Consider the following 70179-nt stretch of genomic DNA (forward strand, 5'->3'; position numbering starts at 1 on the left):
TTAAGCGCACATGACGCAAAGCAAAAGGACCAGCTTAAAGATCCTGGTTCAAGCCCCCGGCTCCCCACCTGCCGGGGAGTCGCTTCCCAGGCGGTGAAGCAGGTCTGCAGGTGTCTGTCTTTCTCTCCCCCTCTCTGTCTTCCCCTCCTCTCTCCATTTCTCTCTGTCCTAGCCGACAACAATGACAGCAGTGACAGCAATAACAATCACAACAATGATAGACAACAAGGTCAAGAAGAGGGGAAAAATGGCCTCCAGGAGCAGTGGATTCGTGGTGCAGGCACCGAGCCCCAGCAGTAACCCTGGAGGCAATATAAATAAAAAGTAAAAAAATGCTAAACAAATAAAAACAAAACAAAAACAATTATTAGTGTGTGTGTATGAGAGAGAGAGAGAGAGAGAGAGAGAGAGAATGAGAATATCAGAGCCTCTCTCTGGCACCTGGGATGCCAGGGATGGATGGAACTCAGGACCTCATGCCTGCGAGTCCTGGGCTCTAACCACTGCACCTCCTCCTGAGCCCTAACAAGCTTCTGCCCCTCTTAGCAGAGCTCTTCCTGTTTTGATGGGCAGCTCCAGGAAGTAGGGGTGGGGTGCGGGTGGCTGACTCACTTCCTGGCCCCCTCTGTGCTAAGTCTCCCCAAACCCCCCCAGCACCCAAGGCAGCACTGTGCCCACGGGACTGTTGGACCAAGCAGTTGTTTATTGTCTGGGCTCTGGCGTGGTTTCTCAATTTCAGAAGAGAGAACCCGACACCCGGCTCCCCCCAAGGGTGTGCTGAGAAATGAGGAAGCAGGAGGTGTGGTCAAGCTGAGTAATCTCTCTCTCTCTCTCTGGTGCAGTGGGGTCCAGTTCCTGGTCAAGAGGGAAATGCCAGACACCCCCCCCCCCCGTTAATCACTCTGGGTTCAGGGGTGCAAAGTTCAAGCGGTTCTCCATCTCAGTAATGTTGGTCGTAGTTTATCCGGCATGCCTTGTGCTCTGGGTAGAGGCAGAAGCTCTAATTTCATCTTTTAAAAAATATTTTATTTCTCTCTTATTTATTTATATTTTTATATCTATTTATTTCCCCTTTTGTTGCCTTTGTTGTTTTATTGTTGTAGTCATTGTGGTTGTTGATGTCGTTGTTGTGGGACAGGACAGAGAGAAATGGAGAGAGGAGGGGAAGACAGAGAGGGGGAGAGAAGTTCAGACACCTGCAGACCTGCTTCACCGCCTGGGAAGGGGAGTCAGGGGCTCTAACTGAGAATGCTTGTGCCGGTCCTTGCGCTTTGCACCATGTTCTATCTTATTATTATTTTTAATATTTATTTACTTATTCCTTTTTGTTGCCCTTTGCTGTTTTATTGTTGTAGTTATTATTGTTGTAGTTATAGTGGTCGTCGTCATTGGATAGGACAGAGAGAAATGGAGAGAGGAGCGGAAGACAGGGAGAGAAAGACAGACACCTGCAGACCTGCTTCACCGCCTCTGAAGCAACTCCCCTGCAGGTGGGGAGCTGGGGGCTCGAACCCAGATCCTTGTGTTTAGTACTGTGTGTGCTTAGCCGTGGGCACCACGCCCACCCCCTGTCTCTCTGTCTCTGTCTCTGTACAAGTCAGCCCAGAGCAGGGAAGCCCTGGTGATGACAACATGATAACAACAACAACAGCAGCAGTAACAGTAATACTGATCCTGGGCTGTAACCAGGGGGCTCAGCAGGGAGGCTGCAGTGTGGGTCACAGGCCGTTCCTGTTCCTGGGGTGTCTGGGAACAAGCACTTAGACGTCTGTGGTTGAGCAGCGAGGGGGCGGGCGGAAGTGGGGACAGCCGGCCGGAAAGGGCTTTTCAGATGCTTTGTGGTGTCAAGAGAAAAGGCGGATAGATGTGGTGGCAGGAGGCAGGCCCCCACGCATGCTTCCTCCAGACCCTGCCCCCCTCAGCTGTGCGCTGTAACCCGTGCCCTCCACTGGGTACATTATATCCTGGCCCCTTTAAATTCCCTTCACTTTAATTTCTTTCTTGTAATACACACACACACACACACACACACACACACACACACACACACACACACACACACACACGACAGAGGGAAATTGAGAGAGCAGGGGGAGATAGAGAGGGAGAGAGACAGAGAGGCTCCCGCAGCCCTGCTTCACCATTCGTGAAGCTTCCCCCCTGCAGGTGGGGACCAGAGGCTTGAACCCAAATCCTTGCACACTGTAATGTGTGCACTTCACCAGGTGCACCCCCGCCTGGCCCCACTAATCCTCTTGAGTTTATTTGATTTTTTAAATTTTTGATTTATTTCCCCTTTTGTTGCCCTTGTTGTTGTAGTTATTGTTGTTATTGATGTTGTTGTTGTTGGCTAGGACAGAGAGAAATGGAGAGAGGAGGGGAAGACAGAGAGGGGGAGAGAAAGACAGACACCTGCAGACCTGCTTCACCGCCTGGGAAGCGACTCCCCTGCAGGTGGGGAGCCGGGGGCTCGAACCGGGATCCTTATGGTGGTCCTTGTGCTTTGCGCCACCTGCGCTTAACCCGCGGTGCTACCGCCTGTCTCCCATGAAGTCACCTTCTTCCCCTCCTCTTGGATAGAGCTTGAAGGCATCCTGGGAAGTGAGATCGGCCAGAAAGAGGAGGATGAAGAAGGGCTGATGTCACTCATGGACAGAAGAGGAGAAATCAGAACAGAAGGGGAGACACCAAGCAGAACTTGGACTGGGCTTGGTGTCTTGCACCAAAGTCAAGGACTCTGGGTGTGGGGGCCCCTCAGGTCCTGGTGCTGATGGTGGTTGAGGACCTGGGCTGGGGGGAGAGGGTTTTGCAGAAACTGAGAAGTGTCACACATGAACCAACAACTGTATTGTCTGCAAACCACTAAGAAAGACCTCCTTACTTAGCAAAAATAACATCAACAACGGTCCAGAGGGTGTTTGCTAGGGGTAGGGTTTGGACATCCAGAATCAGACATCTTGTGAGGCGTTTTTCTCTTTTTCTTTTTCTTTTGGCCCTTGTTTCATTCTTCACGATGTTGACTGGATCCAGGGGGATCCCTGGCCCCGTGTGGCTGGAGGTTCCAATTTTACTATTTTCTCTTCATGTATCTAGGAAAAACACACCGCCGCCCCAAAGATATTCGTTATTAAAAGGCAGATATGAGGGAGGTCGGGCTGTAGCGCAGCGGGTTAAGCGCACGTGGTGCAAAGCTTAAGGATTCCGGTTTGAGCCCCCGGCTGCCCACCTGCAGGGGGGTCGCTTCACAGGCGGTGAAGCAGGTCTGCAGGTGTCTGTCTTTCTCTCCCTGCCTCTGTCTTCCCCTCCTCTCTCCATTTCTCTCTGTCCTATCTGGCAACAACAACATCAATAACAACAATAATAATAATAACCACAACTGATAAAATCAATAAGGGCGACAAAAAGGGAAAATAAATAAAATATATTTTTTAAAAAAGGCAGATATGATTATTAAAAAACAAACAAACAACCAACCAACTAACCAAACAGACAAGCAGCAACACCACAGAAACATCCAGGAGTGGATGAAAACCAGAAATACGCCCAAGTGGTGGTTCACCCAGTAGAGGGCACATACTTCCATGTACAAGGACCCGGGTTCAAATCCCCACTTCCCACTTGCAGGGGGGAAGCTTCGTGAGTGTTGGAGCAGAGTTGCGGGTGTCCCTCCTCCTCTCTGTTTCTCCTCTCTGTTTCTTCTTCTCTCTGACTCTCTTTGTCTCTCACTCTAGAAAAATGACCAGCAGGGATGGTGGGGGCCACACAGGCACTGACTGAGCCCCAGTAGCAACCCTGCTGGCTAAGCAACAGAAGACAAAACAGAAAACTCCATTCAGAAGGCTTTCAAATTTCAGCTTTCTGGATGTTGGTTGTCTGACGACCTCACCCATGTGTCCTGGAGCCTCCCCTGTGTCGTTGTTGGACAGGACAGAGAGAAATGGAGAGAGGAGGGGAAGACAGAGAGGGGCAGAGAAAGACAAGACACCTGCAGACCTGCTTCACCGCCTGGGAAGCGACTCCCCTGCAGGTGGGGAGCCGGGGGCTCAAACCGGGATCCTTACGCCGGTCCCTGCGTATTGCGCCACCTGTGCTTAACCTGCTGCGCTACCGCCCGACTCCCTATTTTAATAATTTTTAAAAGACTTATTATATTGATTTCATCAATGAGTGAGAGAGAGAGAAGCAGAGGGATATCCCAGCACGTGTGTTGTAAGGCTTGAACCCAGGTCCTCCTGCTTGAGAGTCCAGTGTTTTCCCCACTGGGCTACCTCAATACCTCTCAGGCTGAGCAGGGAAGATTCACTGAGGAAGGAGACTGAAGGAACAGGAGGAATTGTCTAAGTGGGTCATCAGAGGAAGCGCTCTCCCTCCAAGCCTGAAAAAGGAGCTTACACAAAGACACAGGGAACTGGGGTGTCCGGGAGTGGAGGGAGGGTGCACCACCAGGCGGAGCCGGGGCCTCTTACCTCGCTGGGCTTGGACTCGGGGCCAAACCTGCTGGAAAGTGTAAGGCTCTCGGACATGGACTTTGTTCGGATGAGTTCTCGGAACCACTTTCGGACCTGGAAGAGAAATAGAGACACCAAGATGGCCTTGGTCAGTGCTGGTGACTTTAGACGCTGAGTGGAACCAGCCAGTTACAAAGGGACACATCACACCTTGAGAGGATCTCTCTCTCAAATAAGTAAACATTGAAAATTAATATGTTTATCTTTAAACTATAAAGAGAGGAGAGACCCCACAGCCCTGCCCACCCTCCATGGGCTCCCTGGGTGCTGTGCAGGGTGCTGAGAGAGGAGAGACCCCACAGCCCTGCCCACCCTCCATGGGCTCCCTGGGTGCTGTTCAGGGTGCTGAGAGGAGAGACCCCACAGCCCTGCCCACCCTCCATGGGCTCCCTGGGTGCTGTCCATGGTGCTGAGAGAGGAGAGACCCCACAGCCCTGCCCACCCTCCATGGGCTCCCTGGGTGCTGTGCAGGGTGCTGAGAGAGGAGACACCCCACTGCCCTGCCCACCCTCCATGGGCTCCCTGGGTGCTGTGCATGGTGCTGAGAGAGGAGAGACCCCACAGGCCTGCCCACCCTCCATGGGCTCCCTCGGTGCTGTGCCTGGTGCTGAGAGAGGAGAGACCCCACAGCCCTGCCCACCCTCCATGGGCTCCCTGGGTGCTGACCATGGTGCTGAGAGAGGAGAGACCCCACAGCCCTGCCCACCCTCCATGGGCTCCCTGGGTGCTGTGCCTGGTGCTGAGAGAGGAGAGACCCCACAGCCCTGCCCACCCTCCATGGGCTCCCTGGGTGCTGTGCCTGGTGCTGAGAGAGGAGACACCCCACAGCCCTGCCCACCCTCCATGGGGCTCCCTGGGTGCTGTGCCTGGTGCTGAGAGAGGAGAGACCCCACAGCCCTGCCCACCCTCCATAGGTTCCCTGGGTGCTGTGTGTTTTTCTTTCTTTTAAAAATATTTATTTATTTATTTATTAATGAGAAAGATAGGAGGAGAGAGAAAGAACCAGACATCACTCTGGTACATGTGCTGCCAGGGCTCGAACTCAGGACCTCATGCCTGAGAGTTCAATGTTTTATCCACTGCACCACCTCCTGGATCACAAGGGTGTTTTTCTTCACTTAATATTTCTGTCTTTCTTTTCACAGTTTATTTTTATATTTATTTAGTTACTTTAATCGAGACAGAATCAGGGAGAGAGAGGGAGAGAGACAGAGACAGAGAGAAACCTGCAGCCCCACGTCCACCACTCCCGAACCTTCTTTCCTGCATGGTGGGGACTGAGGGCTCGAACCCGGGTCCTTGTGCACTCCATCAGGGGCACCACCCCCATCCCCCATTTTCATCCTTTCCAGACATACCTGCTGGCTGAGGAGGCAGTAGACCAGGAAGATGAAGACGCCCTGCAGGGTGTTGACGATGGTGAAGAGATAGGCCAGGAGCTTGGCGGCGGGACCCACCTGCAGGACCCCCAGACACCAGGTGCAGCCCAGGATGACGAGCTGGGCCGTGGCCTTGAACGTCAGCATCCTGGGTGGGGGGGAGGAGGGAGAGAGAGCCGGGAAACGAACGGATCAGGGCACCTGGCTGGCAGAACTCTGGAGCCACACTCCCTGGTGGTTCCTCCTACTTTGTTTTCTTTTTAATATTCTTATTTATTTATTATTGGATAGAGACAGAGAGGAATTGAGAGAGGAAGGGGAGGCAGAGAGGGAGAGAGACAGAGAGACACCCGCAGCCCTGCTTCACCACTCGTGACGCTTCCCCCCTGCAGGTGGGGAGCCGGGGGCTCAAACTGGTATCCTTATGCTGGTCCTTACGCTTCATGCCACGTGCACTTGACCTGCTGCGCTACTGCCCGACCCTTGACCCACCACTTAAAAAATTATTATTATTATTATTATTATTATTATTTAACTCAGCTCTGGTTGATAGTGGTGTGGGGGATTGAACTTGGGACTTTGGAGCCTCAGGCAGGAGGGTCTTTGCAGAACCAGCCTGCTGACTTCTCCCTTTTCTTTCTCTCTCTTTCTTTTTCATCTTATTTCTTTTGAACAAAGTTAAGTTCTTTTTAATATCTTCTTAATTTGTTTATTTGATATTGAAAGAGAGAAGTTGAGGAGGAAGGGGACGATAGAGAGGGAGAGAAACAGAGAGACACGTGCAACCCTGCTTCACCACTCGCGATCCTTTCCCCCCCTGCAAGTGGGGAGCAGGGGGTTTGAACCTGGGTCCTTGTACAGGCAAACGTGTCTGTTCAACCAGGCGTATCACTGCCTGGCCCCTTTTCCTTATTCTTTTTAAAATAAAGGTGTACTTATTTATTAATGAGAGAGAGAGAGAGGGAGAGAGCCTCCCTCGCTGGGACTGAACTCAGGACCCCAGGCTTGAAAGTTTAGTGCTTTATCCACTATACCACCTTCTGGGCCACTGGATCTCAATCCAAGTCAATACTAACTGGCAGATGACCTTCTCTCTCTATAACTCAGCTTCTCCATATTCATTTATTTATTTAATAATTTATTATTATTATTATTATTATTATTATTATTTTACCAGAGCACTACTCAGCTCTGACTGATGGTGGTGCAGGGGATTGAACCTGGGACTTTGGAGCCTCAGGCAGTAGAGTTTCTTTGCAGAACAACTATGCTGTTCCCCCCCACTCTTTCAATATTCTATTTATTATTATTATTACTTTTACCAGAGCACTGTTCAGCCCTGGCTGATGGGGGTGCTGGGGATTGAACCTGGGACTTTGGAACCTCAGGTAGTAGAGTCTCTTTACAGAACCATCATGCTGTCTCTCCTTGCCTGCGTCTCCATCTTTACAAGAGTCCTATCTCTGGGCTGGGTGGTGGAACACCGAGTATAGCACCCATGCTACCAGACACGGATACCCAAGCTCCAGCCCCTTGGTCCCCACCTGCAGGGCAAAGATTCCTGAGTGGTGGAGCAGGGCTGCAGGTTTTTTTTTTTCTTTTTTGCGTCCCTCTCTGTCCATCAAATAAATAAAAAAAGGACCGAGGGAGACATGGCCCCTGGGAGCAGTGAAGTCGTTGTACAGGCCCTGAGCCTCGGTGATAACCCCGGTGTCAAGACAAAACAAACATGGGGCCGGGTGGTGGCACATCTGGTTGAGCGCACATGTTGCAGTGCACAAGGACCTGGGTTCGAGCCCCCGGCAGGGGGGAATCTTTGTAAGTGGTGAAAAGCAGGGCTGCAGGTGTCTCTCTCTCTCTCTCTCTCTCTCCCTCTCTCTCTCTCTCTCTCCCTCTTTTCCTCTCAATCTCTGGCTGTCTCTATCCAATAATAAATAAAGATAAAACAAACAATTAAAAAAAAAGCCAAGTAACAGCAACAACAAAACAGAAGAGCTACCCCCCAAAACACCACAAACAACAAGAGTTTTTTTGGCTTGTCAGAAAAGTCAGGATGCATTTTGACATAGAAAAAAAGAAAAAATAAAGATGCCATGATTCCCAGCTACCCGATATCTTGAGGGATTGTAGCAGATGTTAAATGACATGTCTGTCAACACAAGCCCTCCTGGGGCCTCTCCAGGCCCTGCCCTCACTGCAGAGCAGAATGGCAGGGACTCCCCACTCTCTTGCAGGGAGGCCGGTCAGCCTGCTCTGCCCCTCGGGGAAGACGGGTCCTGACGTGAGAGCAGCCTGGAAGGTTCCAGCTGTGCCCATGGACTGTGAGCTCAGACTGACAGGGACTCAGAGGCCACACGGGCTCCTGTGCTGAGTGTGAACAGACACGGGCCCTGGGGCAGGTGAGTGGGGTAAACAGAGAATGGTGTTTATACACTTTCCTCATGTCTGGGAGCTGCTCTCTGCCCTGACCCCGCTGTCTAGGCCTGTTCCCAACTCTGACACCATCTCCGCAGACAACACCTTTAGCCCACCTGCATGTTAGCTGTGGGGCTCAGGCAACAGTGACTAAAGTCACGGGTCCCTTGGAATAGACCTAAAATAGATGTCCTGGCTTCTTCCCACACAAAGACCCCTAGTTCCATCTGCTCTATTCTTATCTTTATTATTAAATAACAAAGGTTCTTCGTTACTAAGCGATTTTTTTCTCCTGATTTGTATCTTACCTCCTTTCACTCACCAAGTTGCATGATGCCAACCCGACTTCCCTGGGCAGACGCCCTCACCTATGTGTCCTGGAGCCTCCCCTCCCCAGAGCCCTGCCCCACCAGGGACAGACAGACACAGGCTGGGGGTGTGGATCCAACACCCATGTCCAGCAGAGAAGCAATGACAGAAGCCACAACTCCCACCTTCTGCTCCCCATAGAGAATTTGGGTCCAGGCTCCCAGAGGGATAAAGAACAGGGAAGCTTCCAGTGGAGGGGACGGAACAGGGAGCTCTGGTGGTGGGAGCTGTGTGGGAATGGACCCCCTGTGAACTTAAAGTCTTGTCAATCATTATTAAATCACTAATAATAATAAATAATAATAAAACAAGACATCAACACACATACAGTATTCTGGAGTGATTTGAGAGAGTGATAAAAATGGCTTCCGCCTCACCTCACCTTGTATTTTGGATGGTTGATACCTCACTGTTCAAGGAGGAAAGTTTCCTTCTCAAAATGCACAGGACGGAGAGGAAAAATACAAAATTCACCTGGAAGGGTGACACCGAGCAACAGACAATGAGAACTGTGTGCTTCCTGGCCCCAGGAAGGGGAGCCCAGTGGGAAAGCATTGGGCTCCCCAGAATGACGTCCTGGGTTTGACCTCCCCTGCTCCTGGCATCCCGTGTGCCAGAGGGAGGCTCTGCTTCTTTCTCATTAATGAAAAAAATAAATCTTAGAAGAAGAAGAAGAAGAAGAAGAAGAAAAAGGTTCCCTTCCTTCTTACACCCCCTTGCTCCTCCTCTTCCTCTGCCTTCCTTTTCTTCTTCTAATTAAAAAACAACTATCTTTATTTATTTATTGGATAGAGACGGCCAGAAGCCGAGACAGGAGAGGGAGAGAGGTAGAGAGACACCTGCAGCCCTGTTTCACCACTCCTGAAGCTTCCCCCCCTTGCAAGTGGGGAGCTGGGGGCTCAAACCCAGATCCTTGCATACGTCCTTGTGCTTAGTACTATGTGCACTTAACTGGGTGTACCACTACCCGGTGCTCTCTTGTTCTCTCTCCCTCTCTCTCCCTCAATCTTTCTCTATCTCTTCTCTCTCAGTCTCTTTCTCTTGCCTCTTTCTGAAACAGTTGGCCCAGGGCAGCGAGGTTCTGGTGACATGGGTGGGGTAGGATGAAACAAGTCAATCTCCAAACAGAGCGTGTGGGCCTCCCGTGCCCCTCACACCCAGGGCTCCTAGTTCTTCTTCTTCAGACAAGGCCTCTGGGACCAGATACTCACACAGGCCATGGCACAGATGGGCCCGAGGAAACTCCACACAAATGCATTTTGTAGCTGGAGCCAGCAGCTGGGAAAGAGGTGGGGGGCACAGAGAAAAAATCAGGGACTGAGCAGGGCGTGAGGAGGACGTGACACCTTCCCCCAATGCAGAACCCGCCCCCCCCCATATGGATCCAACTGCCAACACCCATGTCCAGCGGAGAAGCAATGACAGAAGCCAGAACTCCCACCTTCTGCTCCCCATAAAGAATTTGGGTTCAGACGCCAAGAAGAATAAAGAACAGGGAAGCTTTTCAGCTTCCGCCTGTGAGTGAGATCATCCCATATTCATCCTTCTGTTTCTGACTTATTTCACTTAACGTGATTTTTTCAAGCTCCATCCAAGATGGGCTGAAAACGGTGAAGTCACCATTTTGAATAGCTGAGTAGTATTCCATGGTGTATCTAGACCACAACTTGCTCAGCCACTCATCTGTTGTTGGACACCTGGGTTGCTTCCAGGTTTTGGCTATTACACATTGTGCTGCTGTGAACACAGGTGCACACAGATCTTTCTGGTTGGGTGTGTTGGGTTCCTTAGGATATATCTCCAGGAGTGGAATTGCAGGATCAGAGGATAGGTTCACTTCTAGCCTTCTGAGAGTTCTCCAGACTGTTCTCCACAGAGGTTGGACCAATTGACATTCCCTCCAACAAGATCAGAAGAGAAAACACAAGTAGAATCTGAACTGGAGTTGGTGTATTGCACCAAAGTAAAAGACAAAATACAGGTCCCGGGAAAGGATGGCAGAGGACCTAGTGGGGGTTGCATTGCTATGTGGGAAACTGAGAAATGTTATGCATGTACAAACTATTGTACTTACTGTGGACTTGAAAACATTAATCCCCCAATAACAAAATAAAAAAAAAAGAATAGGGAATCTTCCAATGGAGGGGATGGGACACGGAACTCTGGTGGTAGAACTGTGTGGAATTGTACCCTTCTTTTTAAAAAATATTTATTTATGTATTTATTCCATTTTGTTGTCCTTGTTGTTTTATTGTTGTTGTTGTTGGATAGGACAGAGAGACATGGAGAGAGGAGGGGAAGACAGAGAGGGGGAGAGAAAGACAGACACCTGCAGACCTGCTTCACCGCCTGGGAAGCGACTCCCCTGCAGGTGGGGAGCCGGGGGCCCGAACCGGGATCCTTAAGCCGGTCCCTGTGCTTGGCGCCACATGCACTTAACCCGCTGCACTATGGCTGGACTCCCAAATTGGACCCTTCTTATCCCACAATCTTGCCGATCATTATTAAAACACTAATTAAAAAAAAAAGTAGCAGGTCTGAGAGGGGGAAACAGAATTGCCACCAGGAACACGGCTTCCCAAGCCACCCTGGGGGCTCAAGATAAGAGTCTGTCTCACCGTCTGGGGGTCCCATACAGGTGAGGCCTGGAGGCTGCGGACACCCCCACGATCACAGCAGGGACCCCGTAGCCCACGGGGAACATGAGCCATTTGATGACCTTGTTCATGCCCGAGTAGTTGACCACCATCAGGTTCCGGGCCGTGAGGAAGAGATTCAGGCCTTCCAGAAGCATCCAGGTGAAGGCGGCCAGGTAGAGGTAGTGTAAGGCCCCCGCGATGATGGCACACAGCACCTGGGGGAGGAGAGAGGGGTCACCGGGAGGGATGTCAGGGTGAAATGTATCTCTTGTATCTGGACATTGAGGACATCTCTGATGGACAGGAAGGAGTTGTCAAGAGAGCCTTGGTCTTCTAGTTGTGTTGGTCAATGTGAAGTTGACCATTCAACTCTGGCTCCCCTGGACCCAGGGTGTTGCTTAAAGGGATCCGGTGGAGTATGGCCCCGTGAGTTAGTTCAGCCGCCCTGGGGGAGGCCGTGGGTCCCCGAGACATCATGGTAGTTACCCGGATCTCGGTTCTGTCGATGGCCGTGAGGAAGAGCAAGTGGGCCAGGAAGAGGCAGAGCGAGAGCTGCAGGTGGATGGAGGTGCTGGTGTTCTGGATGGCTTTGCACAGCAGGAAGGTGAGGGCGGCCAGGAGGAGGCAGAGCAGAGAGAGACCCAGCCCCACGTAGGTGATGACGTCCAGGACGAAGTCTTCCTCCTGGGACCCAACAGAGAAGAACTCTGATCACACCTCCCTGCTCTAAGATGGCGGTCTCCACACGAAGCAGGACTTCCTTGCCGTAGGAAGTGAGTATCGATGAAGAACAATTTTAGAAACTCAAGGCCACATTGGTCTTAAAATCTTCTACATGTTCAAATTACAGAGCCTCACATTAAGAAATATATATAAGGACCGGCATGAGAATCCCAGTTCGAGCCCCCGGCTCCCCACCTGCAGGGGAGTCACTTCACAGGTGGTGAAGCAGGTCTGCAGGTGTCTGTCTTTCTCTCTCCCTCTCTGTCTTCCCCTCCTCTCTCCATGTCTCTCTGTCCTATCCAACAACGCACGACATCAACAACAACAACAATAACCACAACAAGGCTACAACAACAAGGGCAATAAAAGGGGAGAATTTTTTTTTTAATATTATCTTTATTTATTTACTGGATAGAGACAGGTAGAAATTGAGAGGGAAGGGGGTGATAGAGAAGAAGGGAGACAGACAGACACCCGCAGCCCTGCTTCACCACTCACAAAGCTTTCCCCCTGCAGGTGAGGACCGGGGACTTGAACTTGGGTCCCTGTGCCTGGTAACAGGTGCGCCACCACCTGGCCCCTCACAACATCATCTTTTTAATGGCAAAGTAGTATTCCATGGAATAGATATACCATCCCTTCTTTGTCCAGTCATCTGTGGATGGGCATCGGGGCGGCCTCCACTCTCTGGCTGTTGGGAATAACGCAGCTGTGGGCACAGGGCAGCGTGTGTCCCTTCTAATTAGCACTGAGCGTCCACTGGATGCACGCCCAAGGGTGGGACCGCGGGCTCATAAGGCGACTCCGTGTTGATTTGTTTAAGGACCGTGCACACAGTCTCCAGAGGGGCTGCCCCCGTCCGCATTCCCACCAGCAGCGCAGCAGAATTCCCTTTCCCCCCACAACCATCCTCACCTGTCCTTTCCCGGTCGGCTGATGGAAGAAGCCCTTCTCTCAGGTGCCCCTTCATCTCTGGATACACCAAGCCACACCCACCACGAGAGGTCTAGCTTCCATGGGACACCATCTGATGGACAGCCCTCTGCCCACTCAGCTCTCCAGCCCCACCCCACCCCACCCCAACCTTTACTGAGAGACAGAGAGACAGCCCTGCTTCACTGCTCATAAAGTCCGTCCTGCAGGTGGGGAGCGGGGGCTTTGAACCTGGGTCCTTGCACATGGTAACAGGTGCACTCAACTGGGTATAACACCATCCAGTCCAGCCTCTCTGTCTCTCACCTTTTTTTTAAAAAAATATTTTATAGATAGAAGGTCTGGGAGTCGGGCAGTAGCGCAGCAGGTTAAGTGCAGGTGGCACAAAGCACAAGGACTGGAGAAAGGATCCAGTTTGAGCCCCCGGCTCCCCACCTGCAGGGGAGTCGCTTCCCAGGCAGTGAAGCAGGTCTGCAGCTGTCTGTCTTTCTCTCCCCCTCTGTCTTTCCTCTCTGTCTTCCCCTCCTCTCTCCATTTCTCTCTGTCCTAGCCAACAACAACGACATCAATAACAATGATAATAACTACAACAATAAAACAACAAGGGCAACAAAAGGGAATAAATAAATAAATATTAAAAAAATAATTAAAAAAAAGAATTGACAAAAAAAAAAAAAAAGAGAGAAATAGAAGGATCAAGCCGCAGCTCCCCACCTGCAGGGGGAGAAACTTCACGAGTGGTGAAGCAGGTCTGCAAGTGTCTGTCTCTCTGACTCTCTCCCACCCCTCTCAATTTCTCTGTCTACCCAATAGTAAAATAAATAAAATAAAAGACATTCAAAAAAAGAAAAGGAAAAAGAAAATCTCCAAAGGCTAACAGAGACACAGGGAGGAAGGAGCGACTAGTCGGACAGCAAACTGCTATTCAGTCAAACGACTGTGGGAGAAATGAGACCCAACTGTCTCCCCCGCCGACCCCTGGAGTGTCTGTTTTGTCACTGTGAGTTCCACAGAGATTTGAGGAAGCCTTGACTAGACCTCACACACTTTATTTAGGAAAATGGACACACGTGTACAGACACACGTGCGCCATCAAGAGAGAACTGTGGTGGTCTGGGAGGTGGCACAGTGCATAAAGCATCAGAATCTCAAGCATGAGTCCCCAAGTTCAATCCCCGGCAGCACAAGGACCAGAGTGATGTCTGGTTCGTTCTCTCCTCCAGTCTTTCTTATAAATTAATAAGTAAATAAAAAAGAGAACGGTGCATGCTGACTCAAGTTTGGATTTTTAATTTTTATTATTTTTATTTATTTATTTATTTCCTTTTGTTGCCCTTGTTTTATTGTTGTCATTATTATTGTTGTTGTTGGTGTCATTTGTTGTTGAATAGAACAGAGAGAAATGGAGAGAGGAGAGGAGACAGAGAGGGGGAGAGACAGAGACAGGCTGGGGGTGTGGATCCACCTGCCAACACCCATGTCCAGCTGGAGGCTGTGTGGGATTGTGTCCCTGTTATCTGACAGTCTTGTCGATCATTGAATCAATAATAAAAAACATCTCAACGGGGGGCTTGCACAGGGGGCCCCGGCGTGTGGCAGGGCAGGACCTGGCCAGGCAGGGACGAGGCTGCGGCCAGTTTCTCAAGAAGAAGTTAGATTCTGCAAGAACCCACTTCCCCCACTCTTCCCTCCAGCTTTATGAAATCACTTCTTGAGTTCTGGGCCCCAACCCAACCTGAGTCAACCCTGTTGGCAAAAACCCACCTCCCCAAGTTTCTCCATTGGCTGGGAACTTTGGGGGTTCACAACGGAATTGAGACATCCAGCCATAGAAAGAAAGAATGATTTAAGAACACCCTTCCTCCTTCTGTAGTTATCTAGCTATTGACAGAGATGCTGTCCTTCTGAGTTAAAGATGGGAGGAGGTAGGAGAGGAGGAGGAAGAGGAAGAAGAAAAAGAGGAAGAGGAAGAGGAGACCAATTTGTGTCTTGTACAATGAAGCTCTTGGTACAGTCTGTGTATATATATTCCCCCTCAGTCCTGTTTTCTTCAATGGTCCTGGTTTCACTTTAAAAAAAAAATTTATTTATTTTCCATTTTTGTTGTCCTTTTTTGTTTTTGTATTTATTGTTGTTGTAGTTATTGAAGTCGTCGTTGTTGGATAGGACAGAGAGACATGGAGAGAGGAGGGGAAGACAGAGAGGGGGAGAGAAAGACAGACACCTGCAGACCTGCTTCACCGCCTGGGAAGCGACTCCCCTGCAGGTGGGGAGCCAGGGGCTCGAACCGGGATCCTCACGCCGGTCCTTGTGCTTTGCGCCACCTGTACTTAACCCGCTGCGCCACCGCCCGACTCCCTTCACTTCTTTTCTTTACAATTTTTTAAATTATATTTATTTATTGGAGAGATACAGAGAGAATTTGATAGGGGAGAGGGAGATAGAGAGGGAGAGAGACAGAGAGACACCTGCAGCCCTGCTTCACCACTCGTGAAAATTCCTCCCTGCAGGTGGGGACCCGGGGTCTCGAACCCGGGTCCTTGCACACTGTAACATGTGTGCGCTCAACCAGGTGTGCCACCACCTGGCCACCACCTTTAATTCTTTTCTAGTTCACCCCTACACCTGTTACTGTTTCAGGGTGTTTTTTCTCTCCCCACTTCTCTCTCAGATAAGAGAAACAGTGCCTGGCTTCTTCTGGTGTTTTCCAGACTGATTTCCCTTTCAGTGATGGGATAAAGACAAGATTCTTGGTGGCTCTGGGTCCTGATGGAGTTGGGGCTCAGAGCCCTCTGGGCATCTTCCCCTGACATTTCTCCCCCTCTGGGAGCCTGGACCCAAATTCTTTATGGGGAGCAGAAGGTGGGAGTTGTGGCTTCTGTCATGGCTTCTCCGCTGGACATGGGTGTTGGCAGGTGGATCCACACCCCCAGCCTGTGTCTGTCTGTCCCTAGTGGGGCAGGGCTCTGGGGAGAGGAGGCTCCAGTCCCCTGGACTCTTTTTCAAGTAAAGGGATGACGAGAGAGAGAGAGAGAGAGAGAGAGAGAGAAAGAAAGAGAAAAAGAGAGAGGAGGAAGAGAGAGAGAGGAGAAGGAAAGAGAAAGAGAGAGAGGCAGGGAGAGAGAAGAGGGACAGAAAGAGAGGAAAAGGAAAGAGAATAAGAGAAAGAGGAAAGGAATAGAGAAAAAGAGAGAGGCAGAGAGAAAGAGAAGAGAGGGAAGAGAGGGAGAGAGAGAAAAAGAGAGGAAAGGGAGAGAGAAAAAGGAGGTGGAGAGAGGCAGAAAGAGAGTGAGAGGAGAGGGAGAGAGAGAGAGAGAGAGAGAGAGAGAGGGAAGCAGAATATTGGTCCACCACTGATGAAGCTTCCTCGGTCCATGGTGCTCCCATGTGGTGGCTGGGGGGCTCGAACCCAGGTCCTTGTGCCTGGCAAAACGTGTGTTCTACCCTGCCTCTCCCCAGCCATCAGCCCCCAGCCCCAGGATCCCCACTGCGTCACAGCAGATGCCCAAGGTACCAGCTGGAGAAACCGCAGGTCCTCTCCTACCTGTTGGCTGAGGGCCACCAGCACGGCGAAACTGGACAGGTGGGTGGCATTGCAGAAGACGTGGGTGCTGTTCTCACCCACCAGCAGGCAGCCATCCGTGGACCAGTGGCCGCCCCACTGCTGGCTGGCCCAATAGACGCACAGGACTTGGCCGTCCCTGGACACCCCCTGAAGAACACAGTGGATGTCCTTGGAACAGCCCCCAAATAGACTTCCTATCTGCTTCCCATACGAAGACCCCTAATTCCCTTTCTTTCTTTCTTTCTTTCTTTCTTTCTTTCTTTCTTTCTTTCTTTCTTTCTTTCTTCTTTCTTTCTTTCTTTCTTTTTTCTTTCTTTGTTTTTATTTATTTAAAGAAGGAGACATTAACAAAACCATAGGATAAGAGGGGTATAACTACACACAATTCCCACCACCAGCTTCCTAATTCTCTCTGCTCTGTTCCTACCTTTAGTTTCCTGTTTACTAAACAATTTTATCTACTTTATATCTTACTGCCTTTCAGTTACCAAGTTGCAAATGCTGCCATGACACCATCCTGAATTCCCTGGGCAGACGCCCTCACCCATATGTCCTGGAGCCTCCCCTCCCCAGAGGCCTGCCCCACTAGGGACAGACACAGGCTGGGGGTGTGGATCCACCTGCCAACACCCATGTCCAAGCGGAGAAGCCATGACAGAAGCCACAACTCCCACCTTCTGCTCCCCATAAAGAATTTGGGTCCATGTTCCCAGAGGGATAAAGAACAGGGAAGCTTCCAATGGAGGGGAGGGGACAGGGAATCTGGTGGTGGGAATTGTGTGAAATTGTACCCCTGTGATCTTATAATCTTCTTAGTCATTAATAAATTACTAATTAAAAAAAAAGAAATTTGATCCAGACTCCCAGAGGGATGAAATGTCAGGGGGAAGACGCCCAGAGGGCTCTGAACCCCAACTCCATCAGGACCCGGAGAGAGAAGAGGAAAAAGAAGGGACACTCAGACGGAGTCACAGGTGGAGTGTGACTGAGAAAGGGAGAGAAGGGAGGACCCCAGTTCTAGGAGTAATAGTCAACCCATATCTGTAACCTTGGGAGAACAACTGTAGTTTCCAGTGGGGACACAGAACTCTGGTGGTGGGAACGGGGTGGAGTCATCTTGTTAATCATTATTAAATCACTACTAAAATAATAATAATTAAAAAAGGACATGAAGGGGAGACAGTGTGAGACTTGTACTGGGTTTGGCACCAAAGTAAAGGACTCTGGGGAAAGGGGGAGTTGGGGATGGAGGTGGGGCTTTGGGGTCCAGGCATAGGACCCCCAAAAAAGGACCTGGTTTGGGGGTGAGAGAACAACCAGGTGGTCAGTGCCCCTCCCAAGTCCTGCAGCCCAGCCCCCGGCCTGCACCCACCTGCGTGCGCTGGAAGGTCAGAGACACCGGCTGCCGGACGGACAGGTTCCTGTCGGGGCCGATGGTGGCGCTGACCACCTGGGAGCTCAGGTGGGCCCGGCCTGTCTCCCCCGGCTCCTGGAAGAAGCTTCCGTCCAGGATGCGGCCCAGGGATGAGTAGGAGATGAAGGCCACCGCACTGGGGCCTGGCAGACGGATGGACAGATGGAGTGAGGGGGACCACCCAGGACGCAGCTGGGGAACAGACCCCTCATTCTTGGCTCTCCTCCTCCTCCCCCTCTCCTCCCTCATCCTCTTCCTCCTCTTCTGCTCCTCCTCCTCCAATCCAGCTTTTCCTTGGACCCAGTTCAACACCAACCCACAGCCTTTCCTCCTTCCTTCCTTCCTTCCTTCCTTCCTTCCTTCCTTCCTTCATTCCTTCCTTCCTTCCTCCCTCCCCTCTCTCTCGCTCCTTTCTTCCACTCTTCCTCTCTCCCCCATTTCCCTCCCTCCCGTTCTCTCTCTCTCTTTCTCTCCCTTCTTCTATTCTATCTCCCACCCCCACCTTCTGAGCTCCCTGGTGCCTCTGGACTGGCATGTGCTACCCTGCCCCCTGTTCCTTTACTTTGAAGGAACAGACTCCACTGACCCAGCCCCAGGGCGTCAAGTACCTGAGGGAGGAGGCCCCGGGGGGGACTTGCTACCTCGGCTCCCAAGTGCTACTCTGCCCTGTGTCTTAGGGGGTCCCATGAGCCCTGGCTGGCACCTTGTGGGTTCTGCAGGACGTCTGTGCAGTGAATTTCCATGGCGTTGCTCTGGGCCACCAGACCGAACAGCTCTCTCCACCCGGAGCAGCTTCTAACAACTCGCGTCTCGACAGCTGGTAAGTAGATGGTGCTCAGGTCCGCCATGGACATTGTGTGTTGAGACCAGGTGTCCAAGACACCTCACTGCTATGCCCTGGGACCTCCTCTCTCCAAAGCCCTGTGCTGTCCCCCCCCCAGCTCACAATATATTAATTTTTCTTTTATTATTTCTTAATTTTTTATTATCTTTATTTATTGGATCAAGACAGCCAGAAATTGAGAGGGAAGGGGGTGATAGAGAGGGAGAGAGACAGAGACACCTGCAGACCTGCTTCACCACTCACAAAGCTTTCCCCCTGCAGGTGGGGACCAGGGGCTCGAACCCCAGTCCTTGTGCACTGTAACATGTGCGCCCAACCAGGTGCGCCGCCACCCAGCCTCAATATATTGATTTTTGTATCTATTCCCCCAGACCCCAGCATCTCATCTCTGACCTCATTGTCTGTCCGCTTACCCACAGAACTGTTTTGGACTCTCTGAGTTGTCTTCTCTGGTGACCTCAGGGCTGTTTCCAGAACATTTTTCTCCATCTGCTTCAGGATCTTGGTGACTTTCGTGGCCACATCAGTCTTATTTCCACTCCTCCATAGTGTTGTATTGTCCAGGTGTGACTTCACTTCTTCCACAACCTTTTGCAGCTTTGAAGAGAGGAAGCAGGTCCAGTCAGGAATCTCAGGGGTCTCACATCTCAAAGGACAGCAGTAATCAGGGGCCAGGGAAGCTGGTTGGAACCCTGACTCTCACTGCCATAGGAAGTGGTCTGAAGGGTAGAGCATCACACTTATAAGCTTTGGGGTTCTAAGTTTGGTCAACTGCACTGTCGATTCCTCAGTGATGCTCTAATTCTCTCTCTCCCATCCATCCATCCATCCATCCACTAATACATCCACCCATTAATCCATCCATCCATCCATCCACTCATCCATCCATCCATCCATCCATCCATCCATCCATCCATCCATCCATCCATCCACTAATCCATCCATCCATCCACTAATCCATCCATCCATCCATCCAACCATTCATCCATCCAATAATCCATCCATCCATCCACTAATCCATCCATCCATCCATCCATCCATCCATCCATCCATCCATCCATCTATCCATCCATCCATCCACTCATCCACCCATGCATCCATCCATCCATCCATCCATCCATCCATCCATCCATCCATCCACTCATCTATCTATCCATCCATCCATCCATCCATCCATCCATCCACTCATCCACCCATGCATCCATCCATCCATCCACTCATCCATCCATCCATCCATCCATCCATCCATCCATCCATCCATCCATCCATCCATCCAATCCCAATTCTTTTTTTCTGGCTGTGTCACTTTGGTAAAGCCACTCAATTGCTTAGTGCCTCCGTTTCCCCATCTTGGGAGAAGACAATAACAGGATTCCCAAATCATTTGGGGAAAGATGAAGAGATAGTGAGTTCACACTATGTAGTATTTTTAGAATTCTATCAACGTCTAGCTGAGATGAGATGTTATAAGCATTTTTTTTCCCCAATAAGGAAGTGGTGAGGCTGTGGGAAGCAGGCCAGTGATTCTCCACCAGGGGTGACTTTCACTCTCGGGGGACACTTGCTAATATCTGCAGACATTTGTGACTGTCACTGCAGAAGGCTTGCCACCACATCTGCTGGGGAGAGAGAGCAGAGATGGTGCCTGACAACTCAGTCTCTCTTGGAAACAGAGCTCAGAGAAACCTTGAAATGCTCTGTTCTGGGTCAGATCAGAGGGGTTTAGAGTTAGTGGTATTTATATATTTCTCCTACATTTGGGAGATACTCTCTGCCCTGATCCAGCTTTCTAGTCCTATTCTCAACTCTGTCACCATCTTCCCAGACAATGCTTTTAGTCCACCTACATGTTAGCTATCAGGCTCAGGCAAAAATTACTAAAGTCACGGCCCCCTTGGGATAGACCTAAAATAGACTTCCTAGCTTTCTACATGAAAACCCCAAATCTTATCTGCTCTATTCTTACCTTTAGGTTCCTGTTTATTAAACAATTTGTTCTGCTTTATATCTTTTTTTTTTGGGTGGGTGTGTTTTATTCTTTATTTTATTTTATTTATGAAAAGGAAACAATGACAAAACCACAGGATAAGAGGGGTATAAGTCCATGCAGTTCCCACCACCAGAACTCCATATCTCCTCCGCTCCCCTGGTAGCTTTCCCATTCTCTATCCCTCTGGGAGTATGGACCCAGGGTCATCGTGGGATGCAGAAGGTGGAAGGTCTGGCTTCTGTAATTGCTTCCCTGCTGAACATGGGTGTTGTCAGGTGGATCCATACTCCCAGCCTGCCTCTCTCTTTCCCTAGTGGGGCAGGGCTCTGGGAAGGCTGAGCTCCAGGACATATTGGTGGGGTCGTCTGTCCAGGGAAGTCAGGTTAGTGTCCTGCTAGCATCTGGAACCTGGTGGCTGAAAAAAGAGTTAGCATATAAAACCAAATAAATTGTTGACCAATCATGAACCTAAAGGCTGGAATAGTGCAGATGAAGAGCTGGGGGGGGGGTCCCTCCATTTTGTAGATAGCTAGTAGGCATATTTTAGTTATATTCCAAAGGGCCTGTGGCTATACTAGTCTCTGATTATTAAATAACTGTTCTACTTTATATCTTAATGCTTTTCAGCCACCAAGTTGCAGATGCTACCATGACACCAATCTGACTTCCCTGGGCAGACAACCTCACCAATGTGTCCTGGAGCCCCACCTCCCCAGAGCCCTGCCACACTAGAGAAAGGTAGAAACAGGCTGGGGGTGTGGATCCACCTGCCAACATCCATGTCCAGCAGAGAAGTAATGGCAGAAGCCAGAACTCCCACTTTCTGCTCCCCATGGAGAATTTGGGCCCAGATTCCCAGAGGGATAAAGAACAGGGAAGCTTCCAATGGAGGGGACGGGACACAGGATTCTGGTGGTGGGAGCTGTGTGGAACTGTCCCCGTTATCCTACAATCATATTCATCATTATTAAATCATTAATAATAATCCAAAAAGAAACAGAACCTGTAGAAAAAAAAAGAAATGCTGTTCTTTGCCTCAAAAGAGAACTGAAAATTTTGGGTTGGACATGACCTGATAAACAAAATACATTTCCTCTAAGTCACAGTTGAAGTCTTGGTATAAGTCTATTTGGACTGCATAAAGGTCAATGTTTTGTTAAAGATTTATTTTATATATTACACACGAGAGAGAATTTCATATGAGACATGGAAAGGGAGAGAGAGGCAGAGCACCATGCTGCTACATGCGGCCCAGGGACTGAGCTATGAACCTCAGGTATGCAAGTCCAGGGCTCTACCAGGTGAGATACTTTGCCATACACCCATCCATCATCCATCCATCATCCATCCATCCATCCATCATCCATCCATCCATCCATCATCCATCCATCCATCCAACCAGGTGAAATATTTTGCCATCCATCCATCCATCCATCCATCCATCCATCCATCCATCCATCTATCCATCCATCCAACCAGGTGAGATATTTTGTCATACACCCATCCATCATCCATCCATCTAGCCATCTGTCCACCCATCTGTTCATCCACCCATCCATCCACCCATCCATCCACCCATCCACCCATCTATCCACCCATCCATCCATCCATCATCCATCCATTCATCCATCATCCATCCATCCATCCATCATCCATCCATCCATCTATCCATCCATCCATCCATCATACATCCATCCACCCATCCATCCATCCATCCATCCATCTATCCATCCACCCATCCATCCACCCATTCATCCACCCACCCATGCATCATCCATCCATTCATCATCTATCCACTCATCCTATAAATAGCGATGTTCATGCATATATCTTTGCTATAAGATAACATTAAAGAGTATATTATATTGTGACAATGTGTCATCATAAGAAATATCACACAACAGTTTATTGTCCTTATGTGCTATAATAGTGTCTAGAGATAATGTCTATATTTACATTATGTTCTGGGGCACACAGTCTCCAACCCACCCCTTTTCCTAATTCAGGTCTTTGCGAATGCTTGTTACCTGGCCTGGTTCCAGGGCCTCTTTCCCACTCACCTGCTTGGATGTCCTCGAGGAGGAAGTGGTGACATCTGCAAGAAACATGGAGAGAGAGAGTCACAGTGGGTTGCAGAATGAAAGGGTAGGGGCCTGGGTGGTGGCACAGATGGTATGATGTGTAAGGATCTGCTCAAGGGTCCTGGCTCGAGCCCCAGGCTCCCCAACTAGGGGGGTGGGGGTTGCTTCTCAAGCAGTGAAGTAGGTCTGCAGGTGTCTTTTTCTCTCTCTCTCTCTACCTTCCCCGCCTCTCTCAATTTCTCACTGTCTTATCCAATAAAGAAATGGAAAAAAAAAAAAGGCCTCCAGGAGCAGTGGATTTGTAGTGCAGGCACTGAGCCCCAGTGATAACCCTGGAGGCTAAAATCAGTTTGTTTGGCTTTGTATGTTGACTCTCTTTTCAGCCACCAGGTTCCAGATGCCAGCAGGATGCCAGCCAGACTTCCCTGGGCAGACAACCCCACCAATGTGTCCTGGAGCTCCGCTTCCCTAGAACTCTGCTCCACTAGGGAAAGAGAGAGGCAGGCTGGGAGTATGGATCCACCTGTCAATGCCCATGTTCAGCGGGGAAGCAATTACAGAAGCCAGACCTTCCACCTTCTGCATCCCACAATGACCCTGGGTCCATACTCCCAGAGGGATAAAGAATGGGAAAGCTATCAGGGGAGGGCATGGGATACGGAGTTCTGGCAGTGGGAATTGTGTGGAGTTGTACCCCTCTTGTCCTTTGGTTTAGTTAGTTTCCTTTTTATAAATAAAAAATAAAAAAACACCCCAATTTATTTGGCTTTATATGTTAACTCTCTTTTCAGCCACCAGGTCCCAGATGCCAGCATGATGCCAGCCTGACTTCCCTGGACAGACAACCCCACCAATGTGTCCTGGAGCTCCACTTCCCCAGAGCCCTACCCCACTAGGGAAAGAGAGAGACAGGCTGGGAGTATGGATCCACCTGTCAACACCCATTTTCAGTGGGGAAGCAATTACAGAAGCCAGACCTTCCACCTTCTGCATCCCACAATGACCCTGGGTCCATACTCCCAGAGGGATAGAGAATGGGAAAGCTATCAGGGGAGGGCATGGGATACGGAGTTCTGGTGGTGGGAATTGTGTGGAGCCATACCCCTCTTATCCTATGGTTTTGTCAGTGTTTCCTTTTTATAAAAAAAAAAACCCAAAAAACAAAAAACCAAAACAACCCAAAACAGAAAAACAGATTGAAAGGGTGGAGGAGTGGGTGGCTGAAGTTATTCACTTCACCTCCAGGAGGTCTCAACTCACAGTCTGTGTTCACTTCTGTCTAGAGCCATATACAAATCAGATGCAAGCCCCATCAAGACCCTGCCATTTGTTTTTAAAAACAGCATAGGGGAGTCAGGCTGTAGCGCAGCGGGTTAAGCGCAGGTGGCGCAAAGCGCAAGGACCGGCATAAGGATCCCGGTTCGAGTCCCGGCTCCCCACCTGCAGGGGAGTCACTTCCCAGGCGGTGAAGCAGGTCTGCAGGTGTCTATCTTTCTCTCCTCCTCTCTGTCTTCCCCTCCTCTCTCCATTTCTCTCTGTCCTAGCCAACAGCGACAATAACAATAATAACTACAACAATAAAACAACAAGGGCAACAAAAGGGAATAAATAAATAAAATAAATATTAAAAAAAAAACAGCATAGAACGAAAGCTACAAACATTTATCTGGTGCTTAGAGTCACCGAAGCAATCTTGAGAAAAAACAACAGAATTGGAGCATCACGGTCCCAGATCTCAAACTATATCACAGGGCCATTGTAATCAAAATTGCTTAGTACTGGAACAAAAATAGTCACACCGACCAGTGGAACAGAACTGAGAATCCAGAAATAAGCCCCCACATTGATGGACATCTATTTATTTTATTTTTATAATCAAAAAAATTTTTTTTGCCTCCAGGGTTATTGTTGGGTCTCAGTGCTGGTACTGTGAATCTGCTGCTCCTGAGGCCATTGCTTTCCCCATTGTTTTTGGGTAGGACAGAGAGAAATTGAGCGAGGAGGTGGGAGCTGGAGAGGGAGAGAGACAGAGAGACACCTGCAGCCCTGCTCCACCACTCATGAAACTTCCCCTCTGTGGGTGGGGACCAGGGGCTTGAACCTGTGTTCTTGCACACTGTAATGTGAGCGCTCAACCAGGTGCGCCACCTCCTGGCCCTGTCCAGTTGTATTCTTGACCTTGAGTTCCAAGACACCACCTGCTGCTCATAGACTCACTTCCATTTCCTTCCGTCTTCAACTTGGTCTGACTTGGTTTCTCCTCTCTGCCCTTCCAAGAGTCCCATCCCATCATCCCCACCGTGTCTCCTTCACCTCCCTCTATTCTCTCTCTCCTGCAACTTCTTTCTCTCTTATGGTCTCCTTTTGTCATCACCATTCTTCTGTTGAGTCCTAGACTGACACCTGAAGTTGCCTTCCCTGGCATTTGACCATGACCAACGAGGAAGGAAGACAGGGCAGTCAGACTTCTTACTCTGACAGGTGTTCTCACTGGAGTTCTTGAATCTTGTGCCCCCGGAGAGAAGCTCATATCCAGGTAAGCAGTGACACTCGAAAGTTCCTTCGATGTTGCGACATTCGCCATGCACGCCACAGTATACACTAATCGGTGGTCTGCATTCGTCAATATCTGAAATACAGAGGTCATTGATTATTATTATGACTATATATAAAAGGGAAAAATGGCCACAGGAACAGTGGATTCTCAGTGCAAGTACCGAGCCCCAGCGATAACCCTCGGGTCAAAAAAAAAATGTTTACTTTAAAATATTTTCTTTGATTTATTTACATGTTTAAATTTATTTTTTATTTGTGATTACTAGTAGTTCACAAGAATGGAAAATGACAGTGTATAGCTTCACCCCACTCTCCCACCTCCCAAAGATCTCACAAGTCTTAGGAATAGTCTGCTTACTTCTCTCTCTCTCTCTCTCTCCCTTCCCCTCTCTTCCTCTCCCTCTCCTCTCTCATCTTCTCTTTCTCTCCCTCTTTAAAAATCTAGCCACACTCTTGTATTTACTTAAGATTAACCCAATGTAACTTCTCAGGCGTTATCTTATTATTATTATTATTTTTAATTATTATTATTATTTTTTAAATATATATTTTTTATTTTATTTATTTATTCCCTTTTGTTGCCCTTGTTGTTTTATTGTTGTAGTTATTATTGTTGTTGTCATCATTGTTGGATAGGACAGAGAGAAACGGAGAGAGGAGGGGAAGACAGAGAGGAGGAGAGAAAGACAGACACCTGCAGACCTGCTTCACCGCCTGTGAAGTGACTCCCCTGCAGGTGGGGAGCCGGGGTTCGAACCGGGATCCTTATGCCGGTCCTTGTGCTTAGCGCCACCTGGCGTTATCTTATTTTTATCCTGGTGAATTGTATTATGATATAAATAGTCATCTTAAGCATCATAAGCAAATAGAGATAATTTTGATGTCTAATGTACATACATCATTATATGATGACATATGCAATATAGTGGTGTAATAAACACGTTTGGCTTATGGGAAAAAGAAATGCATTTTATCTATTATTGGCTGTCAAAAAATTTAGCAGGGAGTCGGTAAATGCAGTAGTAGCACAGCAGGTTAAGCGCAGGTGGCACAAAGTGCAAGGCGTAAGGATCCTGGTTCGAGCCCCGGCTCCCCACCTGCAGGGGAGTCGCTTCCCAGGTGGTGAAGCAGGTCTGCAGGTGTCTGTCTTTCTCTCCTCCTCTCTGTCTTCCTCTCCTCTCTCCATTTCTCTCTGTCCTATCTAACAATGACAACAGCAGTAACAACAATAATAATTACAACAACAACAACAACAAAAGGGAAAGTAAATAAATAAATAAATAAATAAACAAAAAGTAGCCACTAGGAATGGTGATTCATGGCAGCACCGAGCCCCAGTGTTGCATAAAGCAAAGAGACTTTTCACAGTGTGCCAATAGAAATCCCAGCGACTCACCTGTCACCTGTCACTCGCACGAAATAGTTTCACCTGCTCTGTTCCTACCTTTAGGTTCCTGATTATTAAACAAGTTTTCCTGATTTATATCTTAATGCTTTTTAGCCACCAAGTTGCAGGTGCTACCATGACACCATCCTGACTTCCCCGGGCAGACGCTCTCACGCATGTGTCCTGGAGCCTCCCCTCCCCAGAGCCCTGCCCCACTAGGGACAGACAGACACAGGCTGGGGGATGGATCCACCTGCCAACACCCATGTCCAGCGGAGAAGCAATGACGGAAGCCAGAACTCCCACCTTCTGCTCTCCATAGAGAATTTGGGTCCATGATCCCAGAGGGATAAAGAACAGGGAAGCTTCCAGTGGAGGGGAAGGGACAGGGAATCTGGTGGTGGGAACTGTGTGGAATTGTGCCCCTGTGATCTTACAGTCTTGTTCATTGTTATTAAATAATTGATACAAATAAAAAAAGAGAAAGCAGCATTTTTCAGCCCCCACACTGTTGAGGGGAAGTGTGAGATGCAGCTCGATTCTGTAAGAACCCACTTCCCCACCCCTGCTCCCCGGCTTTACAAAACCACTTCTGTCTTGGTCTTGAGTTGGGGACATTCTTCCTGGAGTCCCATGTGCTGGGGGGCTGGGAGAGTTGGGGGTGCCAATAACAGCCCTTCCCACTTACCATTGCAAGTCTCCAAGAGGAACTGGAAGAATTTGTAGCCTGACTCGGACCGGAAGCCAGGGTCGCAGGTGCAGTGGGTAGAGTTGACGCAGGTGCTGTGGACGGGGCAGTGAGGGTTACAGGAGTCTGAGGGGAGAAGAGGGGGGCCGGACTTGAACCTGCACTGGCCAGGCTCCAGAACTCACCTGAGCTGGGGACCCCATGGCCCATCCCTGTGGCGCCTCACAATGTGGAGTTAAGTCTGATACTCTCTCTTTGCCTGAGCTCCCAGGATGCTAATTAACAAACCAACCAATCGATCAATCAGTCAGTCAGTGAATCAATGAATTTTGCACCAGTGCAGGTGCCCTCGTGCAGGTATAATTTCAAGGCTCCAGTGCTGACTTTTCTGTTCTTTATTTTTTTCCTCTTTTTTTAAAAAAATTATTTATTCCCTTTTGTTGCCCTTGTTGAATTTCTTCCTCTTTCTCTTATTCTTCTTTACATAGTCTATTTATTATTTTTCAGTTAGATAGGAGAGAGAAACATTGAGATGGGGGAAAATAGAAAGAGAGAAGAGGGAGTCGGGCGGTAACGCAGCGGGTTAAGCGCAGGTGGCACAAAGCACAAGGACCGGCGTCAGGATCCCGGTTCGAGCCCCCGGCTCCCCACCTGCGGGGGAGTCGCTTCCCAGGCGGTGAAGCAGGTCTGCAGGTGTCTGTCTTTCTCTCCTCCTCTCTGTCTTCCCCTCCTCTCTCCGTTTCTCTCTGTCCTATCCAACAACAACGACATCAATAACAATAACAACTACAACAACAATAAAAAACAACAATGGCAACAAAAAGGAAAATAAATATAAAAATTGTTATTAGCAATTTAATAATGATCAACAAGCTTGTAAGATCACAGGGGTACAATTCCATATAGTTCCCACCACCAGAGTTCCATGTCCCATCCCCTCCATTGGAAACTTCCCTATTCTTTATTCCTTTTCTAAAGAAATATGTATTTTATTTCATTTAAAAAAAGTTACTGGGGTGGGGGAGATAGCACCATGGTTATGCAAACAGACTCTCAAGCCTGAGGCTCCAAAGTCCCAGGTTCAATCCCCTGCACCACCATAAGCCAGAGCTGAGCAGTGTTCTAGTGTTTCTCTCTCTCTCTCTCTCTGTATCTCTCTCTCTGTATCTCTCTCAAAAATAAAATAAATAAAATAAAAACAATTGTTACTGGATAGAGACAGAGAGAAATTGAGAGCGGAAGGGGGAGATAAAGAGGGACAGAGACAGAGAGACACCCGCAGCTCTGCTCCACCGCCCGTGAAGCTTCCCCTCTGCAGGTGGGGACCGGGGGCTCAAACCCGGGGCCTTGTGCGCTGTGACAACTCCGCCACCAGGGACAGAGCTGTGGGGGGCGGCCCAAGGCTGAGGCTGGCTCCCGTCACTCACCGCCTCTGCGTGTCGGCGTGATGTGGAGCCCCTCAGCGGTGCTGACAACCACGTCTGCAAAGTGGACCGCTGTGAGCAAGGAGAGAGTCAGTGAGCTGACTGGTTGCCGTGTGGGTCCATGACAGAAGGAGAAGGCCGACTCCCAGGCTGCCTTGGACAGTATCCGGCCAGGGAGAAGCCTTAGCTGTGATTCCAAAGTGGTCTATGTCCCAATGTTCTTTGGAAAGGTCTTTGTGATTATTTGTTTGATTACTGCTACTACCACTTCTTCCTCCTCCTCTTCCTTCTTCTTTCTTCTCCTTCTTCTTTCTTCTAGTTCGTCCTTCTAATTCTCTTCTTCCTTCTTCAGTCGCTACTGTTGGGACTATGTGTAAGCTTGATAGAGCTTAGGGAGAACACCCCATCCTTGGATGGAGGTCTGAGAAGATACCCTCTTGGTGAGTCTCTCTCAACCGAGGTGAGCAAAAGGGGAGAAGCTCAGACTTGGTTCTTCCCTTCTTGACTCTCAGGCCCACAGAAACCCCAATACTTCTCCCCATTAACTGCAGGCCACATGGCCGCCTACTTTAAGATTCACTTACTCAAAGTTCACCTCACCTTCAGATCACAGAGGAGAACACACCTTATCACACATTCCATCACACACCTCAGACCCCAGAAAAGAGAAATTCCAAACTGTATGGCCTTTTGATATCCGTCTTCTCTCTGTCTCACCCTACTGGTAAAACCCCTCCGCTTCTCTCAAAGACCTTTGGATAATTAAGTTGCTTGCGTCATGGAGAATAACTGTCTTGTATCTCATCAATTCCTGTATACCAGCCCCCTACCATAAGGGCAAGCCAATCTTTAAGAAACCTGTAATTTCTGACATATTTCAGTAATTCCCTTTGTTTGGTTTTCTATTTAACTCATGTCTACCTGCTAATAAATGAGATCTGAGCACGCTGCTACTCTCCTTGGTGTCTTTTACTTCGTGTTGAGCGAGAAAGAACCGGTCTGTTACCTTTCCCCTGGAGATCACCCCACCAGAGACCTCGACACACTACTATTATTAAATTAAAAAAATTTATTTTTGGGAGTCGGGCTATAGCGCAGTGGGTTAAGCGCATGTGGCGCAAAGCACAAGGACAGGCGTAAGGATCCCGGTTCGAGCCCCCGGCTCCCCACCTGCAGGGGAGTCGCTTCCCAGGTGGTGAAGCAGGTCTGCAGGTGTCTGTCTTTCTCTCCCCCTCTGTCTTCCCCTCCTCTCTCCATTTCTCTCTGTCCTATCCAACAACGATGACAACAATAATAACTGCAACAATAAAACAACAAGGGCAACAAAAAAGAATACAATAAATAAATAAATAAATAATTTTATTTATTTGTTATTGGATAGAGACAGAGGGAAGGGGGAGATAGAGAGGAAGAGAGACAGATAGACACCTGCAGACCTGCTTCACCGCCTATGAAGCGACTCCCCTGCAGGTGGGGAGCCGGGGGCTCGAACCAGGATCCTAACCGCTCCTTGTGCTTTGCGCCACCACCCGGCTCCCTATTATTAAATTTTTAATGATTTTTATTTATTTGTTGGATACAGACAGAGAGAAATTGAGAGGGGAGGGGGAGATAGGAACAGAGACACCTGCAGCCCTGCTTTGCCACTAGCCAAGAATTCCCCCTGCAGCTGGGTACTAGGGACTCAAACCTGGGTCCTTCCACATTGTGACATGTGCGCTCAATCAGGTACACCACCACCTGGGCCCCTATTATTTTTTAAACAAATACTTTCTGAAGACACTTTATTTTAATGAGAGAGAAAAATACAGAAAGAGACAGAGAGACCAGAACTTTCTGCTGAGCTCTGGCTGATGGTGGTGATGGGGATGGAACCTGGGACCTCAGAGACTCAGGCAGGAGAGTCTGTTTGAACAATAATAATAATAACTCATAATAGTAATAATAACTATTATTACTACTATTAGTTGTAATAATAATAATAATTATTATTACTATTATTTTTCCCAGAGCACTGCTGAGCTCTGGCTGATGGTGGTGCTGGGGACTGAACCTGGAACCTCAGAGCCTCAAGCAGGAAAACCTTTTGCAGAACCATGATGCTGTCTCCTCAGTTCTGTTGTTATTGTTATTATTATTATTTCCCCCAAATCCATGCTGAGCTCTGGCTGATGGTGGTGCTGGGGATTGAACCTGGGACCTCAGAGCCTCAGGCAGGAGAGTCTTTTGCAGAATCACTGTGTTGTCTCCCCAATCTCACTACTACTACCATTATTATTTTACCAAAAACACTGCTTAGCTCTGGTTGACAGTGGTGCTGGGATTGAACCTGGGACTCTGGAGCCTCAGATAGGAGAATCTCCTTGCAGAACCATTATGCTGTCTCCCCAAGCCCTGTATTATTATTATTTTAAATCCCAAGGAATGAGTCCAAGGTCTGTGTGTGCATGAAGGCACTGCTGGGGACTTTCCTGGGGTCACTTCTTGAATTCCTTGTTTCAGAGAGGTAGAGAGAGACCCCACAACCCTGCCCACCCTCCATGGGGCTCCCTGGGTGCTGTGCAGGGTGCTGAGAGAGGAGAGACCCCACAGCCCTGCCCACCCTCCATGGGCTCCCTGGGTGCTGTGCAGGGTGCTGAGAGAGGAGAGACCCCACAGCCCTGCCCACCCTCCATGGGCTCCCTGGGTGCTGTGCCTGGTGCTGAGAGAGGAGAGACCCCACAGCCCTGCCCACCCTCCATGGGCTCCCTGGGTGCTGTGCATGGTGCTGAGAGAGGAGAGACCCCACAGCCCTGCCCACCCTCCATGGGACTCCCTGGGTGCTGTGCCTGGTGCTGAGAGAGGAGAGACCCCACAGCCCTGCCCACCCTCCATGGGCTCCCTGGGTGCTGTACAGGGTTCTGAGGGAGGAGAGACCCACAGCCCTGCCCACCCTCCATGGGGCTCCCTGGGTGCTGTGCAGGGTGCTGAGAGAGGAGAGACCCCACAGCCCTGCCCACCCTCCATGGGCTCCCTGGGTGCTGTGCATGGTGCTGAGAGAGGAGAGACCCCACAGCCCTGCCACCCTCCATGGGCTCCCTGGGTGCTGTGCAGGGTGCTGAGAGAGGAGAGACCCCACAGCCCTGCCCACCCTGCATGGGGCTCCCTGGGTGCTGTGCAGGGTGCTGAGAGAGGAGAGACCCCACAGCCCTGCCCACCCTCCATGGGCTCCCTGGGTGCTGTGCCTGGTGCTGAGAGAGGAGACCCCACAGCCTTGCCCACCCTCCATGGGCTCCCTGGGTGCTGTGCCTGGTGCTGAGAGAGGAGAGACCCCACAGCCCTGCCCACCCTCCATGGGCTCCCTGGGTGCTGTGCCTGGTGCTGAGAGAGGAGAGACCCCACAGCCCTGCCCACCCTCCATGGGCTCCCTGGGTGCTGTACAGGGTTCTGAGAGAGGAGAGACCCACAGCCCTGCCCACCCTCCATGGGGCTCCCTGGGTGCTGTGCAGGGTGCTGAGAGAGGAGAGACCCCACAGCCCTGCCCACCCTCCATGGGCTCCCTGGGTGCTGTGCAGGGTGCTGAGAGAGGAGAGACCCCACAGCCCTGCCACCCTCCATGGGCTCCCTGGGTGCTGTGCAGGGTGCTGAGAGAGGAGAGACCCCACAGCCCTGCCCACCCTGCATGGGGCTCCCTGGGTGCTGTGCAGGGTGCTGAGAGAGGAGAGACCCCACAGCCCTGCCCACCCTGCATGGGGCTCCCTGGGTGCTGTGCCTGGTGCTGAGAGAGGAGACCCCACAGCCTTGCTCACCCTCCATGGGCTCCCTGGGTGCTGTGCAGGGTGCTGAGAGAGGAGAGACCCCACAGCCCTGCCCACCCTCCATGGGCTCCCTGGGTGCTGTGCCTGGTGCTGAGAGAGGAGACACCCCACAGCTCTGCCCACCCTCCATGGGGCTCCCTGGGTGCTGTGCAGGGTGCTGAGAGAGGAGAGACCCCACAGCCCTGCCCACCCTCCATGGGCTCCCTGGGTGCTGTGCCTGGTGCTGAGAGAGGAGAGACCCCACAGCCCTGCCCACCCTCCATGGGTTCCCCGGGTGCTATGCAGGGTGCTGAGAGAGGAGAGACCCCACAGCCCTGCCCACCCTCCATGGGCTCCCTGGGTGCTGTGCCTGGTGCTGAGAGAGGAGAGATCCCACAGCCCTGCCCACCCTCCCTGGGCTCCCTGGGTGCTGTGCCTGCTGCTGAGAGAGGAGAGACCCCACAGCCCTGCCCACCCTCCATGGACTCCCTGGGTGATGTGCATGGTGCTGAGAGAGGAGAGACCCCACAGCCCTGCCCACCCTCCGTGGGCTCCCTGGGTGCTGTGCATGGTGCTGAGAGAGGAGAGACCCCACAGCCCTGCCCACCCTCCATGGGCTCCCTGGGTGCTGTCCATGGTGCTGAGAGAGGAGACACCCCACAGCCCTGCCCACCCTCCATGGGCTCCCTGGGTGCTGTGCAGGGTGCTGAGAGAGGAGACACCCCACAGCCCTGCCCACCCTCCATGGGGCTCCCTGGGTGCTGTGCCTGATGCTGAGAGAGGAGAGACCCCACAGTCCTGCCCACCCTCCATGGGGCTCCCTGGGTGCTGTCCATGGTGCTGAGTGAGGAGAGACCCCACAGCCCTGTCCACCCTCCATGGGGCTCTCTGGGTGATGTGCATGGTGCTCCCATGTGGTGCTGGGTCTCAAACCTGGTGTCTTGTGGCTGGGAATTCAACTATTCTACTATGTCAGTTATCTCTTGCCCTCTAAAAATTTGAATTTATTTTTACCCGTAGAACAGTTTAGTTCTAGTTTATGTTGAACCCAAGGTCCTAGGTTCAATTCCCAGCCTCACCATGGACCACAGCTAAGGAGATACCTGGTTAAAAGAATAAATAAATGGAAAGGGGAGCCTGGTTGAGCTCTGTTCCCCAAAAACATCCCTTCCCTTTAGTGATCGTCCCCACCTCCACCCTGGTAATCCTCTGCCTACACCCTCTGCTAATGGAAGAAGCCGACTTTGAACACGCACCTGAGTTCTTCCAATCTAGGTCCCCAGGCCAGCTCAGCAGGAGACAGAGTCCTAGAAAGGGAAGAAGAAGAGAGAGAGAGATGTGAAATGATGAAGATAAGAAACAGGATACTTGCTGAGAGTGGAGCACTGTTGGCTCAAACCGGAATCCTTATGCTGGTTCTTGTGCTTTGCGCCACGTCAGCTTAACCCGCTGCTGCCCGACTCCCTCCATTTTTTAAAATCATTTGATTGGGGAGGTTTAATGGTTTCCTTTATGGTTGTTGATTTCTGTATCTTTTTTATATTTCTGCAAGTAGTCCCCTTATAGTATAGTTTAGTAAGCATAAGTAGCTGACATAATAGCTGAGAATGTCTCTAGTCTAGACAACATCAAAGACATAAAGGTTCAAGAAGCCCAGAGGGTCCCAAACAGAAGTAACCCAGACTTAAAGACACCAAGACACATCCTGTTTAGAATGGAAAGGAATAAGGATAAAGAAAGGATCCTGAAGGCTGCAAGGGAAAAACAAAGAGTCACCTACAGAGGAAGACCCATAAGATTAGCAGCAGACTTCTCCACACAAACACTACAGGCCCGAAGAGAATGGCAAGATATCCATCGAGTGCTCAGTGAGAAAGGCTTTCAACCTTTCAAAAGCATTGGATCCTCAACCATGAGGTCCTAAGTTCGATCCCCAGCAGCACATGTACCAGAGTGATGTCTGATTCTTTCTGTCCTCCTATCTTTCTCATGAATAAATAAATAAATTCTAAAAAAAAAAAAGGAGATACACAAGACTATGAGCATGGACTCATACAAGGAATCTAATTCAAGCCCCTGCTTCCCACTCCTTCTACTTTTCCTCTCTTCTATCAACTACACACATGCATCACATACACACATCTTTGAAGCCTAGAAAGCCAGAGATGTGGGTGCCTGCCTGCCTGGGTTCTGGTGAGACTTTTCTTTGCTTATAGAGGTCACCTTCTTAGCATCCCTTTAAAAAAGGAAAAATAGCAAAAGCATTAATAAGGAAAAAGAGGAGAAATGATGGGGTATGTAGGGATAGTTTGAAAAAGTGGAATACATAGGGATGGTTTGATCCTTGTGGAGATATGGCGTGGAAAGGGAAGAAAGAGGGCAAGAGTGAGATGGAGAAGGGAAAACATCTGAAAGGTGTGAGTGGGAGCAGGAAGTGGGTCCTTGCAGGTTTTCCTGATTATGGATAGAAGCTAAGATTACTAGAAACCTTCCCTGGCATGGCTAACAGCTGTGGTCGAGAGGTTAAATCACTGGATGTGAAACTGGAGGCCTGTGACTGAATCCCTGATTGAGTCGGATGTCTCTACTTAAAGGTAAACCTGAAAGGTAGGGGGAAGAGAGAGAGAGGAGGAAGGGGGGGAAGAAGGACCCTGGTTCGAGCCCCCCGGCTCTCCACCTGCAGGGGAGTCGCTTCACAGGTGGTGAAGCAGGTCTGCAGGTGTCTGTCTTTCTCTCCCCCTCTCTGTCTTCCCCTTCTCTCTCCATATCTCTCTGTCCTATCCAACAACAATAATAATAACTACAACAATAAAACAACACGGGCAACAAAAGGAAGTAAATAAATATTAAAAAAGAAAAGAAAATACAAAAAAAAGAAAGAATAGCAGAGAAAAAGTGAGGGCAGTTGGTAGAGTCAGATACATGATTAAGCAGGGCTGCAGGTGTCTCTCTCTCTCATCCTTCCCTCTCAATTTCACTATCTCTATACAATAATAAACAAATAAAGATGAAGATGAGGAAGAAAGTCATAACCCAAGAGGAAGAGGGTGCCGAGCAGAGTCAAAGAAAGAACCAGAAAAGAGAGCTGATTGTTGCACCAAGTGGGTCCTGGCCAGGGAGGTGGGGTGGGTAGGTGCCAGCCTTTGCCAAGGTTATACCCACCTGGAAGAAGAGCCAGCCCTGGCATTCCTGTGGGTAGGTGGCCTGAACAGTCGTATCTTGGTGTCCCTTCCTGTGTTCTGAGCTGCCCTTTGTCCCATCTCACAGGACACCTCATGAGACTTGACCCACAGAGTGCTGGGGTCAGCTGACTTCAGAAATGGTTATCAGAAAAAAAAAGCAACAAGTTGCTTCCTGTCTTTCCCCATCAACACCACAGGCTTCTGCTTTTCTTCTTGAATTTCTACACTTTTCTTTCTTTCTTTTTCTTTTTTTTTTTTTTTGATTCTCCTGCTGCACTGAGTTTCACAAGCTTCCTTGGTTGGATGCAAGCTTTCCTGGTAACTGCTGGTCATCCTTGGGGATGGCAGAGTGACTAGACCCAAGGGAAGGAATGCCCAGAGCTTAGGCAGCTTTGAGGGCTCAGCTCAGCGGGAAGTGACCTCAGCACTAACATAACCCTGGGATTACCCTGGGATTCTGAGCCAGGCAGGTCACAATTTATGGCGTGTTCCTGTGAGAATAGGCTCCATCAATAAAACAAGGGAAGAGAAGTATTGGAGAGGAGGTGAAGAGAGAGGAGCTCTACTACTGGTGGGAACACCAACTGGTGCAACCACTCTAGAAAATAGTTTGGAGAATCCTTAAAGAAATACGATTTGAGAGGACTGAGTGGTGGTGCACCTGGTTGAGCACACATGTTACAATGCACAAGGACCCAGGTTCAAGCCCCTGGTCCCCACCTGCAGGAGGAAAGCTGCAACGGACTGCTACAGCGGAAGAGCAAAGGGAACTCCCGCGGCGACCACCTGGTGGGTCAGGAGTCGGCGCAGGGGAGAACAGAACACACCACACTCTGTTGGAGGGGGAATCTGAGCTCCATTTTTAATTAGCAAGTGAGAGTTTATATATCTTTCAGTCTTACATAAACAATATCTGGAACAAAGCTCACTTCTTGATTAGACGGCCTTGCAGTTTTACACAATAATGTCGTACTTCATGGGGTGATGCATTTCTGAGTAACAGGCTTAGCAGATAGTATTTTACGTAGAGTTTTAACATATTTCATAAGAGGAGGTGAGTAAGTATTATTAAGAATTTTTCCTAAAACTTTATGTATTTGATGACCCATAACTTCGTCCACCTCATTTCCTGTTCATCTGTATCTAATCTGGGAACAGGGACTGTTCATCTCCGATTACACGGCATCATTACCATGTACATAATGAAAACAATAATCAGAGTTTCCAATTTAGATCTACTCAGGATGCCAAGATCCACTCCCAGAATTCTTCTTCCTTGAAGAGAGTTTTCCGGGGTGCTGACCCTGTCAGACCCGTCGTTCTGGAGTTGAGTGGGGCGTGGCGGAAAGCTTCACGAGTGATGAAGCAGGGCTGCAGATCTCTCTCTCTCTCTCATCCCTTCCCTCTCAATTTCTGGCTATCTCTAACCAATAAATAAAGATAATTAAAAAAAAAAAGAAATACAGTTGGAAACACCTTATGATCCATCAGCTGCCCTGCTAGTCGTTTACCCACATGATGTAAGACCACTGATTGGAAAGGGTGTGTGCACCACCTCCGCATGTTCATAGCGGCTTTATTCATAATGGCAAAAACCTGGAAACAACCAAAATGCCCTTCAACATGTGACTGGATAAAAAAATTTATGGGACGTAGACTAAGCAGAGTATTATGCACCAAGAGAAAAGGATGGTGTAGTCTTCTTTGGGGTAAGGTGGATGGAACTGGAGAAGTTGAGTGTTTGGTGAAGCCAGGAAAGAGGTGAAGTGGTTTCACTCAGATGTGCAATATAGACAATTGAATATACAAAAGTAAAAAAAAAAAAAAACAAAACCAAAATATCAACCTATTTTCAAGACTCCTCTTCTTTTACCTCCTCCTCTCTCTCATTAATCAATATATATATCAGACGTGAATATGGTAAGGCACAAACAAGATCACTTACCAATATTTGTGATAATATTGATGTTTTAAAATTTTATTTGTGATTTATTAATGATTAAAAAGATTGTAGGGGTCCAATTTCACACAGTTCTCACCACCAGAGTTCTGTGTCCCATCTCTTCCATTGGAAACTTTCCTATTTTTTAAAAAAAATTACTTTTCTTAATTTTATTACTGGAAAGAGACAGAGAGAAATTGAGAGCAGAGGGGGAAAATAAGAGAGAAACCTGCAGCCCTGCTTCACCACTCATGAAGATTTACCCGTGCAGGTGGGGACCGGGGCTTGAACCCGGGTCCTTGCACACTAATGTGTGTCCTTAACCAGGTGAGTTGGTGTCTGACCTCTGAAGTTTCCCTGTTCTTTATCCCTCTGGGAATCTGGACCCAAATTCTTTATGGGGAGCAGAAGGTGGGAGGTCTAGCTTCTGTCATTGCTTCTCCGCTGGACATGGGTGTTGGCAGGTGGACCCACACCCCCAGCCTGTGTCTGTCTGTCCCTAGTGGGGCAGGGCTCTGGGGAGGGGAGGCTCCAGGACATACGGGTGAGGGCGTCTGCCCAGGGAAGTCAGGATGGTGTCATGGCAGCATCTGCAACTTGGTGGTGACTGAAAGCTGGTAAGATAGAAAGCAGAACACATTATTTAATTTTAACCCAAAGGTAGGAACAGAGCAGATAAATTAGGGGCCTTTTGTGGGAAGAAGCTAGAAAGTCTATTTTAGGTCTATTCCAAGGGGCCCACGACTTTAGTCATTTTTGCATGAGCCCGGCAGCTAACAGGCAGGAGGGCTGAAAGTCTTGTCTGGGGAGACGGTGTCAGAGTTGGGAGTAGGACTAGGAAGTGGATGGCACCTTCGGTCACTACCAGGCCACCCCATCATCTGAGGCTCTAGTCAGGGAATCCTTGAATTCCCATGTAGGTATGATGGTCCTAGACCCCTAACAGCCCCTCTCTCTGCCCTCATTGGTCACCTCCATCAGGGACGTCATCACAAGCTCTCCTGTAGCCTCTCCAGGCCCTGCCCTCACTGCAGAGCAGCCATGGCGGGGACTCCCCACTCTCTGCAGGGAGGCCGGTCAGCCTGCTCTGCCCCTCGGGGAAGACAGGTCCTGACGTGAGAGCAGCCTGGACCATGGACTGTGAGCTCAGACTGACAGGGACTCAGACGCCACACGGGCTCTTGTGCTGAGTGTGAACAGACACGGGCCCTGGGGCAGGTGAGTGGGGTTAACAGTGAGTGGTGTTTATACACTTTCCTCATGTCTGGGAGCTGCTCTCTGCCCTGACCCCGCTGTCCAGGCCTGTTCTAATACTGATGTTGTTACTTGTGGCTCCATCTTATTAATAGTCTGATCCTGGTAGAGTACTGAGTCCTTATACCACACTGCCACTTTCTGTGAATAGGAAGTATTAAGAAATTGAAAATTGGGTGCCGGACAGTAGCGTTGGGCGGTAGCGCAGCGGGTTAAGCGCACATGGCACGAAGCACAAGGACCGGAGTAAGGATCCTGGTTCGAGCCCCTGGCTTCCCACCCACAGGGGAGTCGCTTCACAGGTGGTGAAGCAGGTTTGAAGATGTCTTTCTCTCCCCTTCTCTGTCTTCCCCTCCTCTCTCCATTTCTCTCTGTCCTATTCAAGGACAATGACATCAATAAAAACAACAACAATAATAACAACAATAATAAACAACAAGGGCAACAAAAGGGAAAAAATGGCCTCCTGAAATTCCAGAAGCAGTGAATTTATTTGTATTAGTATTATCGTTCTTCTTCTTCTTCTTTTTTTTTTTTAGATTTTGTTTATTAATGAGAAAGATAGGAGGAGAGAGAAAAAAACCAGATATCACCCTGGTACATGTGCTTCTGGGGCTTGAACTCAGGACCTCATGTTTGAGAGCTCAGAGCTTTATCCACTGAGCCATCTCCCAGACCACTATCATGATTATCATTATCATTATCATTATCATTATCATATATTATCAATTATTATCATTATCATTATTATTCTTAGAATCACTGTTCTAAGGGAGAGAGAGATCAATGTTACTGCTGTGACACTTGTGTCACTGAGGATTGAAGTCAGAACCCCATGATTGAGGGTCCAATACTTACCCCTGCACAACCTCTTGGCCTACTGTTGCTGTATTCTTAGCTCATTTGATCATTCATGCTCAAAGATACACGTGAAGCCAATAAACTACATTTAGTAATGAAAACGGAAATGGGTCTGCAATATTTAAAAATATTTTAATTAAAAAATAAATATTTAGAAATATTTATCTATTTATTCTCTTTTGTTGCCCTTGTTGTTTTATTGTTGTAGTTACTGATATCGTCGTTGTTGGATGGGACAGAGAGAAATGGAGAGAGGAGGGGAAGACAGAGAGGGGGAGAGAAAGACAGACACCTGCAGACCTGCTTCATCACCTGTAGCGACTCCCCTGCGGGTGGGGAGCCGGGGGCTCAAACTGGGATCCTTACACCGGTCCTTGTGCTTTGCACTAAATGTGCTTAACTCACTGCGCTCCTGCCCGCCCCCATCATATTTATTTTTAAGAATGCATATCTGTATGTTACAAATGTAACCCAATGTTACTTAAATTAAAATAAAAAGAAAAATAATAGAAAACACCTTAAATCAGTGTTTCACTGAGGGCTGGGGAGATAGCATCATGGTTCTACTTATGACGTTTCAGTCTGAGGCTCGGTTCAACTCCCAGTACCGCGTCAGCCAAAGCTCAACAGGGCTCTGGTATCTCTCTGTTTCTAATCCAACATCTATCTATGTCTCTCTCTGTCTATCTATCTATCTATCTATCTATCTATCTATCTATCTATCTATCTACCATCATTATTATCTATCTGTCTACCATATATGTCATCTATCTATCAATCAATCATCTATCATCTATCTACCAATGTATTTATCTATAATCTATCTCTCTCATCAAATACATAAATGAAATATTACACTCTCCTGCCTGAGTTTCTGAGGTCCTAGGTCCAATTCTCAGCACCACCATCAGCCAGAGCTGAGCAGAGCTTCTGTTTTTTTCTTCTCATTAAAATAAATAAATAAATATTAAAATAGAGAAGTATTTCTGTGGGAATATTAGTGGGGGTATGCAAACCAAACAAGAGAAAACACCAAAAGCCTAGAAACAGAACTGCAAGCTTCAGTGAGGCTGTATGTCTCACACAGACTTACCCGCACCAGCGTTTGACCAGCCACTTCCTCTAGGACCTGAAAGACTGCAGAGAAGTCTCGTCTTCTTGTACAGAGACCAAGACCAGGCATCCTTCTTGACTGCACGTTCGGGTCTCAGCACCATGGAGAGAGAACTCCTGAGACCACTGCCAGGTGGGTGGACAGCAATGACCACAGACAGCAGGGCTGCAGAGACAAATCGCCTTCATGCCAGTGGCCCTGAGGTGTCAGGTTCAATTCCCAGCTCAACCATAAGCCAGAGCTGAGTAGAGCTCATCTATCATCTGTCTGTCTGTCTGTCTGTCTATCATCTATCTATCAATCATCTATCATCTATCTATCTATCATCTATTTGTCTGTCTGTCTATCATCTTTCTGTTTATCATCTATCTTTCTGTCTATCATCTATCATCTATCTATCTATCTATCTATCTATCTATCTATCTATCTATCATCTATCTATCTCACTAAAATGAATAAATAAAGAATTAAAACAAAGACAACGGTCATCAAATGCTCTGTGGAGACTCTCCAGTTTGGGAGTGCTCTCTGTAGTCATTTTTGATTTCTGCTTTGCTTCGTTTGCTATCCTGAAAGAGAGAGAAGGCGTATTAAGAAGAATGTTAGTTAATGATATTAAATTCTCAGAGAAGAAACCCATGAGACATATCCCTGGGGGGTGGTAGTCGGGGGGAGGAATAGAGATTCTCATCATCTCACCACCTTAGCTCAGGTTCTGCAAAGAAACACCATCCACACTATGTGTACAAATTAGAGATAAAGACAGAAGGGAGATATTTGTCCAAGTAATTCCGGGGGTCGGACAGTAGTGCAGCGGGTTAAGCGCACATGGCACAAAGTGCAAGGACCAGCCTAAGGATCCCAGTTCGAGCCCCCGGCTCCCCACCTGCAGGGGAGTCACTTCACAAATGGTGAAGCAGGTCTGCAGGTGTCTGTCTTTCTCTCCCCCTTCTGTCCTCCGTTCCTCTCTTGATTTCTCTCTGTCCTATCCAACAACAACAACAACAGCAATAACAACAATAATAAAAACAACAACAATAATGATAAACAACAAGGGCAACAAAAGGGAAAAAATGGCCTCCAGGAGCAGTGGATTGGAGTGCAGGCACCGAGCCCAGCAATAACCCTGGACGCAAAAAAAAAGTAATTACAGCCTAAGAATGTGGAGGCTTGAGTGCCCATAAGATGAGAAGGGTAGGATTGGAACTTGCAAACTCAAAGAATGGTTAATGATATTTCTCTAGCCTGATGTCCTTGAAGCCGAATTCTCTCTCTCTCTCTCTTTCTCTCTCTCTCTCTCTCGATCCCGTCTGTTTTCTCTTAAGATATTCCATGGGTTGGGTGGGATTCTGGACTCCCAGATTCCAGAGGGGAGTGAGCTTTAGCGGTTCACTGTTGACTCACAGTGCTGATCTCTCCTTAAAGAACATTTTCAGGGCCAAGTACAGAGGTGAAAGACGTCTACCAGAAGGTTTGGCTCATCTGTGGAATCTAGAGGACGGAAGCATAAGAAATGACCAAGGAAGTAATCAAGCTTGTAGGCTTTTTGAGAACTGTGGTAGTTGGGGGGAGGAGGACATGCAGCTTTGGTGCTGTGGGTATGTTGTGAAAGTCTTTATCTTGTAAACCATTGCTGTGTCTCTTGTAAAAAGAACATTCCTTCACAGGAACATCCGGAGTAGAGTTTGGCCAACATCTGAGTGCTGTAAACAAGCCAAATGCCTACATAAAAAACCTTCTATTTTCTTTCTCCATGTGCATATTTTTTTGCCTCCAGGGTTAGCGCTGGGGCTCGTAGCAGCCACTATGAACCCACTGCTTCTGGTGACCATTTTATTGGACGGGATGGAGAGAAATTGAGAGAGGCGGGGGAGATAGAGAGGGAGAGAGACATCCACAGCCCTGCTCATGAAGCAGGGCTGCGGATGTCTCCCTGTCTCCCCCATTTAATCTATCTCTGTCTCTATCCAATAATAAAAGAAAAAGATAAACAGAGAACTGAGGATGGCAGGGCCAGAGTTCAAAGCCAAAAGGCAGTTGTCCTGAGGACAGATGTGGGTATTGTGCCCTATTCTCTTTCTTTCTTTCTTCCTTCCTTTCTTTCTTTCTTTCTTTCTTTCTTTCTTTCTTTCTTTCTTTCTTTCTTTCTTTCTTTCTTTCTTTCTTTCTTTCCCAGAGCCCTGCTCAGCTCTCGCTCATGATGGCGCAGGGGATTGAACCTGGGACCTTGTAGTCGCAGGCAGGAAAGTCTGTTTGCAGAACCATTGTGCTATCTACCCGGCCTATGTCTCTGTCTTTCTGCTCCAGGACTCTTGGTGCTGCTGCTGTTGCTATTGAGAGCTGAAGGCCAGACCACCACAGGTGAATTCACTCAACCGGCCCCAAGCATGTCATCAGCTGGTGAGTTGATGTTGACATCTCGGTCCTCCCTCCAACAAGGGGGCTGGGGGATGAAGGAGCCTTAATCTGTGAGTGAAACCAAGTGATCACATTCTGCGGGCTAAGAGGAGCTGCTTATGTTCTTCCTGGGCATCCAGAATTTGCCTGGTCTCCCTCCTCTGATGGTAGTGAGCCTCCCTGTCCATCTTCTCCGCTCCTGGCTACCCCCTCAACTACAAACCAGCTTCTCCCATCTCTCGTGCCTTCTAACTATGATTTCTCTCTCTTTTTTAAAATCATATTTAATCATTTTTTATTAGTGATTTAAAAACGATTGACAAGATTGTAGGATAAGAGGGACACAGTTCCCAGCACCAGAGTTCCGTGCCCCCTTCCCTCCACTGGAAGCTTCCCTGTTCTTTATCCCTCTGGGTGCATGAAGCAGAATTCTTTATGGGGAGCAGAAGGTGGGAGTTGTGGCTTCTGTCATGGCTTCTCTGCTGGACATGGGTGTTGGCAGGTGGATCCACACCCCCAGCCTGTGTCTGTCTGTCCCTAGTGGGGCAGGGCTCTGGGGAGGGGAGGCTCCAGGACACACGGGTGAGGGCGTCTGCCCAGGGAAGTCAGGGTGGCGTCATGGCAGCATCTGCAGCTTGGTGGCTGAAAAGCAGTAAGATCTAAAATAGAACAAATTGTCTAATAATCAGGGACCTAAATAGAGCAGATGAAATTTGGAAGACCTATTTTAGGTCTATTTTAGATCTGTTCCAAGGGGCCCATGACTTTAGTCATTGTTGCCTGAGCTCCACAGCTAATATGCAGGTGGGCTAAAGGTGTTGTCTGCCGAGATTATGTTAGAGTTGGGAACAGGCCTAGACAGCGGGATCAGGGCAGAGAGCAGCTCCCAGACATGAGGAAAGTCTATAAACACCATTCTCTGTTTACCCCACTCATCTGCTCCAGGGTCCGTGTCTGTTTACATTCAGCACAGGAGCCTGAGTTCCTGTCTGTCAGTCTGAGCTCACAGTCCATGGTCCCAGCTGGAACCTTCTAGGCTGCTCTCATGTCAGGACCCATCTTCCTCGAGGGGCAGAGTAGGCTGACCCAGTGTCCCTTCAGAAAGTGGGGCAGTTTCTACCACTGTTATTCTGCATTGAGGGTGAGGTCAATCTTTAAAAAAAAATTTATTGGGGGGATTAATGGTTTACAGTCAATAGTAAATACAGTAGTAGGTCAGTGTGTAACATTTCTTAGTTTTCTGTGTAATACTCAAATCCCCCTTCCCATCATCCTCCAGGATCGGACCTGAACCCCACCCCTCGCCTCCCAGAGTCCTTTACCTTGGTACAACACACCAAAAAAAGCCAGTCCGACTTCTGCTTTGTTCTAACTGTGATCCTTGTCCCTACAGCCTGTGCGGCATGGTGTCCGCAGAATGCCACATGCATCAATGCCACCGCCTGCTCCTGTCTGCCCGGATTTGCCTCTTTATCTGGGGAGATGATCACCAGTCCCTCAGACGGCTGTGTTGGTACAGGGGCTTGGGTGTGGTGGGGTTCAGAGCCCTCAGTCCAGAGAGCTGCTCACAACACGTTGTCAAGGATGAAAGAAGAGATGACTTAGAGAACCTGGAGGAGGGCAGAGAGTCAGGTGGCCGGCTGTCAGCAGGGAGAGTGTTGGCAGCTGACACAGTGGAGATGGGCTGTTGGTTCACAGTGTAGCTCGGCCCTTGGATGGCCTGCTAACACTGAGGAATTTATTTTTATTTAAGAAAGGAGACATTAACAAAACCATAGGATAAGAGGGGTACAGTTCCACACAATTCCCACCACCAGAACTCCGTATCCCATCCCCTCCCCTGATAGCTTTCCTATTCTCTATCCCTCTGGGAGTATGGACCCAGGGTCATTGTGGGATGCAGAAGGTGGGAGAGAGCGCCGAATCCTAACCACTAGACCACCAGGGAGAGCGGGATGCAGAAGGTGGAAGGTCTGGCTTCTGTAATTGCTTCCCCGCTGAACATGGGCGTTGACTGGTCGGTCCATACTCCCAGCCTGTCTCTCTCTTTCCCTAGTGGTCAGGACTCTGGGGTAGTGGAGCTCCAGGACACATTGATGGGGAAGTCTGGTCGGCATCGTGCTGGCATCTGGAACCTGGTGGCTGAAAAGAGAGTTAGCATATAAAGCCAAACAAATTGTTGACCAATCATGGACCTAAAGGCTGGAATAGTGCAGACAAAGTGTTAGGGAGGTACTCACTGCAGACTCTTGTGTACTTCTGCTTTCAGGTATATATTTTGCCCTAGTTTATGGATACCTGTGAACATATGCTCTGTCTCCTGGAACCTGGTCTATATCTAGGTTTTGGGACTTGTTAGGAAGTGAACCACCTGGAATGGAATTAGAGAATACTATGAAAGGAAAGGTCTTACCTGAGTGATGAAGCTAAAGGGTTGTCATTCCACACCTTAAGTCTCTGGACACCGTCTGAAGTGAAGCATGCTGGGGTGGCACTCATTGCGTTGATTAGGTTGCGATCGGCGGGTGCGAAATTATTTGATATGCATTGAGAGAAGCATGCAGGAAAGTGGGCCCCACCCTAAGGTTCCAGGACTGGGGGAAATATAGGCTCTATAGTGGAAATGTGAGGTTCCTGCTGTCTTAGGGTTCAAGAAGACAATGGATAGTTATTATTATCATCACATTATATTTACTTATTTTTTGCTTCTAGGGTTGTCACTGGGCCTCGGTGCTTGCACTATGAATCCACTGCTCCTGGCAGCCATTTTATCCCCATTTTTACTGGATAGGACAGAAAGGAATTGAGAGAGGAGGGGAAGAGAGGGAGGGGGAGAGAAAGACAGACACCTGCAGACCTGCTTCACCTTTTGCAAAACAGTCCCCCTGCAGGTGGGGAGTTGGGGGCTTGGACCTAGATCTTTGCACCGGTCCTTGAGCTTAGTACTGTGTGCATTTAACCCCGTGTACCACTGCATAGTCTCCACATTTAGGAAATTCTTCCAAATTCCCTTGGCTCATTTTGCTTTGTGTAAATTAAGGGGTGACCATTGTACCTGGCTCATGAGTCTCTCCTATTTGAACAGTCTCACCCCTATATTGGAACTGCCACTTGGGTCTGGGTCCCTAAGAGAGAAACCCTCAAGGTGATGGAGCAGAACGCTCTTCAGGGTAGATCCATCGTAGGGAGACTAGTTGTCCACATTGACTTGGGTAACTCAGTTGTACACGTTGACTGGGAAGGGGCCAGGCAGTGGTGCACCTGGTTAAACACACACATGACAGTGCACAAGGACCCGGGTTCAAGTCCCTGGTCCGCACCTGCAGGAGGGAAGCTTCACATGTGGTTAATCAGGGCTGCAGGGGTCTCTCTGTCTCTCTCCCTCTCTGTCTCCCTCTTCCCCCTTGATTTCTCTCTGCCTCTCATAAGTAAAATGAGCGAGGTAGACCAGCTGTCTCTCTCCCTCTCTGTCTGCCTCTTCCCCCTCGATTTCTCTCTGCCTCTCATAAGTAAAATGAGCGAGGTAGACCAGCTGTCTTGTTGACTTCTCAAGATCCTGTGCATCTTCTCAGGTTCCTTGGTCTTGGCTCTCCCATTGGAATGGAGGCAATCTGTCACTGTGCTTTGATTCACATCCCTGCTCCAGATCCTTATTAAGTTGTTATTGGCCAACACTATTGAGCCCCTGACCTGTGGACCCTTGAGAGTTTCCAAGGAGATGTAGTTCACTGGCAGCTCAGCTGTTATGTTTGAAGATTATGAGAGAGGGAAGGAGAGAGAGAGAGGAAGAGAGAGAGAGAGGTTGTTCCCTGGGCATGCTAGGGCTCAAACATGGCATCTCACACCTTCAAGTCCTTTGGGCATCCTGAGCAGCTCTGCTGTCATATTTGCAGGACAAAATGATGACATACTAGAAAATAACCCCAGTGACTTTTCAGTTTCGAGCTGCTTCCTCATTTCACATCCTAGTCTGGATGCGGATTCTGGGGAGGGGGACTCCCCACACGAGTTGAGATAACAAGGGCCACGGAGACTACCTGGGACATTTCAAACAGCCCCGAGATTGGGACGGGAGGGGGTTGCTTCCTGAGGAGGAGATTGGGTGTTCTTGAGTCACCCTCATCACAGGCAGGTGGCAACTGTCAGAGCATGGACGTGTCCCCTCCAATGTGTATGGCGAGCATCTCTGTGGGCCTGTCTTCCATCCACTCAGCATCACGGGCACTTTTATTTTTTAATTGGTGGCATTAATGGTTGATAGTAAATACAGTTGTTGGTACATATGTAAAATGTCTCAATTGTCTGCAAAACTCTCTCACCCCCACCCTAGGTCCTCCCCCACCATCAGTCATAAGGACCTGAGAGCCCCCCACCCCAGCCAGAGTCCTTTACTGTGGTGCAAGACACCAAAGCCAGTCCAAGTTCTGCTTGGTGTCTCCCCTTCTGTTCTGATGTCTCTACTTCTGTCCATGAGTGACATCAGCCCATCTTCATCCTCCTCTTTCTGGCCGATCTCACTTCCCAGGATGCCTTCAAGCTCTATCCAAGAAAAGGGGAAGAAGGTGACTTCACCCTTCTTCACAGCTGAGTAGTATTCCATGGTGTATCTAGACCACAGCTTTCTTAGCCACTCATCTGTTGTTGGACACCTGGGTTGCTTCCAGGTTTTGGCTATTACAAACTGTGATGCTGTGGACATAGGTGCACACAGATCTCTTTGGATGGGTGTGTTGGGTTCCATGGGCACCTTCAATGCCACTCTCACCCTGTGGGGCCCACACCGTGCACCTGATGAGCACAGAGCTCACAAGAAGGTGCCCAGGCCTTCAGTCACTGTCCCCATCTTGCCCCTCAGGGTAAGGGAAGGGACATTGTCTTTCAGCCCCCCATCCCAGCCCCGCCCCTGATTCTGGAGTTCTCAGGATCCAGGGTGGGTCAGACTGGACTCCAATCTCTTGGTGGGTGGGGAGGCAACCCTTTGTCCTGTGTGTTCCAGACATCGACGAGTGTGGCCCTCCCTGGCCGGTGCAGTGCGGAGAATCCGCAAAGTGCGTGAACACCGAAGGCAGCTACGTGTGCGTGTGCCTCCCGGGTTACGAGTCTCAGTCCGGGGCCATGTGGTTCCAGCATGAGAGTGAGAACACGTGTGAGAGTAAGAGCGCCTGTGTCTTCATCCTCTGGGCTGTGAGCTTTGGGTCTCTTTTTCTGCCCTCTTCTAGATGATCCCTACCTTCTCAGCCCTCGTCTGCCAACAATTCCCAGTCTGGCCTTTGGGTGAACCTTTTATGAGGGACACAGACAGCCACAGTGCCCCACCCCTCCACCCCATCTGGGAGCCACTGAGGGGGGAAGGAGAGAGTGTCCAGGGTTCCACAACTCCAAGGACTCGAGTAGGTCCTGACTAAGAATACTCCTTCTTTTTCTTAGCCTCCAGCATTGCTGGGATTCCATTGTTTCCAGCCGCTATTTTGTCTTCTTTTTGACTGTGGGTGAGAGACAGAAAGAGAAGTAGAGAAGGAGAGAGAGACAGAGAAACAGAGAGAGCAGAGACACCTGCAGCACTGACCCACCACTTGTGAAGGTTACATGGGGCCTGGGGCCTTGAACCCGGTCCCTCAGGCATGGCAACATGTACGTTCTACCAGACCACACCACCTCCCTGCCCTGCCCAAGGAGGGTTCTCGCTGCGGAGTGGGCAGAGCCTGGCTGGTCTGAGGTCCCCTTGTGGGACTGCCTCCCCAAGATTCCACGTCTTCCTCATATGTCAGTGTGAGCAGAGGGAAGGGGTCCCTTGTGGTTCCAAGAAGGGGAACCTCATCGTTGTCATCTGGGTTACGGAGGAAGTGGGACAGGACTTGGAGTGGGAAGACCCGGTTCCTATGACCCGGTCGCCCCTTCCCAAGGCCTCAGTTGTCTCCTCCCACAATCCCGTTTCTGTCTTCACAAGAAAGGGGGGGGGCGCCGTCTCCCCGGCTGTGTCACCTTCAAGGTGGCTGCCAAGAGACCTTAGCAGACGAGGTGCTTGGGAGTGATTTAATCTTGGGGGACGTGGGGGCTGGGCAGACCCTGGCGTGACACCCATCCTGCACCCCCAGGTGTGCTCAAGTGCATCTCAGAGAAGTCCCCCTGCCACAACTCCACCTCCTGCGAGAACACCCATCGCTCCTACATGTGCTTCTGCCTGCCAGGCTTTGCACCCAAGGCCGGATTCCGGGACGGACAGACTAACACCATTTGTGAAGGTATCTGTTCACGCTTGGGTGGACACCCCCCCCCCAGCACACTCCAGGGACATCGGGTCACCCCATCACCCCCTCTTCTGTCCTCTGCAGAGGTCTCCTTTCCTGCCTGGGCCCCACCCCCTGGAATCCAGAGCGAGGTGAGTGACCCCATGAAGGCTTTGTCTGGGGTGACACCCTTGCTAACCCCCACCACCCCTAGGCTGCTACAATTCTAGAGACTCTCTGATTCTCAGGACCTGGTGGAGGCGCACCTGGTTGAGCGCACATGTTACAGTGCGCAAGGACCGGGGTTCGAGCCCCTGGCTCCCACCTGCAGGGAGAAAGCTTTTCGAGTGGTGAAGCAGGACTGCAGGTGTCTCTCTGTCTCTCTCCCTCTCTATAACCCCCTTCCCTCTTGATTTCTGGCTGTCTCTCTCCAATCAATAATAAAAAAAGAGAATAAAAAAATTAAAAGAAAAAAGAGACTCTCTGATCTCTCCTCCTCTCTCTGCAGAGTCTCTCTCACTTTTTCGACAAAATCCAGAATTTGAGTAGAAACTTCAGCTCATTCAAGGCCTGGGATACCATGCAGGTGAGGCGGGACCAGGGAGGGAATGATTGTGTGTGTGCGTGTGCATGTGTGTGTGTGTGTGTGTGTGCGCGCGTGTGGTCCTGTGGAAGCTTTGGTCTAGAAAAAGATCCCCCCCAATACCTGGCATCTTTTCTGAGACCCTACTCTCATAGGTTATAGGTGGTAGGTAGAACAAAGTCTATTTTTAAATTAATATTTATTTGTTTATTTATTTATTTATTTTGTTGCTCTTGTCATTGGTGGGTAGGACAGAGAGAAATGGGGAGAGGAGGCGAAGACAGAGAGGGGGAGAGACAGACAGACACCTGCAGACCTGCTTCACCGCCTGGGAAGCGACTCCCCTGCAGGTGGGGAGCCGGGGGCTCGAACCGGGATCCTGACGCCGGTCCTTATCCTTGCGCTTCACGCCACGTGCGCCTAACCCGCTGCGCTACCGCCTGACTGCCCATCATGACATTCTTCTTCTTTTTTTAAACCTGTATACTACTTTGTTTTATTTGTCTGTTTATTTATTTATTTTATTTAAAAAAGGAGACATTAACAAAAAGCATAGGATAAGATAGAATAAGAGCGGTACAACTCCACACAGTTGCCACCACCAGATCCCTGATAGCTTTCCTGTTCTTTATCCCCCTGGGAGTATAGACCCAAGGCCACCATGACATTCTTAAGGACAGTGGATCTGACTGGTTGAGTCTAAGCACAGAGATCTTGATCCCGTGACCCCCTGGGAGATGGTTTATTCTCTCTCTCTCTCTCTCTCTCTCTCTCTCTCTGGCCCCTGGTTCCCTGACTCTGTGTCCCCAACCCTCTAGACGCTCATACAAGATGTGGACCAACTTTTGGGGCTCTCCGGGGACCTGGAGACCCTGCCCAGCTCAGAGCAACTCAGTGTGGCTTCTCACCTGTTGGGGGGGCTGGAGGATGTCCTGAGGGGACTGAGCAGGGTCCTGAACTACGGAAAGTTTACTTGTAGTTCACCTGAAGGCACAGGTGAGTGCGCCCCTCCCGGGCCCCCTCCCCGCCTCAGCCCTCCGCCAACCCCGCTACAGCCCAGGGACCATGGTTCATTGCAGGGCGACTCTCACCCACACATCACAGCTAAAGGTATAAAGAAACAGGCACTCCAACTTGACCTCCTGATAAGAACCTTCGTTAGTCTGATTATTTAAATACAAAAATAGACGGAAGTGAAACAACCAGGAGATAGCTCACCCGAAGAGCTGGGTGTGAACACTGGGGACTCGATGGATGGGTGGATGGTGGAGGGCGGACATGGTGTCTCTCCTCTCTCTTGGTCACTCCCTCTCACCTAAATCACGCTCAAATAAATCAGTGGTTCTGGGAAGTTTTTCAGTTTTCTCCCACCTGCTCAGAAGCACAGGTGCATTACCTGGCCCCTCTTGAAAAAAAAGGTAGGTGTAAAAGCAGAAATCACAGCGTGCAAAGACCCAGGTTCAGGCCCCGGCCCCCACCTGCAGAGGGACACTTCACAAGCAGTGAAGTAGTGCTGCAGGGTTCTCTCTCCCTCTCTGTCTTCCTTTTCCTTCTCAAGTTCTGTCCCTATCCAAAATATATACAGAAGTGAACAAGTAATATTAAAAGATAAATAGACTATTTAAAGCAGAAAATTATTTTAAAAGACCTGTAAATTACATACACTTTTTATTGTGACGTAGATCATTCAGAGGTGAAATACAGAGTAGAGAATTCAGGAGCACAGTGGAGAGAGCTTCAAAAAAGACAATTTAGGGAGTTGGGCGGTAGTGCAGTGGGTTAAGCGCACGTGGCGCAAAGCGCAAGGACAGGCGTAAGGATCCCGGTTCGAACCCCCAGCTCCCCACCTGCAGGGGAGTCGCTTCCCAGGCGGTGAAGCAGGTCTGCAGGTGTCTGTCTTTCTCTCCCCCTCTCTGTCTTCCCCTCCTCTCTCCATTTCTCTCTGTCCCATCCAACAATGATAGCAATAACAATACCAATAATAACCACAACAATAAAACAAGGGCAGCAAAAGGGAATAAATAAATAAAAAGACAATTTATTCAATTTTGGATGACCATAAATCCATTACTGAGTTGTCTGTTATGCAGGAACTTACAACCTAGCATTTTCCCCTTAACATAATCGTTTTAAATTTCATCCATGTTGTAGCATGTCTTAGTGTTTTATTTTTAATGGCTGTTGAGAACATTGTAGTTAATATCCCATCTCCTGTATCCTCATTCATTGATGGAGATAGGGTCATCGCTTTAAAAAACAAACAAACAAACAAACAAACAAACACTTATTAGCTATCCTCTTTAACTTCTTACAAATAATAGAATTATTTAGGTAATATTTGCCTCTATTCTATTTGGTGGAGGAACTGGGGAGATAGCATAGTGGTTATGCAAAAACTTTCATGCCCAAGAGTTTGAGGTTCCCAGGCTCGATACCCAGTGCCATGATCAGCCAGAGTTGAGCAGTGTTCTGATGAACTGTAAAAAAACCCCAAAACCAGGGGGCCAGGTGGTGGCATACCAGGTTAAGCGCACATAGTGTGAAGCACAGGGACTGGAGCAAGGATCTTGGTTCGAACCCCCAGCTCCCCACCTGCAGGTGTCTATCTTTCCATATCTGTCTGTCTGTCTATCTATTTATCTATATATGCATCCATCCATCCATCCATCCATCCATCCATCCATCCACCTATCTGTCCATCCATCCATCCATCCATCCATCCATCCATCCATCCATCCATCCTCCATCTATCTATCTATCTATCTATCTATCTATCTATCTATCTATCTATCTATCTATCATCTCCCTCTCCTCTCCTGATTTTTCTCGGTTCTATCCAACAACTTTATTGTTGCAAAAATGGCCACCAGGAGCAGTGGATTCATAGTGCAGGCACTGAGCCCCAGCAATAACCCTGGAGGCAACACAAAACAAAACAAAAACAAAAATAAAAATAAAACCCAATTTATTTTACGGAGGAGTTTCCAAAGAATTAGCATGCATTCTTCAATGAATGGATTTCAGAATTCACATGTGAATCCTCTTTCATTTCAGGGAGTAGTGGATTCATGATTTAATCTTCTTACATGCTGTACATCCTGTTTGAGTTTCTATTTCTTCTGATGTCAGTTCTGGAGCTTTCAGTGTCTATAGGAATTTGTCCAACAGTTCTAGCTTATTTGACTTGTTGACTAATCACTCCTAGTACTTTCTTAGAACCCTTTGCAAATTCAGACACACTAGACTAAATTGTATGCTGGTATATACTACAGCTATAGAAAGCAGAAATGTGTTTACCAAGCGTTCTGTGTGAGAAAGTTATCTCATGAGTCAGAAATACCACTGTAGGGAATAAAAATGTTTAAATACATACACGAGCGGTATTATACAATGCATGGAAGGCACAGATGTTAAACTCTCTCTTATGACTCCCACAACTCACAGAGCTGACCCTGACGGTGGCTGACGCAGGAACCGGAAACGTCACCTTGACTCAGAATCGGACGCAGATGTTGATGAACTGGGATGCGGTGCAGGGACCTGGTGACTCAGGGCTGTAGTGGGAAAGAGTCATTGAGGTTACATGGTGGGCCAAATTCCCAAGGAGGTGACCCAAGGGGAACCATGTGAAGGGGAAGTGTGGAGTATGGTGGGACCACAAGACCAAAAGATCTATATGAGAAGACAGACGGGACGTTGGGTGTGTTCTCAGTTGTCAGTTTTTTAAAAATATGTAAATTCATTTTACTTGAGAGAGAGAGAGAGAGAGAGAGAGAGATAGGAGAAAATAAGAGAACTACTTAGCTTTGTCTGATGGTGATGCTGGAGATTGAACCTGTCACTTTGGAGCCTCAGGCAGGAGAATTTCTTTGCAGAACCATGAAGCTATCTAACTGCCCCTGTTTAGGTCTTTTTAATGAAAGATGAGAGACAGAGAGTGAGAGAGATACAGAGAGACAGAGACAGTGAGAGAGAGAGAGAGAGACCAGAGCAGTGCTCATCTCTGGCTGATGTTGGTGTAGGGGATTGAACCTGGGACATCGAGCCTCAGGCATATGAGAGTCAGTCTTTTGCAGAGCCATTATGCTATCTTCCCTGCCCTCCAGATATCAGTCTTTTGACCTCCTTTGCAGAGTCTTTTTTAAAAAAAATATTTATTTATTTATTTCCTCATTTGTTGCCCTTGTTTTATTGTTGTAGTTATTATTGTTGTTATTGATGTCATTGTTGTTGGCTAGGACAGAGAGAAATGGAGAGAGGAGGGGAAGTCAGAGAGGGGGAGAGAAAGACAGACACCTGCAGACCTGCTTCACTGCCTGGGAAGCGACTCCCCTGCAGGTGGGGAGCCGGGGGATCGAACTGGTATCCTTATGCCGGTCCTTGCACTTTGTACCACGTGTGCTTAACCTGCTGTGCTACCGCCCGACTACCTGCAGAGTCTTTTTTAAAAATGTGGTTCTTAGTGACTGAATAGTATTTCTCATGATTCTAACATTGTAGGGTGGAGTTCCATACTGAACACACACCACGTTCTGTGTCACTCCCCCTGCTTCCTGAGCAATGTTCAGCACTGTTATTACAAAGTCCTAGAGACAGTCTGGTTTCTTTTTTTAAATTAATTAATTTATTTCCCCCCTTGTTCCCCTTGTTGTTTTATGGTTATTGTAGTTATTATTGTTGTTTCTATTGATGTCGTCGTTGTTGGATAGGACAGAGAGAAATGGAGAGAGGAGGGGAAGACAGAGAGGGAGAGAGAAAGACAGACACCTGCAGACCTGCTTCACCACCTGGGAAGCGACTTCCCTGCAGGTGGGGAGCCGGGGGCTCGAACCGGGATCCTTACGCAGGTCCTTGCGCTTTGCGCCACCTGCAGTTAACCCGCTGCGCTACCGCCCGGTTCCCTCTTTATAAGTGTTAACTCTGGTATAGTTCATTCTTGAAAGTATTGTCAGTTCTCCTTTTCCAAGTGAAAGAATCAGCGTGTCTTCCAACACCTGGATTAAAAGTAGGCTAGATCTCTCTCTCTCTCTCTTTTTTATTATTGGATACAGAGAGAAATTGAGAGGAGAGGGGGCGCCCGGTAGAACGGGAGAAAGACAGAGAGACACCTGCAGCCCTGCCTTTCACCTCTCCTCCTCCATCGCTCAGTGTAACCACCCCCAGTTCCAGCCACTTTGTCCCAAAGGACACGATCTCATCTTTGAAACACTTGCAGGTCGTTTGGCCGTGGGCTTCGTCTCCACCCCAGGGATGGGCAAGCTGATGAGAGGTACCTCTCTGGTCCTGGACCCCGAGGGTCAGTCATTCCTGCATGGAACCAGGAGGGTCCGACTGCTGGAGGTCCCCCCTGACCTCCTGTCAGACGTCATCACCGCCTTTCTGAGCATCAAGGACACGCAGAACCTCAGCTCCCCCGTCACCTTCACCTTTAAGCACGTGAGTCTTTCCGGGTCAGCGGGCTGTGAAGTTCCTTTATTTGCCTCTTTATTATTTATTTTTTTTGGGGGGCTCACCATGGATGAATTATTCCTTCCCAGGAAATGCTATCCATTTCATTTTCAGGTGAACATGTCTATGAGCCCCCTGGAGCCCCCAACGCCTCCCTCTTCTCCTTTCCTGCACTTGGAGACTCTTAGGCCAAGGCGGAAAGAGCTTTGCGTCTTCTGGGAGCGGGGCCAGAATGGGTCCGGTCACTGGGACACGAGAGGGTGCAGGACAGTGGGCATCACAGGGAGCAGCACCACCTGCCAGTGTTCCCACCTCAGCAGCTTTGCCGTGCTCATGGCCCACTACCACGTGGAGGTGAGAGTCTGCGGACCGACCACAGGTCGGTGACCAAACCCAGTATCTGCGCGGAATTTGACACGCTGCTATCTTTGCAGGGCAACAAAGGGCACGGTGTAGGGGGTGCTTTCTGCCCAGAATGCCACCAGGAGGATATCGTCTGGCCATCCTGGCCTTCCGTCTCATCTTTTTTTAAAAAAATATTTATTTTCCCTTTTGTTGCCCTTGTTGTTTTTCATTGTTGTTGTTATTGATGTCGAAGTTGTTAGATAGGACAGAGAGAAATGGAGAGAGGAGGGGAAGACAGAGAGGGGGAGAGAAAGATAGACACCTGCAGACCTGCTTCACCGCCTGGGAAGTGACTCCCCTGCAGGTGGGGAGCCGGGGGCTCAAACCGGGATCCTTATGCCAGTCCTTGCGCTTTGTGCCACATGCGCTTAACCCGCTGCGCTACTGCCAGACTCCCTTGGTTTCCTATTCTTTACCCCTCAGGGAGCATGGGCCCAGGATCATTATGGGGGCACAGAAGGTGGGAATTCTGGCTTCTGTAATTGCTTCTCTGCCGGACATAGGCATTAGCAGCTTGATCCATACTCCCAGCCTATTTCTACAAATGAAACACAACACAACACAACAAAATGGCAAAGGGGTCATTGCCCTGGAGTAGAAGGTATAATGTAGCTTCCTCTGTCCCAGGTCCAGGAGGAAGACTTCGTCCTGGACGTCATCACCTACGTGGGGCTGGGTCTCTCTCTGCTCTGCCTCCTCCTGGCCGCCCTCACCTTCCTGTTGTGCAAAGCCATCCAGAACACCAGCACTTCCATCCACCTGCAGCTCTCGCTCTGCCTCTTCCTGGCCCACCTGCTCTTCCTCACGGCCATCGACAGAACCGAGATCCGGGTAACTACCATGATGTCTCGGGGACCCACGGCCTCCCCCAGGGCGGCTGAACTAACTCACAGGGCCATACTCCACTGGATTCCTCTATGAATTATCCTGGGTCTGGGGGAGGTAAAGGTTGAGTAGTCAACTTCATGTTGGCCAATGCAACTGTCAAGTCATCTCTTGAGGAAGATGACTCTGAACTCTGTCAGAAACTAGAGAGAAGAGGAAAAAGGAAGGGACACTTGGATGTAATAATAGGCGTAGGTGTGACTTGGAAAGGAAGAGAGGATGGAACCTGAAAAAAAGGATAAGTATATACAAATATAGACAGATAGTTGTAGAAATAGTAGTGAATCTATATTTGTAACCTTAATAGTTAACCTCCTTTAGAATTACTATAGCTTCCAAGGGAGGGATTGGGGATCCAGACCCCTGGTGGTGGGAACAGTGCGAAATTGTCTCCCTGTTATCTTGTAATTTTGTAAGTCAATACACACACACACACACACACACACACACACACACACAAAGAGGTCATCTCTTGACAGCTCCCTCTTGCTCAAGATTTTCCCCGTGTCAAGGGTCAGGAGAGCTCCAGAGATCACCACGCTGTTGAGGTCAGAAATGACAGGAAGTACCTGGGTGGGGGGGCACACATGTTCTCCAGGCACACATTTTCCATACCATTGGGGGGGAAGGAAATAGGTGTTGCACAGGAAATGGGAGTGGTAACAGGTGTGGGTGTGGCTTAGAAAGGAGATGTAGGCAAGTCTTGGATGTTTATAGAAACTAGTGCTTTCAGGTATATAATTTATTCTTAAATAAAATAATAAAATAAAGAAACTAGTGCTGGGGTCGGGGTGGTGGTGCACCTGGTTGAGCGTATGTATTACGATGCGCAAGGACCTGGGTTTGAACCCCCGGCCCCCACTTGCAGGGGGAAAGCTTTACGAGTGGTGAAGCAGGGCTGCAGGTGTCTCTCTATCTCTCTCCTTCTCTATCACCCCCTACCTCTTGATTTCTGGCTGTCTCTATCTAATAAATAAAGATAATAGTAAATAAATAAAAACTGTTTTTAAGTGCTATGGGCTTGGTCTGGTGCTCTCTCTTTCTCTCTCCGCTAACAAGGGTCTGCCAACATGTGAATAAATGGCTCTCACTCATTCTCTCTCTCTCTCTCAGCCTCCACGTGTACTCCAACATGTGGGTGTTCTCGATTTTCCTGAATAAAGTTTCAAATTCCTGAAAAAAGCATGCTTTCTCCTCAATGCTTTGTTGGGTTGATGTTGGACTCACCTTTAACCACGTAGGAAGCATCTTGGCCCCTACAACCCTCCAGTACAACACTCCACATGGACATCCCTCCCGGTGGCCCCTCTCTCCTCCCCCAGGTGCTGTGTGCCATCATCGCGGGGGCCTTACACTACCTCTACCTGGCCGCCTTCACCTGGATGCTTCTGGAAGGCCTGAATCTCTTCCTCATGGCCCGGAACCTGATGGTGGTCAACTACTCGGGCGTGAACAGGGCCATGAAAAAGTTCATGTTCCCCGTGGGCTATGGGGTCCCTGCTGTGATCGTGGGCGTGTCTGCAGCCTCCAGGCCTCACCTGTATGGGACCCCTGACAGGTAAGTGCGGCACCACTTATGATCCTTAGCTCTGCCACCTGACTATGGCCCAGTGATGGACCCAAGGCCAATTTTGGTCGTGCCTAGGCTTCGTCTAGAGACATCCTAAAACATAACCCCTAGGGGAATATTCCTGGCAGGAGACTAGATTTTTTCTTTAACTGCTGAAGGCAAATAGCTTGGAAATGGGTCTTTGAAATAGTAAACATGAAATTGTGAGAAGTTGTTCAGATTTTACTAGAGAAATCTATCTGACAGCTAACAGGCCAATGCTCACGTCCAGCGGAGAAGCAGTGACAGAAGCCAGATCTTCCACCTTCTGCTCCCCATAACAATCCTGGGTCCTGACTCCCAGAGGGATAAAGAACAGGGGAGCTTCCAATGGAGGGGAGGGGACACGGAACTCTGGTGGTGGGAACTGTGTGGGATTGTGCCCTTCTTATCCAGTGGACTTGTTGATCATAATTTAATCAATAAAAAAAGAAAAAAAGAAGAAACACCCATCCGGGGTGAGGCAGTGGCACACCTGGTTGAGTGCACATGCAGTATGGTGCTCAAGGTTCCAGGTTCGAGCCCCTCTTGTCCTCACCTGCAGGGGGAAGCTTCATGAGTGGTGAAGCAGGGTTGCTGGTGTCTATCTGTCTCTTTCCTCTGTGTCTATCTGTCTCTTTCTATCCCCCCCTCTCCTTTCAATTTCTCTCTGTCTCTAGCCAATAATAAAGAAATAAAATAAAAGAGAGAGAGAGAGAGAACTCTATCCTACTTTTAAGCCAGACATTGTAAGGCCTGCTAATCCTTTCACTTGGAGAAACAGAGCTGACAGTGATTTCACAAGAATGGCCTATCCCATCGTTAAAACTTATAAAGTATTGAACTTTGCATCAGGAACTATTCTGTCCCTTTTAAAGAAAACTCTTTTATTTCTTTATTCATGAGAAAGAGAGGAGGAGAGAGAGAAAGAACCAGACATCATTCTGGTCCATGTGCTGCCTGGGATCGAACTCAGGACCTCATGCCTGAGAGTCCAGTGCTTTACCTACTGCGACACCTCGAGGACCTCTTCTGTCCATTTTTGCAATGACTTGCTGACTTGATATCAGCTAGGAAGTACAGAGCGACACTCGTCCTCCCACTACACAGACACACACTGCTTCCATCAGTGCTTCTAGGTCCACAGCCGGTAGGTGGCAGTGTTGAGATTCAAACCCAGGAGGTCAAGGTTCCAAGCTTTCTTTCAGCCTTGAATGCCGGGCATACTATTTTGACATCTTAAAAAATTAAAAAAAAAAAAAATATTATCTAATAATGATTGACAAGACCTTAGGATAAGAGGGGTCCAATCCCACACAGCTCCCACCACCAGATTCCCTGTCCCCTCCCCTCCATTGGAAGCTTCCCTGTTCTTTATCCCTCTGGGAGCCTGGGCCCAAATTCTTTATGGGGAGCAGGAGGTGGGAGTTGTGGCTTCTGTCATTGCTTCTCCGCTGGACGTGGGTGTTGGCAGGTGGAGCCACACCCCCAGCCTGTGTCTGTCTGTCCCTAGTGGGGCAGGGCTCTGGGGAGGGGAGGCTCCAGGACACATGGGTGAGGGCGTCTGCCCAGGGAGGTCAGGGTGGCGTCATGGCAGCGTCTGCAACTTGGTGTCTGAAAAGCATTAAGATATAAAGCAGAACAAATTAATAATCAAGTACCCAAAGGTAGGAACAGAGCAAATGATATTTGGGGTCTTCATGTTGGAAGAAGCCAGGAAGTCTATTTTAGTCTATCTGTTCCAAGGGGCCCGTGACTTTAGTCACTGTTGCCTGAGCCCCACAGCTAACTAACATGCAGGTGAGCTAAAGGTGTTGTCTGCGGAGATGGTGTCAGAGTTGAGAACAGGCCTAGACAGCGGGGTCAGGGCAGAGAGCAGCTCCCAGACATGAGGAAAGTGTATAAATACCATTCACTGTAAACCCTGTCTATCTGACCTAAGGCCCAAATCTATTCATATTTAGCACAGGATAAATTTTGTTTTCTTTCTTCCATCCTTTCCTTCCTTCTTTCTTTTTTGTATTTTTATTTTTATACATTTATTATTGGATAGAGACAGAGAGAAATCGAGAGGGGTGGGAGAGACAGAGAGGGAGAGAGACAGAGAGACCCCTGCAGCCCTGCTTCACCGCTCATAAAGCTTTCCCCCTGTAGGCGGGAATGGGGGCTCAAACTTGGGTCCTTGTGCAGTGTAACATATGTGCTCAACCAGGTGTGCTCCTGCCCGGCCCCCAGATGACTTTTGTTCTGTGTGCTGCCCAGATGCTGGCTGAATCCAGAGAAGGGATTCTCATGGGGTTTCCTCGGACCTGTTTGTTTCATCTTTTCTGTGAGTGGTGACATCAGTGTCTCCTTGGAGCGTTCAGCGAAGAGGAGTAGAACCGTTGGGGGTTGGGGGGGAGGTGGTGACACAGTTGGCAATGTCCCTCCAAGCTGTGTGGGTTGACTTTGGGGCTCTTAATATTTTCCCTGAAACTACAAATCCCAACACTGCTACTAAGCCCGGCAGTGGCTATGTTCAGAGTTAAGCTAGCCATCACAGACGACCCCCCACCCCACCCCAAATCGTTGGTGGTTTCTTACAGGTCAATCTGACATCCTTTCTGCTGACTTTGGGGATCCTGAGGAAAAAGCTGTCTTCCCTCAACAGTGATGTGTCCACCTTCCAAAACACGAGGTGAGGAGGGTAGGGTGACAACCCTGCAGATGTGTGAGCCATTTCCCTCAGTGTCTCCTGATGTCCCCTTTTGGGATCTTTTGACTTCATGTAATTCCTCTCCTACTGGAATCTCTAGAAAAAACACACAATCCAAGTTCGTGTTAAAGTCCTGGGTAACGTGGTCAGACTTTGTTCCACGCGGGAATGTGCCTCACTGCTTCCCCAAGACTGACTCCACTCACGTTGACTCGAACAGAGTGACTCAAATGAGGACAGATATTCTTTCCTTTAATTTATTTTTTATTTAAAAAATATCTAGTTATTTATTTTCCCTTTTGTCAACCATTTTTATTGGTGTAGTTATTATTATTGATGTCATCATTGTTGGATAGGACAGAGAGAAATGGAGAGAGGAGGAGAAGACAGAGAGGGGGAGAGAAAGACAGACACCTGCAGACCTGCTTCACCGCCTGGGAAGTGATTCCCCTGCAGGTGGGGAGCCGGGGTTCGAACCGGGATCCTTACGCTTTGTGCCGCGTTTGCTTAACCCACTGCGCTACCACCCAACTCCCGAGGACAAATATTCTAAGAATTCAGTTGATTCTTTTAAAATTTATTTGTATATTTTTTATTAGTGATTTAATAATGATTCACAAGATTGTAAGGTAACAGGGGCACAATCCCACACAGCTCCCACCACTAGAGTTCCCTGTCCCCTCCCCTTCATTGGAAGCTTCCCTGTTCTTTATCCCTCTGGGAGTCTGGACCGAAATTCTTTATGGGGAGCAGAAGGTGGGAGTTCTGGCTTCTGTCAATGCTTCTCCGCTGGACATGGGTGTCGGCAGGTGGATCCACACCCCCAGCCTGTGTCTGTCTGTCCCTAGTGGGGGAGGGCTCTGGGGAGGGGAGGCTCCAGGACACACGGGTGAGGGCGTCTGCCCAGGGAGGTCAGGATGGGATCATGGCAGCATCTGCAACTTGTTGGCTGAAAAGCTTTAAGATCTAAAGCAGAACAAGTTGTTTAATAATCAGGAACCCAAAGGTAGAAAGAGAGCCGATGAAATTAGGGGTCTTCATCTTGGAAGGATCCAGGAAGTCTATTTTAGGTCTGTTCCAAGGGGCCCGTGACTTTAGTCACTGTTTCCTGAGCCCCACAGCTAACATGCAGGTGGGCTAAAGGTGTTGTCTGCGGAGATGGTGTCAGAGTTGGGAACAGGCCTAGACAGCGGGGTCAGGGCAGAGAGCAGCTCCCAGACATGAGGAAAGTGTATAAACACCACTCACTGTTTACCCCACTCACCTGACTTGCTGTGTATCTCCTCCCGTTGAGCACAGGAGCCCGTGTGGCCTCTGAGTCACTCTCAGCCTGAATTCACAGTCCATGGTCCCAGACTGTGATAGCTGATTCTTAGGAAATCCAGCCTTGCAAAAACATCCTTCTGTTTATAAGAGACAGAAGTGTGTGTGTGTGCTTCATCCAAGAAGAGCCTATATATCTTTTTATAGGTTTGTGAGGCAGAAATTCCCTAGAACGCTGACACAGTGGGTACATGGGGAAAGGAGCTGGGTGTCACAGCCAAGATACTGATCGCATTGGGTTGGTACCTCATGGAAGTCACACCAATTTTCTCAAGACAAGCACAGTATTTTCACTCTTCTGCTAACTTACTCCTTGTGGTATCGAGGTAGGTCTTGTGTCTGAAGGTCAACAAGTCACAGGATTTCCCACGCTTTCTGGGTGATTATCTTAGTGGAGGGGGAAGGCTCTGGCCTCCCTCCAACACCCTCTGCCCTCTGGGAAGCCATGGAGGTGTCAGCCGTACAGAGTGATGACTGAATCATAATCTGCGCTCATCCGAGATGGACAAAACCCACAATAGCAAGAGGTGCCTGTTGTAGTTGACGTTCCCCAGCAGCCCCGGAGACCCTGCCACAGATTTCTTCTCTTTTCTTTCTTTCTTTCTTTCTTTCTTTCTTTCTTTCTTTCTTTCTTTCTTTCTTCCTTCCTTTCTTTCTTCCTTTCTTCCTTTCTTCCTTTCTTTCTTTTTCAGAGGCTTGAAGCTTTATTTGTGGTCTAATCGTTCTTGTGTTTGTTATTCATTAAGCATCTTATCTCTTACGTGGCACCGTTTGGTTGTGCTAGTGATTTGAATAGACTCTGGACTCAAGAGATGGAGATGTGGACTTTGTTATCTCTTCTTATTTATTTATTTATTTGTTTATTTTAATGAGAGATACAGTGCGTGAGGGGCAAGCAGAGATAGAGCTAGTTAGATAAAGAGAGAGACCAGAGCCTTGCTCAGCTTTGGTTGATGGTGGTGCTGGGGATTGAACCGGGTACTTCAGAGTCTCAGGCAAGAGAGACTTTTTGCATGACCACTGTGCTGTCCATATTATGAAGAACCGCTCAAACTAAATCAAACTGCCATCCTAGGGGCCAGGCAGCAGTGTGCTGGGTAGACGCACACATCACCGTGCGTGAGGACCCAAGTTCAAGCTCCCCTGTGGTGGGGCAGTGCTGCATGTGTCTCTCTGTCTCTCCCCTCTGTTCCTCTTCCCTCTCCAATGATCTCTGTCTCTATCAAAAAGAAAAAGAAAAATGGAGGGAATGGGATATGGAACTCTGGTGGTGGGAATTATATTGAATTGTACCCCTCTTATTCCATAATCTTGTAGATCATTATTAAAACACTAATAAAAAAAAACATCGCCTTCCTTGAGCTGAGTGGCATTTCTATCCTGAGGGTATCATCAGTGAGTGTCAAGTTCAAAGTTTCTTCCAACTCCTCTGAGAACTCAACGTTGACAAGAGATGGTTGAGAACTTCCTTCTATGGGGTGGAGATGAAAATACCTCTGACCATGTTGTCTCTCTCTCTCTCTCCTCCCCCACCCAGGATGCTGACGTTCAAGGCCACGGCCCAGCTCTTCATCCTGGGCTGCACCTGGTGTCTGGGGGTCCTGCAGGTGGGTCCCGCCGCCAAGCTCCTGGCCTATCTCTTCACCATCGTCAACACCCTGCAGGGCGTCTTCATCTTCTTGGTCTACTGCCTCCTCAGCCAGCAGGTACCATAGTCACACTCTCCCCCGGTGGGACTCCTGCCATCGTCCCCTCTGACGAGCTGACCCAGGGCCTGCCCTACTCCGCAGGTGCGGGAGCAGTATGGGAAATGGCTCCGAGAGTTACAGAAGAACAGAAGCGATTCTGAGAGGTACACTCTCTCCAGCAGGGCTGTGTCCCATGCTGAGGAGTCGCAGTCAGAGCAAAGAATGTGTCTTCAAAGTCAATGACCCGCACGCGGCATATGCTCATCCTCGCTCTTGAAAGAAATAGCTTCCTGGCACTCATTCTCGCAGATGTTTTTTGCCACACCCATGAAATACAGGGAACCAACGAACTAGCTCAGTGACACCGTGAAGAGTCAGGTAAAGAAAGGAAAAGAAAAAAAAAAACAAGGAAAACCAGAAGACAGGACATTCTAGGTGCTATTGTCTGGCCTCTTCATCATCATCATCTTCTTTTTTTTTTTTCAGCAATATTTGAAAAAATTGCATTCAGTTGTATGTATGATGAAGTGTTTGGTTAGGCTGATCTTATCTTTGAGAGGTAGAAACTAGATTGGGGGGGAATAAAACTCAAGAAGCTGAAAAGGAAAGATAGATAAATGAGAAATAATAAAGTCAAAGAACACATGTTAAAAACAGTGTCAAGGTAGATAGAAGCATTCTATCTTATGTCCTCAAGGAATTCAGTGAAACATATTTCTACTGTTGTAACTATTGGTTGGTAGTATTATATAACTTAGAGGTATTTCACATAGTCCGGGAGGTGGTGCACTGGACAAAGCATTAGACTTTCAAGCATGAGGTCCTGAGTTTGATCCCTGGCAGTGCATGGATCAGAGTGATGTCTGGTTCTTTCTCTCTCCTCCTACTTTTCAAGCAAACAAACAGACAGACAAACCAACCAACCAACAATATATCTTTATTCAAGGAGTGGACCCATTATAAGAATTTTGAGTGAGCTGAATTCTTTTCGCAGTTAGTAGATAACGCTTGCTGTTATATGCCCCCCTCCCGCATAACGGGGTAATCAAGTCTCATGAAAAATCACCAACAGTCTGAAGGAGTCTGTCAGTCAAGGATGTTGTGACTATGTCCAGTGGGCCGAGAGGGTTTCGGGATAAAGAGATTCAACTCTCCCCATGAATCTCAACAAGAGAGAATCCAGCTGAAGACAGAATGTAGAAACAATGTCTGGCCTCTTCTAAATCCAATGTCACCTATAAAACCAACTCTAGAAGTAGCTCTAGGACAAAAAGATGAAGGACAAACAGATGAAGGTTACAGACTTGTCCAACTCATTGTCAACTGGTGTGGCATTCTGACTCAGGCCGGAGCTGTAAAAGCCATTTTTTTTTTTTTTTGGAGGCTACTGGACTAATTTGGGTCTGTATTGGAGACTAAAAGTCTTGATGAGATCATTTGTTATCCTGATGTATTTATTCTACTGTGCTGATGTCAAGAATTTCCCCTGAGTATTCAAGTATTTGTTGAATAAACATTGAAGAATATTGCTCAAGATGTCTACCACTGTGGACCACTTCAACAAGAAAAAATATGCGTGTACATGTCTCAGGATAGCATTCACTCTCTCTCTCTCTCTCGATGGACTTGGAATTGTGCAAATGATATCAAGGCTTGAACGAGGGTCGGGAAAGATAAAGGAACACATTTGTACTGATGTAATGGTGGTTGATAGTATTATATAATTTAAAAGTGTTTCACCTTGCAAACTAACATCTGGTTAGACTACTCTTTTTTAATGATCATTTTCTTAAAGAAATAATGGTCTATATGAGTTTAAAAAAAACTTTTATTTCTGAGTGGGGGTAAATAGTATCATGGTTATCATGGTTATGACAAGAGGTTCCGTCCCTGCACCACCATAAGCCAGAGCTGAACAGTGTTCTGGTAAAACAAAGCAAAACATTCATTTCTGTGAAAGAAAGAGGAAGAGAGAGCTAGTCTGCCTGTAAAGTCTTTTCTGAAAAACCACTGACTTCCCCTCCCCCCCAAGACATACAATATCCTTTTGTGGAGGAAGAAGTCAACAGACAAGGCCCACTCACTCTCCTATGATAATGGTATCTTGTGCTTTGCTTGGAGATGTCTAGCTGCTTCCTGAAGTTGACAACCTATCCAAGGTTTTCTTTTTCTTTTTTTAATATTTATTTATTTTTCTCTTTTGTTGCTCTTGTCGTTTTTCATTGTTGTTGGATAGGACAGAGAGAAATGGAGAGAGGAGGGGAAGACAGAGAGGGGGAGAGAAAGACAGACACCTGCAGACCTGCTTCACCGCCTGGGAAGCGACTCCCCTGCAGGTGGGGAGCCGGGGGCTCGAACTGGGATCCTTACGCCGGTCCCTGCGCTTTGCGTCACGTGCGCTTAATCCTCTGTGCTACCGCCCAACCCCTGTGTTTTCTTATTTTTCAACTTCTTTTTTTTTTTAAATTGTCTTTATTTATTGGACAGAGACAGCCAGAAATTGAGAGAATGGGGGGGAATAGAGAGGGAGAGAGACAGAGAGATACCTGCAGCCCTGCTTCACCACTTGCAAAGCTTTCCCCCTGCAGGTAGGGGCCGGGGGACTTGAACCCGGGTCCTTCTGCATTGTGACATGTGCGCTCAACCAGGTGAGCCACTACCTGGCCCCATCGACTTCTTTTTTAAAACGTATTATTAATGATTTAATAATGATTGACAAGATTGTGAGAAAAGAGGGTTACAATTCATACAGTTCCCACCACCAGAGTACAAGCTCTATTTTTTAAAATTCATTGATTATTTATTTTAATTTATTTATTCTCTTTTGTCGCCCTTGTTTAATTGTTGTAGTTATTATTGTTGTTGTTATTGATGTCGTCGTTGTTGGCTAGGACAGAGAGACATGGAGAGAGGAGGGGAAGACAGAGAGAGGGAGAGAAAGACAGACACCTGCAGACCTGCTTCACCACCTGGGAAGCGACTCCCCTGCAGGTGGGGAGCTGGGGGCTCGAACCGGGATCCTTACGCTGGTCCTTGTGTTTTGCGCCACCTACGCTTAACCCGCTGCGTTACCACCTGACTCTCAACTTCTATTTTTTTTATCATGTAATATCTTCTCTCCTAAGAAGTCCCCTCCCCACCAAACTTTCCCCCCATTGTCCCAAACCCTCCAAAACAAGCAAACAAACAAAAAACAAAACAAAAAACAGAAAGAACAAAAGCAAATTACCAAGTCCAGATTCATCTTCCGCTACAATCCTTCCGGAGTTTCAGAGCTGGGATGCACTGGATCGACCTTCCCGTGGTGCATCCCGCGAGTACCCATTCATTGGGGAAACTGATGATCCTTCCTAGCCGACTGAATCCACATGGATCCCAGTCACTTTCAAAGCCAGCGACAAGCAGCTCCTGACAGCTTTCAACCTGACGCTGTTGACTGGCTACGGAAGAAGGGCAAACGCTAGAAGAAGAGCTGGGAACCCGAGTTCATGCTGACTTGCACTGAAACACAGGGTCAAGTGTTTGCTGGCGATTTATTTCAGAGAACTTATTTGGTTGGAGATCTGGGCTCACATGATTCCTTTTTAAAAAATATTTGTTTATTTATTGGATAGAGACAGAGAGAAATTGAGAGGGGTGGGGGAGATAGAGAGAGAGAGAGACAGAGAGACACCTGCAGCCCTGCTCCACCACTCGTAAAGCTTTCCTCCTGCAGGTGGGGACCAGGGGCTTGAACCTGGGCCCTTGTGCCCTGTAATGTGATGTGAGCACTCAACCAGGTGCGCCACCGCCTGGCCCCTGGGTCAACATTATTTCTGCAACTATCTGTCTATATTGGTAAATATTTGCCCCCCCTTCTTAAGGTCCCATATTCTCTTACTTTCCAAGCTACACATATACCTATTATCACATCCAAATGTCCCTCTCTTCTCTCTGTGTCCTGATGGACCTGGAGTTCAGAGCCCTCTTATTCTTTTCTTTCTATCACTTCTCTCCCAGTGGGGAATATGGGTCAAAGTTATTTTTTGTGGGGGTTGCAGAAGGTGAGAGTTCCGGATTCTGTAATCGCTTCTCTGCTGGACCTGGGTGTGAGCTATAAGTTTTGAAGAGGCTATTTGTCTGGGAAATAAGGGCAGAGAAATATTCAGATAAGCGATTTGATAAGAGTTCCTCTAGGGCGTAAGTCGGACCCAAAAGAGGAAGTTCTTCATTCACACACCCGAGTGAGATCAGACATCCTGCTTGACTGAATTTTCTGGTCTTCACACCATGGACAATGGATATTTGAGGCTGCTGGCAGGTAAGGCATCTACTCAGACAATGGCCAACAAAGACTGCAGGGGGTGTTTGACAGTCCTCTCCCTTCTCTCTTTGATTTCTGGCTGGTCTTTCCACTTGGTTCATGTACAAAAGAGTGGGAACAGAATTCTAAGAGGGCTGTTAGTTCAATTAGGATGCCTTCTCTAAGGAGAACTTCTGTGAGGAATATTCCTAGAGAAAAATAGTAGATTCCTTTTGTTTCATTTTATTTTGATGTATTTACTCTAGGAGGAGGCAGGGAAGACAGAAAGGCAGAGAGCAAAAGAGACATAGAAGTGGATAAATATACAGACAAAACAATGCCAGAGTTCTCTTCAAAGTTATCTACCCCTGCCTGCTAGCAGACTTTTAAAAATCATTCTGAAGCAAGAGGAGATGAGCATCATGGTTCTGCAAAGAGGCTTTCATGCCTGAGGCTATGAAGTCACAAGTTCAATCCCCTGCACCACCATCAGCCAGAGCTGAGCAGGGGTCTAGGAAAAAGAAAAAGAATCATTCTGCCACCTGCCTTGCAAAGACACAGGTTTTCCCAAAGAAATAGCACACAGAGGAGATTATATTTATATGTAATATATTACATATATGTTAATATATGCATATATATTACAAGTAGGAGAGAGACAGAGAGAAAGAAATTTATCAAAGTAATTAATCAGAAAATGAGACTCTGGAGGTTGAATATTTATACTCTTTGGTTTAGGACTGTTTGCTGTATCCCCAGAGCCCTGCCCCACTAGGGACAGACAGACACAGGCTGGGGGTGTGGATCCATCTGCCAACACCCATGTCCAGCGGAGAAGCCATGACAGAAGCCAGAACTCCCACCTTCTGCTCCCCATAAAGAATTTGGGTCCAGACTCCCAGAGGGGGAGAGATGTCAGGGGAAGATGCCCAGAGGGCTCTGAACCCCAACTCCATCAGGACCCGGAGAGAGAAGAAAGGACATTCAAAAGTGGTAGTGAGTGTAGGTTTGACTTGGAGGGGAGGGGAGGGCTGGGCTGTGGAAGAAATGGGATATATATATATATATATATATATATATATATATATATATAGAGAGAGAGAGAGAGAGAGAGACAGTTCTAGAAATAATATATATATATATATATCCCATATATATAGACAGTTCTAGAAATAATAGTCGCCCACGTCTGTGACCTTGGGAGAACCACTGCAGTTTCCAGTGGAGGGAATGGGGGCACAGGACTCTGGTGGTGGGAACAGTGTGGAATTAGACTCCCGTTACCTTATAATTTTTGTAACTCAATATTAAACCACTAATAATATATGTATTTAAAAAAGATGATAATGTTCGTATACATGAAGTCAGCTATCACCGTCTCTCTCCTTCCGGGCCTCTGAGCCTTGGTGATGCTGTAGGAGCTTGTGTCGGACGTCTCTGGCTTCGAAATCCACATTCTTGTGTGTCCTGACATCTGTGCCTGACTCAGGACGGGGGTCTGGGCAGAGACACTGACAAAAGCAGCTTTCTGCCACCGTCAGAGAACAGGAACCTTGGATGTGGAAATGATGGTGGGCGGTTTATTCTGTCTCCATGCTGACCTGAGGTCATGCT

General features: G+C 48.5%; 3 protein-coding genes across 8 annotated transcripts in view; 2 read left to right on the top strand and 1 right to left on the bottom strand.

The window, feature by feature from the left end:
- Positions 1–2830: 2830 nt before the first annotated feature.
- Positions 2831–36080, bottom strand: ADGRE3 (adhesion G protein-coupled receptor E3). 4 transcript variants are annotated; one of them, XM_060184034.1, is made up of 17 exons: positions 35854–36079; positions 33948–33998; positions 28919–28972; positions 27492–27617; positions 25334–25489; positions 22840–22874; positions 19203–19386; positions 18649–18762; positions 17904–18088; positions 16511–16678; positions 11797–11994; positions 11290–11525; positions 9883–9949; positions 9054–9145; positions 5867–6035; positions 4467–4562; positions 2831–3089 (listed from the first exon to the last, which is right to left on the bottom strand). In XM_060184034.1, the coding sequence occupies exons 1-17, from the start codon at positions 35966–35968 to the stop codon at positions 3009–3011; spliced, it is 2127 nt and encodes a 708-aa protein (XP_060040017.1). In that variant the 5' UTR covers positions 35969–36079; the 3' UTR covers positions 2831–3008. The 4 variants fall into 4 exon arrangements, with proteins under 4 accessions (XP_060040017.1, XP_060040016.1, XP_060040019.1 ...); XM_060184033.1 differs by having other exon boundaries at positions 28919–28987; positions 35854–36078; XM_060184036.1 differs by lacking the exon at positions 9054–9145 and having other exon boundaries at positions 28919–28987; positions 35854–36080.
- Positions 36081–42929: 6849 nt separating this feature from the next.
- Positions 42930–65817, top strand: LOC103126657 (adhesion G protein-coupled receptor E2-like). Of its 3 annotated transcripts, none has more exons than XM_060184037.1 (17): positions 42930–43098; positions 43352–43444; positions 44835–44954; positions 48438–48593; positions 49537–49683; positions 49774–49820; positions 50177–50254; positions 51070–51247; positions 53696–53794; positions 55467–55687; positions 55814–56053; positions 56732–56935; positions 58312–58547; positions 60840–60906; positions 61163–61254; positions 64133–64301; positions 64386–65817. In XM_060184037.1, exons 2-17 carry the CDS (start codon positions 43432–43434, stop codon positions 64524–64526), a joined length of 2208 nt encoding a protein of 735 aa, XP_060040020.1. In that variant the 5' UTR covers positions 42930–43098; positions 43352–43431; the 3' UTR covers positions 64527–65817. The 3 variants fall into 3 exon arrangements, with proteins under 3 accessions (XP_060040020.1, XP_060040021.1, XP_060040022.1); XM_060184038.1 differs by having other exon boundaries at positions 44835–44950; XM_060184039.1 differs by lacking the exon at positions 50177–50254.
- Positions 65818–68514: 2697 nt separating this feature from the next.
- Positions 68515–70179, top strand: part of LOC132536348 (adhesion G protein-coupled receptor E2-like) — a gene marked incomplete at its 3' end in the record, with an annotated part of 7034 nt that continues 5369 nt past the window's right edge. The window contains exon 1 of the mRNA XM_060184032.1: positions 68515–68583. Within this exon, the coding sequence (XP_060040015.1) occupies positions 68553–68583 (31 nt within the window). The remainder of the gene's footprint in view (positions 68584–70179) is intronic.

This window comes from Erinaceus europaeus, unplaced genomic scaffold (assembly GCF_950295315.1).
Source record: "Erinaceus europaeus unplaced genomic scaffold, mEriEur2.1 scaffold_597, whole genome shotgun sequence".
NCBI classification, from domain to species: Eukaryota; Metazoa; Chordata; class Mammalia; order Eulipotyphla; family Erinaceidae; genus Erinaceus; species Erinaceus europaeus.

Excerpts from the sequence above, each read along its gene's own strand:
- ADGRE3 (XM_060184033.1), bottom strand. The coding sequence starts at position 35,968 with ATGAGGTGTCCTGTGAGATGGGACAAAGGGCAGCTCAGAACACAGGAA. Across the intron at positions 33,999-35,853 it reads AGGGCTGGCTCTTCTTCCAG|GACTCTGTCTCCTGCTGAGC; the intron begins GTGGGTATAACC and ends TTCCCTTTCTAG. Across the intron at positions 6,036-9,053 it reads TCAACCATCCAAAATACAAG|GATGCTGACGTTCAAGGCCA; the intron begins GTGAGGTGAGGC and ends CCCCCCACCCAG.
- LOC103126657 (XM_060184037.1), top strand. Across the intron at positions 50,255-51,069 it reads AGGCCTGGGATACCATGCAG|ACGCTCATACAAGATGTGGA; the intron begins GTGAGGCGGGAC and ends CCAACCCTCTAG. Across the intron at positions 64,302-64,385 it reads ACTGCCTCCTCAGCCAGCAG|GTGCGGGAGCAGTATGGGAA; the intron begins GTACCATAGTCA and ends CCTACTCCGCAG.